This window comes from Archocentrus centrarchus, chromosome 21 (genome assembly GCF_007364275.1).
Source record: "Archocentrus centrarchus isolate MPI-CPG fArcCen1 chromosome 21, fArcCen1, whole genome shotgun sequence".
Taxonomy (NCBI): domain Eukaryota; kingdom Metazoa; phylum Chordata; class Actinopteri; order Cichliformes; family Cichlidae; genus Archocentrus; species Archocentrus centrarchus.
In genome coordinates, this window is record NC_044366.1 from 8465001 (window position 1) to 8537089 (window position 72089).

A 72089-nucleotide genomic window follows, 5' to 3' on the forward strand; every position below is an offset into this window, starting at 1 on the left:
TTTCATCTCCCAGCATCTAATTTATCTTTGTCATCTTCTACTGTCTACCTATTCTTTCTGATATCATCTGTTCCTTCTGTAAAGCCATTTTCCATAAACATGACATGATCCTTCTCAGTGTCACATTCATGCTTTCAGTCTTTTCTTACCCAGAAATTCTAATCACCATCTCTGACACCAGCTTTTATCTCTGGAACTATCCCAGGCCAAGTCTGCCTTTCATGGTCTCAGACACTGGCTTATTGTTATTCCACTCTCCGAGCTGACATTCCACATGGTTATCTAACTGCAGACACTTTCTGAGAAACCTCTCTTTACCCTTCAGCTTTGACCTCAGATCAATCAAATCATCACTTTACAAGAAAATCTCACCCTAATTGCTACATTTTCTGTAGACCTGACTTTTCTGCTGGCCCTTTTTTTTGAGTTCCTTACCATTGAATCATTTTAACTTTAGATTTTGTCCCATGACCTCATATGCTGATGGCAGTGCAGCGTTTTCAAAAACTCACAAAGGGGCCTGTTGCCTGGTTTTTTTGGGGGGGGGTTGGCCAAACATCATATTTTCATATACACTAGAACTGAATTTAATCAGAATTTGGGAAAATGGCATATTTCTTGAGCCTTTCAGACTGATAATAAATAACCAAATAAAGGCACCAAGACTATGCAAATCACTGATCTATTATGGACAACACAGGATTTCTGAATTACTAACTTAATTTGCTTAAGACCAGCATTGATCAGGCTCGCTTCCACTTCTGAATGATGAGGTGGCCGGCTACCTGCCCTAACTACTAAAACACTAAGAGAGCAAGAGGCACACAAGAATGGATACGAAAAAGACCAAATTTAAAAAAAAAAAAAATTGGTACTAGCAGAATTGAACAGTAAGCACTTGTGCAGTACTAATATGAATCTATGAAAAGACCCTGGTTTGCAGTGTACAGTGGTATGGAAAAGTTTGGGCACCCCTGATAATTTTCATGATTTTCCTTTATAAATCATTGGTTATTTGGATCAGCAATTTCAGTTAAATATATCATATAGCAGACAAACAGTGATATTTGAGAAGTGAACTGAAGTTTATAGGGTTTACAGAAAGTGCGCAATAATTATTTTAAACAAAATGTCTAAACTTTAGGGTGTTAATTTGTTACATTATTCCTTTGTCTCTGAGATATCAAGAGGCTTCCATTTGAAAAGACATGTTTTCCACTTCCTCTTTCTCACTGTGAGATGATGGACTTCAGATTGTTTGACAATGACCTTATGACCCTTCCCAGGTTGATGAGTAACAACAATTGCTTCTCTAAGATCATTGCTGATGTCTTTCCTACTTGCCATTGTGTTAACACACACTCAACTGCTCCAGAGCTGCAAGCTGCAATAATCTGCTATTGCAAAGGTGGTAACACTTGCTGATGATCAGTTCACCAATTGTACTTGATTCACAGCACCTGGCTGCTACTTACCCACTTTATTCCTATGGAAGCAGTAAAGATGCACTTAGTTTTTTACACACTGCTTCTACATTTGGGCTTACTTTTTTGTTTAATAAATAATAGCACTGTAATGATTCATGTTGTTCATCTGAGGTCGTATTTAAATTATTTAGAGGAGAAATATGTGAAAAAAGACATTACAAGAGGGACTGGGTTTGTTGGAACAGTTTGAAATACTGTCTTAAAAAGGATGCAACATATTGTCCTGACATGAAAAGAACTGAAAAAAGATTTTTGTTTTCTTTTTTAGAAAAAAGCGGCGTGGTGTTACCGCCACCTCAGACAAGTTCACTGGATTTTAACCACAATTATGTAAATCTCACTCTTCATTTTATACTATGCCCTGTTGCTTCTTAAGAATAGCTCCCTTTTGAATGGCTACCACACCTACTACTTTCATTAAGGACATCTACTGAGATGAACCTAATGCCACCTGTTTCCCTGCACAATAAGCACAGAAAAAGCTTAATCATCCTCTCTTGAAACAAGCTCCACAGGTGCCAACTTAACATAAAACTACTACAACTAACAAGACTCAAGAGTGGGAAACACACCAGCCCCACTATGTACCAGCTTTGATAAAATAAATATTCAATCCATCTATCCATCTGAGCAGGAAGAAGACAGAGGGAGATTCTCATTATCTCTGTGCTCTTTTCTCACCTTCAGACCTGCTTGTTTCAGCCCACACCTTGCCAAACTCTCTACATCTGTTTTCCAGGCCACCTTCGAGGTCAACTCTTATTTAAGAAAACTATTCCGATATTTTACTTAAGTAAACAAGAAAATACCACAATATGTTGAAGTAATACTCCAAGACTACATTTAAACACTTTCTCACTTAATAAGTAATGAAATTTTCCATCCATCCATCCATCCATCCATCCAACCATCCATCTTCTTCTGCTTATCCAAGGCTGGTTCACGGGGGCAGCAGCCCAAGCAGAGAAGCCCAGACTTCCCTCTCCCCAGCCACCTCCACCAGCTTATCCAGTGGGACCTCAAGGCATTCCCTGGCCAGCCGAGAGATATAATCTCTCCAGCGTGTCCTGGGTCTGCCCCAAAGCCTCCTCCCAGTAGGACATGCCCGGAACACCTCACCCAAGAGGTGCCCAGGAGGCATCCTAGTCTCGATGTGCTCCCCAACATTGAGAGGAGCAGCAGCTCATCTCTGAGAATGGCCTCACTCCTCAACTTATCTCTAAGGGAGAGGCGAGCCACCCTTCGGAGGAAGCTCATTTCTGCCACTTGTACTCGCGATCTCATTCTTTTGGTCACTACCCAAAGCTCATGACCACAGGTGAGGTTAGGGACATAGCTTGACAGGTAAATCAACAGTTTCACTTTCATGCTCAGCTCCTTCTTCACCACAACAGACTGGAGCAGCATCTGCATCACTGCAGACACGGCCCCGATCCGTCTGTTGGTCTCCTGTTCACTTCTTCCGTCACTTGTGAACAAGACCCTGAGACACCTGAACTCCTCCACCTGGGACAGGAACCCGTCCCTGAGCTGGAGAGGGCACTCCACCCTTTTCCAGCTGAGGACCATGGCCTCAGAGTTAGCTGATTCTCATACCAGCCACTTCACACTTGGGTGCGAACTGCTCTACTGCGAGCTGGAGGCCACGACCTGATGAAGTCACCAGGACCACATCATCTGCAAAGAGCAGAGACGAGATTCTGAGGCCACCAAGGAAGACGCCTTCTGACACATGGCTATGGCTATAAATTCCACACCATGAAATTTACCTTAAAAAAGTTGAATCACAACTTAAGCAAAATAATCACAGCAACAATATGTTCATGTGATATTTTAGTCTTCAAAGGAATGTTAAATAAAAAAAAGTAGAGCCTAACATTGTCCTTTGAACTGCAGTGAACTAAAAAATTTACAAATGATGCAAAAATAAGTGAAGTATAAAGTACCTCAAAATGGAAACACTGCCATTTAGCTGGATGATGAGTTGCATGGAGGATTTGAATCAAAAAAATGAAATGCAATAATTGCCCATCACATACAATGTGACATTCAACTGTGACACATAAAGAAAGTAATGTGTCATAGAGTACTGTGCAAGTCTTGAGCCAGCCCTAATTTCATTATGTTTTGCTGGAAAAATGGGAAATTGTAGGTGCAGTGACTAACTGAAATATGTACAGACATAGGTGATAATACACTATATTAGGCATAGTCATGGTTTTCACAGTCTCTATTCGGTATGACCACCTTTATTCTTCAACACAGCCTGAACTCTCTCAGGCAGCTTTCTTGTCATTTCTTTAAGTAGTCTTCAGGAATAGCTCTCCATACTTCTTCAAGGACATTCCAAAGCTCTTCCTTGGATGTTGGCTGCCTTTTATTCCATTCTCTGTTTAGATGATCCCACCCTGCTTCAATTATGTTGAGGTTTGAGTTCAGTGGAGGCCAGACGGTGACTGATACAGTTCCACTGCGTGTTTTTCTATCCAGGTATATTTTTACTGCATTGGTAGTGTGTTTGTGATCATTGTCATACTAAAACAAATAGAGCCATTGACACTCCAAAACCTGGAGAACTATTTTGGATGACCACTTTAAAAAAAATGACAAGAAAGTCTGGCTCCTTGGGAGCAAAATATAAAGAAATTGGAGTGACCCAAAACTTTTGCACATCACTGTATACGTAGGACACAAGGGCACATTAAGCGCACACAGAGACCTCCAGTAATAAATTTACTCAAACTTAGCATCTCAGGTGCAGAGAAAGTGCACACAGGATAACTACGTGGTGTATATGTTATCATGCTTTAAGGTCCCGATACAGAGAGTTTAGCAAGCTGTTTGACTGCTCTCTTGTGATAATAGACATGTTGTTCAAAAGAAAGAAAGTCCTGTCTTGTTTTGCATTATCTCATGTACACACAAAACAGCTCATTAGAGTCACAACTGCATAACTGTGACTGAAGATATATCCAGGGTTTGTCTTTTTGTAAACTACTTGACAACTGGAAATCAGTTTAAAGGGAATTAATATAAATGTTATAACATAGAAAGACAAATATAATAAAATTCCATAACAATTAAAATGTAAAACTTTGGAAATTTCCAGTGTTGGGTCAGTTACTGACACCACAGTAGACACAAAGCTGGCAGTAAAATGAGTAACCTAAAATAAAATGTGGTACACAAAAGTCCAAACAGGGAAAATAAATATGGGAAGTCAGCAGATATTAAGAGAAAGTATTTGGGTGCAGATGGCAGACACATATATCAGCAGTAATAAGGATAATAGGAACCAGGCGATCCACCCTTGTTAAGATAATAATGAGGGTGGGAAAAGACAGGAGGGAAGTAAAAACACAGAAAGCCACATGAAAAAAATGTAAAAAATAAATTAGTAAGTAACCCCTATGGAAACATTAACAATGGAACTGTGACACGCGGGTGAAGAGAGGAGCTGATCACCACCTGGTGGTGAGTTGGATCAGGTGGCGGGGTAGGATGCTGGACAGACCCAGCGCACCTAAATGTATCATGAGGGTGCGCTGGGAACACCTGGCAGAGGCCCCAGCCCACGAGATCTTCATCTCTCACCTCTGGCAGAACTTCGATAGCATTCCGAGGGAGGCTGAGGACGTTGAGTCTGAATGGACCATGTTCTGACTGACTTCTGCACCTCCATTGTTGAGGCTGCTGCTCAGAGCTGTGGCTGCAAGGTGGTTGGTGCCTGTCATGGTGGTAATTCTCTAAACAGATGTTGGTCACCGGAGGTGAAGGGAACTGAGGTGGTTAAACAACTCCTTGGTGGCAGGGCCCCTGGAGTGGACGAGAGTCGGACGAGTTCCCAAAGGCTCTGGATGTTGTAGCGCTGTCTTGGTTGACATGCCTCTGCAACATCAATATTATGCGGTTTACCTCTCATTGGTTTGAGTGTGTGTCTTTTAATAGAAAGACCAACATTTATTCTGCAATTCAATAACACATTTCCTTAAAAAAAAAAACTATGTATTCCCCAACAACAAATGCTAATGTTATATTGGTCTAATTGAGCACATGGGACTGTTTTTTTTTGTTTTTTTTTTCTTTCTTTCTTTCTTTTTGCATTGGACTAAAAGTTTTAACATTTGCAGTTGTCATATACAAAATACTTTCAGTTTAATTAAATAAAATTAAATCTGGGATTTTTGTGATGTTGACTTCCTCAAAAATTTCTACTGATTTTAACACTAACTTGTCTTTTGCTATTTTTGTTGTTGTTGTTGTTGTTGTTGTTGTTAAGGCTGAACTGAAGATATGAAATGCGAAGGGCATGATGTGACATTTCAGCTCATGGAATATACCTGCTTTCTTCTACCCTGCAGACAGTAGAGTTATATCATCTGCTGTTGGGTGAAATGGCTTTGTTCCTGGCAGAGTTGGAAAAATCTTTATTATTGGATTTTGTGCCCATTTTTACTGAAGTGTTTCATTTCCATTGCTTACTATAGAGGTCCAACAGTATCCACAATCTCTTATTGAACACATTTCTCAGTCTGCATTCTTAATGGCCAGGCCGTATTGAGCATTGACAATTGAGCTACAAAAAGAGCAGCAATGGGGGGGACAGAAGTTTTGACACTTGAAAAAGGTAAGAAGTATTTTAACATCCTGAGACCTAAGCTGTTTTTTTTATGATGCATTTATTAATTTTTCCTAGTTATGTGGGATTAATTGGACCATTAAGTCTAATAACTAGGCATTATCTTGTATTCATGTATCTTTGTATCATGGGGGGTGGGGGTTGTTTTTTGTTTTTTATGTCCTCATATGGTGACAGTGGGTTTCTGTAAATTTACCAATGTTTAATTAAGCATGAAACACAACAGGGGGCACAGAGTCTCAGGAGGTTGAAAATTCATACTGTGACTGCAGCACACAACTCTTCATTCCAGCTACCCATTCCCATACTGTATGTGCCCCAGAAAACAAGCAGTTTGTCTCTATGTTTAAATTTTCAGTTTTAGACCGTGACCACTGTTTGCATTTGATTACTTTGGTATGTTTGAGCTAAACACGTTCAAAAGAAATAAACGTAAGAACCGGGTTTACTGAGTGTATCTGCATTCATTTATTAGGAAAACGTGTGAGAGGCCTGTGTGTTCTGTGGAGTGGGACTCATGATCTGTAACACATGGTTTATTATGTGAGATTCACTTCAACCCAAATCATGATATAACCGAATATGTTTGGTGAAGACAAACTAAACAGTGAATGAAAATCAAATGAAGTCTAAAAGAATATAAAAAAGTCTGAAAAGCCTATGAAAGATATAATAATAGTTGTGTATGTGACTCATAACACAAGTTTCACATTCAAAGGTCAACATCAAATCAAATGTAAAGAAGCCAAAGACATGTCACTTTTTTTTAAGCTTTTTTAATCAAACTAAAAGCTTTTACCTTTAAATAAATGTAGCGAATATACATTTCGACGTGAGACTGAGTTGAATTTGTTTACAAATTCCGGGAGCTCCTCATGTTCTACAAATGTAAAAGGACCTTTTTTGTTTGTGTTCTTAAAAGATGATTGCAATGAATCATAGAATAATAAAGCAATAAAACAATATACACAGAAGACAGAATGTTCAGGTATCTTTGACTCATGTTAGGACCTTTCCCGACTGATCAAATCACTGGCACAGAGCAGCAGCAGGTTTTCATTCATGCTGAAAACAAAGCCACTCTTTTGTTGTTCTAAGTGGGTAAAAGCCTTTTACAAAGCACAGTGGCTGCAGGTGCCCATGACTACTGCTCACACATGAGGAGGATGTAAACACAGTATTTTAGCTCACAGCACATGGTATGGTTCAGTCACGCATTTGTAATGAAAAGCCATTAAGGATTAAATGGAGCATATTAGAAGTACACATGCACATTTGCTAGGGCAGTAACACACATTCGCAATGGGAGATGAACAGAAATGAGGAAAAAGGAAGAGCGTGAGGGGCGAAAGGAAGATTCACCATAGGTGAATCTGTGGAGAGATAAATTAAGTGTGAAGAAAGATGTTTGTGCAGCATGCCAAGTAATATATTCCTGCAGACATGAGGGATATTTATAAGAAAGCAAAAAAAAAAAAGTCAGATGCAACAGTTTAAATAAAAAGGTGATATTTATTGTATCCAACCTTCTTTATAAATTGCAGTCTTACTCTCTAGAAACCAGCTTTCTAAATAAGAAATTTTCCAATATAAAGGGTGCAGTAAGTAAGAAGAGTGTCTCCTCAAGCAAAAGAAGATTTAACATTACTGTGCAGTTTAGTTGAGCATATCGCATTCAGAGAAGCAGTAGCATCCTTGGGAAATATTCTAAAGTGAGGGTCAGTTTAATATAAAATATTAGTGCATCTTGAGAGAAACGTCTCTAGCTTTATTGCAGATGAAGGTCTTTATAACAGTTTAAAAGGTAACATCGATCAGCCCCAACACTCAAACCAATGAGAGGTAAACTGCATAATATTGATCATTTTGTTAGAGCAGTGTTCTGCTGGAAAGCCTTGGGTCCTGGCATTCATGTAGAATGTCAAAGCACACACAGATCTGCATGGCCACAGTGAAAAAACTGCTCAGGAACAGCTCTAAAGATGGACCAAGCCCCACCCAGCAACCCACCGAACCCAAAGGATCTGAGCTATTTTGGTCACATGATAATAAAAGGCAACTTGTTTTAATATGGATGAGAGTTTAACACTCAACTCGCACCATTCCTGTTATAGATGGATGGATGGATGGATGGATGGATGAATGGATGGATGGATGGATGGATGGATGGATAGATACTCTCCTGTTTTGCTCTTCTTGTCATTACTGTAACTTTTGGTTCTACAAGTGACAAAAGGATTGTGAGTGTAGGCATTATGTTCATATTTCATTGGTTGAATTCAGACCTGCTGTGAGCTCAATGGCACAATCAAAGTGTATCAGTGCTGTGCTGCTTTTAGCCCACCCAATTGATCCAAGCTACTTTTACACAGGAAAAAAACAATAAACAAAAAAAAAAAAAAAGGAAAGAAAAAAGGTATATTCGCCTTTGTTAATGAACTTATGGATGGACAGACAAATGCTATTAAAATAAAAATATTTAGTCTTTAACTGCTAAATGCTCCAGAATGTGAGGAGCTGTTTTTAAAACTGTTTCCTGAAAAAAACATGAACATGATGAACAAAGAGTGAACAAATAATATAAAGTGGATGGAGAACAATGAACTGAAAGATCTGAGACATCTGCAGACTTCATAATTATCTGTGGATTCATCACAGTGAGAAACATATTTCATATACTAGTTGTGATTGCTGTAGAAATAAAGATACATCAGTACTGTCATTTTGTGTACATCTTTTTGTTTAGAATAGAATGCCTTTATTGTCATTATACAGGATGTACAATGAGATTGGACTTGGAATTGTACTTGGAAAAACAACTTTTTGTCATCAATGGATAAACGATAATTTGAAAATAAATAAAAACATTTTTAAATGTTAAATATAATGTTCTTTTTTTTTTAAAAATACTACTTTTTTCTTTAAGGTTTTGGAATTTAATTCATTTATTTTGATCATTGGGAATTGAGGAAATGCAGCTAAGACTCAGTGCACAAACCCTAAGACTTACTAGGCATTTATGTTCCGTGTAATCTGGTTCAAATTACTCTCAGATATTCCCTTTTGTTTCTGTTTACGTAACAAATGCAAATGCATTCATTGGTTTTTGAAGCTACTCTGGATACTGTGTAAACAATTTTCTACAGTAACCACAAAAGGGTGCATGAGCAATGCTTCTGTCAGACACATTCAGCTGCAGGATGTCATCAGGTTGTGTATAAAAACATTAGTTCAGGTCTGAAACCTCCAAGAACAGAGAAAAGAGAACCACTGAAACTAATGTTTGATTTCTGAGGTGAGAAGAAAGGATGTGCCAGGCAATTTTGCACCTGCTGATCTTGATGACACTCAGCTGTCATGCTCTAGCTGAGAATGAGACAAATGTCACCTGTCCAGACCACCAAAGAGCTTTTGGAAGCTCTTGCTTTAAATTTGCGGGTATCCAGCGCTCTTTTTTTAGTGCTGAAGCTTGGTGTGAGGAGAATGGAGGACACCTTGCATTTATCTCTGATGAGGACACGCAGTACTTTCTTCAGAGACACATGGACACGAAGGAAGACATGTGGTTTGGTGTGGCAGCATCTGCAGAAGGTAAGAAGTCAGATTTGTTTTTGTCGTCAGCAGATGTTTCTCAGCACATCTGACAGATGGTTTCAAATAAAATTGGCAATAAAATGTTTGAATGTGTGAGCTGTATATCAGTTGCAAAGGTAAATGACTAAGGACACATTTTTCTTACTGCACTGATAACGCTCCCTTCTCCTGTGGTTTAGAAAATCAATCAGAAAATCAATTCTATATCTCAAATGGATGAAAAAGCTCAGATTAAACACAGCGCGATAAAAAGAGCTAGGAAAATCGTCAGTCTGACAAATTATGGTAAATTTGTTCCCACTGAGATGTTCACAGCATAGATGACATAAATGACTTCATATACCAGACTGATTGATAATTCTGCACAAAGTGAAAACACAAAGTACAAGCTGTTTATACCCACCAGGTTTTCTATCAGCTGTGGTCCAAGTGGACTCCAGGCTAAACTTTTTTTAGCCTTAAAATGGTAATAACTGAATGAGCACTGTTGAGAAGAACTGCATAATAATATAAATGCATTGTTGCTGCATGTATGTTCATAAGTGGTTTTCTCCATCATCAGGTCATCTCTCTTGGCTGGATGGTTCACCTATCACCTATTCAAAGTGGGTGAGCAGCCCAGAGCCTGGTGCAACTTGTGGGCACATACGGAGAGACTCCGGCTTCCACTGGGAGGCCACGGACAACTGCAGCAAAAAAATGAATTTTATCTGCCAGTTTGGTAAAAGTTCTGAGAAAAGTTGCACACTGAATCACTCTATACAAAGTATTACTTCTTACACCGCCTTGTAATCTTTTCAGAGTCTGGGAGAACCATTGTGTGTGAGGGTCATAACACCACTCTGCAGTGCAGATCCGGTCAGGTGTTAATGATAGACGGTGCCTTCTATGGTCGTAAGAGCATTCATTACTGTCGATCCAAGTTCTCTCCACCAACATCCCCACAACATCAGTGCGGCTGGGTGGATGCTGTAGAATCAATTGCAGGTAAAACATGGTCAGATGGTGTCTGAGTGGAGTAACAACTGAGATAACGTCACCATTATTTCGTTGTTGATCTTGTAAATCTAATTTAGTGGTCTAATCTGCACAGTAATCATAGCATCATAATAGTTCCTCTCATTAAGCCTGCTGAACTCAGTTAGAAAAACAAACACTCATGCCTTATAAAAGGTTTTGCATGAATGAAAACTGTGGTGAAATTCAGTCCACAAAGTATTATTTCCTAAATCACAAAAAACACATTGTCTCTCTGGAGCCCTTTATTTGCAAAGATAATTGCCCTTCGGAACATTTACGTAAGAACGCAAACAATGATGGCTTAAAAGCTTAATTGCCATTAAAGATACATACATGATATCCATTTAATCAGAGTAAATATTGACTTTTGAATTTAGCTGATGACTGGAGCAGACAGTCATTTATCATCATTTAACATTTATTCAATTTCCCAACATGCTTATCCTGTTAAAGTGCTCAGAGAACTGCAGCCTTTTCAGCATGCATTGTGGTGTCAAATATACAGAACATTCACATTTTTTTTTACATCGCATGTCAACTCTATAACTTCTCTAGTGAAGTACAAATGCATTAAGTATGAGTACCAGGCACTGCTCCAGCTTTTATCTACTATACTGGACATATGGTAATGCCTCAGCTAACCTGACTGATCCACAGCAGGCGAACAGGTTTAACTGTCCAAAGTATCAGTTTGGAATATTCATGGATTTTCACTCAAATAATCCAGACAAAACACTGCATTTTCTCAGGATTTATTAACTATGCTTGAGCACAATTTCTACTTCCATAAGCTAGGAAACTGCTTGTGATCGCAAGCAATAATTGCTTATTTTACAGCACGTATCCAAGCCTTGTCCAATTTAGAGCAACCAAAAACATGTGTATGGTGTATCTTGCAACTAAAATCCTCATTTTAAAACACCTTATCTGCGTAAAGCCAAAAATTAGTTGTTTACACAGTGAAACAAAAACGGGCTATATTCTTGTTATTTTTTTGTTATATTGATGTAACTAATGTCTGTGGTAAATTTGCACACATTTTGCAATTTACTAGTTGCTGATTTTAAACTGGCCCCAGGTGTGAATGTGAGCATAAATGACTGCCTGTCTCTCTGTGTTAGTCCTAAGATAGACTGTCAGGGTACCCCGGCCAGGGGGGACCCTGCCTTTTGCCCTATGACAGTCCCTCTGTGACCCTGAAGCAGACGATGGATGGAAGGCTGGGTTATAGTTAAAAAAATTATGGTTCAAAAAATGTGACATGAACACAGCATATCAGCATACATCAGTGCTGCTGTTGCTCTCCTGGAATAAAATGTTGGCATTGTGCAGTCTTATGAATCATAATTATAATCTCAACATTTCTGAACCTACTTTATGTTTCATATCAACATTGCATCTGGGTGGCACTCTGGACTATAACCTGGGATGTAATAACAGAGAAATTTCTAATCAAGCCTTCACACTATACAGTTATGTTCATCACAACTGCCCTTTTGAAGTGCTTTTCAATATTTTTAAGGCCCTCCCTTAATTGACTTTGAACTCAAAGTGAGTTATTATCTTTGACTTTGGTAGCTGAGAAGCATGCTGTTGTGAGAGCATAAACTAACAACAAGCAAGATGGAAAACTTTCCATCCTGGTAAGATCATTGCAGTGTGTTTGTGTGTGTGTACGCGTTAGCAGAAGTTAATTATATTCTTCCTGTGATTTCCAGCTCACTGCCACGGCCGACAGGTCTGCCAGGTTGCTGAAGTTGTGAACTCCTTTGCTGATCCCTGTCCTCAGCGGAAGAGCTACCTGTCTGTGGACTACCATTGCAAGGATGGTAGGTCACGGTTCTGTGCTCAGGTCAAGTTAATTTTTTTTCTCCAAAGAGGAATCATTGTTTCCAAATCCATTAAAGGCATGGATCTGTTTGTTTGATTTTCTGTCTCATCTGTTTAGTTTTTTATTCTCCTCATTAGATAACATAGCATAGCTAAAAGGCAAAGCATATATATATATATATATATATATATATATATATTAGTATAGCTCTCAAAACATTGCCATTTAATTTATGTCAACAGACTCTATAATTTATTTTAATTTCTGGTGAGTGTGAAGATCAAATATATAGCTGCTGTTTAACCATAAAGACACAACTAAATGACATCATTAAAACTCTACAGTCAAACCTCAAACAATATATATATAAAAAAACTCACTGTACTTTGAGACATTTTATTATTTTTTATTTTATTATATATTACCATATTTCCAAATCAGCAGAACATAGAAACTTTTTGGACCACTTTAAATTCTCTATGTGTTTCCAAATTTTTGATGAGCAATTTAAAGTTTCACTCTGAAACAGGGGCACTAAAATCCCCTTCTCATCACTCTCACACTTTACTGGAGTTCTTGGATAGAACAGATCCAGAATCTACTGTTTGGTTGATTATACCAAACAGTAGATTATACTTTTGGCAGCAGAAACTTTCAGGTTAATTTCAAGCAGTTGCTTCAAGCTTCAAACTGAAACTCATTTTGTAAGTTTTACTAACAAGTCATATTATAGGTCAAACTGTTAGACATTCTCTGCTTCTACAGTGGTCTAATCTTTTATTGTATCAGCACAGGATAAAATCATTTTTTATATAAAGAAAAGTTGGAGAACTGATTTGAAAATGCTTCAAGTGTTTGTCAAGTCCTCATCCTGTTACTCTTTAGCATGCTTATTTTATGTCCTAATGATTTACTATATTGCACACTTGCTTTATTTGGAGTACCTGGGCCCAAACTGGTACTACCAGGTTGGGCCCTTTTCTGATTCAATCATCAGAATCTCGCAGCAGGAATCAAGACCCATCAGACCAAACAATGTTTTTCCAATCTTCTGTTTGGTGTGCCTGTCCGAATCGTAGTCACAGTCTCCTGTTCTTAGCTGACAGGAATGACACACACTGTAGCCAAGGTTTGATGTGGGTTCAGATTTGCTCTTCTGCAAATCATACTTGTAACAAATGGTTATTTCACATTAAAAACAGATGATGCTGCTGCATGAAATAATCTCTGTGATATTTTTGCTTCTATCTATTGAGATCATGTGCTTGTCTATTTTTTTTGCTTAGTGGGCTACAAGCACTTTGTAACATTTCTGGTCATCCTCCTACACCACCAGGGCTCCTACTGTCAATGAATACTACTGCTGCAGTTTTTGATGACATCAGAATCCAAGTGAAATTGCTTGTACATTCCCCCCTGGAAAATCTTAGCTGCAGAGTGAACACTGGAGATGGCCATGTAATTTATTTGAACAATCCAAAGGGGTGAGTACCACCGTTTACAATCTAGCTTTATTTTTTCTTTCTTTTTCTTTTTTTTTTTTTTTTTGTCCATGGAAAAAAAAAAAAATTCTGTGTGAGTCTACAAATACAAATACCTTTATTAGTCCCACAATGGGGAAATTACAGTTAACAGAACACCCATCCAAGAAATACAAACACAGAGACAAACACAAACAGGGGACACCGGTGTCTGAGGTCATGCAGCCGTTTAGTTATTTTTGCATTTGCAGGTGTCAAAGTTTTGCTTTCAGTTATGTTTTTGTCTTCCATTCCACTTTCTCATTTCTTAGTTTTGCACTACCTTGATTTTTTTCCTGGCATCCTCTCCTTGCATCTTAGTCCGTTCTGCCCGAAACACGAGCAGAGGAAGTGAGGAAGAAAAAGGAGGAGCAAGGTGTCAATGCAACAGGCGTTTTAATAAGACATCCTTGCCATGGCTCTGGGCTGCCATTTTAAATTGATAATAATTAAATGTGTGTGGCACAGCTGCATCGTCTGTCCACTTCTTTGACAGCCAAATACCTTATGATCTCAGAAGTAATGTGAGCATAACGGTGTTTGGACAGGTGTTAACTGAATGCACAACACACCACAGTGTGTGGAGTCCTAGTTGATCATAATGTGTTTATTTCAGAGGCGTAGCACTCCTCATTCATGTATCATGGGAAAAATAAAAGCAGTTTTGCAAAGAACACACCTCTCCATCTGCAACTGCAGCTCCTTTGACAAATCCCTCTCTGCTCCACAATACTGAGAGATTCTTCAATAAACTGTAATGAGACTGATTTCCAGGTCACAGGCAGGAGGACACGCCTGGATAGCCTCCAGCTCCTCTGTGACCCTGAATTGAATAAAAGGAAGAAAATGGGTGGATAGATAGATGAGAGATGAGACAAGGAGGCACAAAGTAGAGAAATGAAACCAGCCTCTTCACTCCTATCTCCAGTGTCAAAAATCACCCACCAAACTGATCAATCCAACCAATCCACTCAGTTTCCAATCACCTGCTAGCCCACACCCATCTCACCTGCTGCTTATTCCCAGGGGTGAAAGTAAGCCGGTGCAGTTCTGGTACTGCGTACCACTAAAAGATTCTGCACAGGTACGCAGTACCTGGAAGAGGGGGAGCTGTCTGCCTGCTGAATTTAAAACTACTTTCACCCCTGCTTCTTCCCGATCAGCTCAGATGCATCAGGTTCTCTATTTACCAACTTACCATTTTCTTTGACAGTAAACTAGTAATACTAGTAAAGTTCTTTGCATGTTACACAAATAAGTTTGTAGGGGGTTGTGTGTTATTCAGGTGTATGGGACTTTTACGTAACAATAAACATCTGTTACATTCAAGCTCTTTGTTAATGCATTATTCAGTGGTGATTAAATCCCTGTATTTTGCAATACACTGTTTCAGTTTTAAATCCTGGTGTCTGTGGTGCCAATCACAGCTGTACTGGTAGTAATGGAATTCATGCCATCCAGCAATAATTTGTTTACCAGCACTTAGGAGGAGCACAGAAATGGAAACAATACAGCAACTAGAAGCAGACTAGGAACCATACCAAAAAAGCTTTCCTAGGCTCCAGATATAAGAGACTCAGCATTTAGAGGAAGCAATGCAGGCTATAAGAAAGAAAGAAAGAAAGAAAGAAAAGACAGTCAAGAGTTAGGCATATGTCATGGGCATGTGTCAGCACTGTTTATGTAACTGGTCTCACTGCAAGTTTAATCTGAGATGTGACAACAAGAGCTCGATGAATTGAAGAAACTTTAACAAGCGAAGTTCACCGTGGAAGTGTAAACCACAACACTGAATACCTCTATTATACCCTTAGTTGAATCTGTTGCTTCTGTTCACCACACAGACTTCACCTGTATCATAAATGCAACCTTACTTCATCCTTTCACTAAATTTAAGCTTAAAATGTAAAGAAATACCTAAAGTAGGCATACTGCATTGTAGAGTGCATCCCCAGATAGGCCATGCTGCTATAAAGGAGCTACCTGTATAGATAACATGGAAAACACTGGAGAAGTCGTCTGCACAGGAAAAGCCAAAAAGAAATTTCTATATTTCTAAAATTTAAGCCCAGCCCAAATATTGGATGTTTTGTGATAGCAAAGCAGCAATAACATCATCTGCAATACTTCCTTACTTTGCAAGGAAAGTGATTTCCAAAAAAAAAAAAGATTCTTATGTTTTTTGTATGTGTGTGTGTGCCAAATGCATAAAAAAAAAAAGAAAAAGAGAAAAGAGGTAGACAGATAAGTGGGCTACAAAATTGCATATTGCTTTTTAGCTGTAGCCCCTTTCAATAAAGTTAATGGAACTAAATGCAGGCATGATCAGCAAATATCCAAAGAATCATTATAATATACTTACGGGCATTAGATGAACTGCAGTCAGCATCCTGATACAAGTGTGGGATATGCTTGCACGTCTATGCAAGCTAACATTGGTAAAAACATAAATATCAGTTACAAGACTCTCCTCTACTATGTGTGGCACAATTGTATTTACTTTCCTGTATGTGTTGTACCGCAACTGAAAGATCAGTGTCACTGTATGTACTGTATGAATCCTTTTGGCATGATATAGTCTATCATGATGTTCGTTGGTAAGGTAATTTGGCACATTAGATCAAAATTATCACCTTGGAAAATTGGCACAGAAATCTGATTGCGATGAGGCAGAAATGGGATGTCACATTAATCGGTATATCAAATGTAAGGGCCTGGACGTGATAGAAAAGAAAAACAGGAACAAAAAGGTAATAACAAACAGCAATGATGAGTTTTTTTTTTTCCTGAAAAGACCTTGTTAAACAATACACACATACAGTCGTGTGAAAAACAAAGTACATCCTAACTGATTGCATAGCAATTAAAAGGGTATCTAGCAGGTAGGTGCTGCTGATTAGATGCACTTGATTTGTGTCGTAATGACCCAGTCAAAGTCCGATCACCAATCTCAATGAAATGGAGCCACATGGTAAAGACTGGGCACAAATTCCTGCACAATGATGTGAGAAATTGATAAAGTCATACAGAATTTGATCACTTTGATTACTTCACATTATTGCTGCTGAAGCTGGTTGTATAAGACACTGAATAATGGAGTGTTTGCTTTTCACAGGACTGCATTGAGTCTTGTGAAAATTCTCTTTTATACATGACTGTAGAAAAACAGCTAAAATCATCATCTATAATACAAACGTTAGTATGGGTCCACTTTGAGGCAATTGTAAAAATGGGCGTAAATATGGCATTCCAAAACTATCTCATTAGTAGTCTAGTAGTTATACTCTGAATGACTGATTTATACATATTAGATTTTTTTTCTACTGCCTACATACCTGATGGAAAAAAAATAGTCACAACCAAAGTGAATGAAGGAAGGATGATAAATTGACAATGAGGCTACAAATGTTAATTTTAACAATCTCCGGTTAAAGAGATACTTGAGTCTGAGCTAAGGTTAGCTCACTAGCATTACTCAGTGAAAAGTATTCACCTACACTAGGGGAGCTTTTCCCAGCAACAAGTTAAGGCTAGCTGTCTAGCAGTAAACTACCTGTGCCGTAGGAACATGGCAAAGGCTTGTTTACAATATTAGCTGATAAAGAACTTTGAAATGTTACTAGCCAGGTGTCAAAAATACAGGCAACATCAGTGATCTGGTGGCAATCCAAGGTAACCACGAAGAGTTTTTTGGTGAAATAAGTTTCACCTCCATCAACCACTCACCAACCAGCCAGGGAATACATAATTTTTCCTTAACAACCAGACATCAGCCAGATGTTGGACACCAGCTGAAGAGAAACACTGGTCATAGTGCATTTGGGAGCATGCACTGTAAGACAACCAAAGTCTTACAAAGAAATTAGGCAACAGGTTATTAAAGGCAAAGGGAAGGTTTCATTTTTATGTTCCATTACCTACCATTAAACTGGCATTTAAAAAACAGCTGATGTCAGTGAATGTTTTTTGCTTTGTTAATTTGATTTTGATGCACTAAACATTTGTTTGGCATATCTGAAATAGTAGCTTTAACTACAGGAACATGCTGATTCCAGTTTTTGAATTTTCTCAGGTTGGAGAGCAGTGTGGTGCACAATTATACTCATCCTAGTACCTTTATTGTGGCAGCTGAATGCACTAGCAGTGAAATGAACATTACAGCTCAGAAAATAATTACCATTCAAGAGCCTGTTGCGGAGATCGGTGTTATGACGTGCTATGCTGGAAACCTGTCTTTTTCTGAAACCAACTGCAAAGCCCTGTATGGAGACACACTTCAAATTCAAATGGAAGTAAAAGCAGGTGGGTGACAAAGTAAACATAACGTAAAATAATTCACCTTGCAATTTCTTGTTTGTTTTATTCTTTGTTGTTCTACCCCGTAGGTACGAATGTGGTCTACACAATCAAAAGTGATGAGAAGTTGTTGTCTGGTTTATCTGTAGTCAGAGGAACTGAACCCCATAACATCACAATGACTTCAGAAATGGTGAAGCAGCTCGGGTCTGGCTGCCACCACTTAACGCTTCATGCATCAAACATGGTCACGTTCCTTGAAGTGTCCAAAGACCTGCAGGTAAATCCAAATCAAACAAATCACCTGCAGGTATACAGTAATCTTCTTTTAGTAAAGCAGTAACAAAAAATATGATGCTTCATCCCTGATTTTATTAAAAGATAAAGCTCACAGTGAATATTTTGACCAGCTGATTAAAGAGTTTGAGGATTGATTGAGATGTTAGCTTGTTTTTAAATTAGTAATTAAATTTAACCTTTATTAAATAACTCATTTAAGCCAATTAGGGAAATATCTGCAAACATGAGAGCAGCTCCCCAAATTTCATTCACATTCGTGTTTTTTTTTAAAGATCACCTTTGAATTAAAAAAAAAAATCTGAGCTCCTGCTGTCCCCATTAGGGTAATGAGTAATTTTAAACACAGGAACATAGTGTGAAAATGAGTCTTTGATCTACGTTTAATCGTAATGAAACCACAAGCACTGCCAGAATGTTAAAAAGATTGCTTATTGGTCAGATAATATAAATGCCATTGTCAGTCAACTACCAGCTAACGTCTGTGAACTGGAAGCTTATCTGCTCTTCTGTGCATGGCTTGTAACTGTGATCCAAAAAAAGTTTGGAAATATAGTAGAAATCGTGCTTTTCACATATACAAGTGACAATTTTAGTGTGTCAAAACATTTCTTCACCAAACCTGACAGAATGAAACTGCCTTGTAGAGTAATCTGTATTCTGTATATCCTACAGGTGTGCATTTTGGAGAAAATAGCTGGACTTCAGGTCTCTGTGTTGACAGCGAGCAATGAATGTTTAGACTTCCCATTTATTACTGTTGGTGTTTCCCTTGAACGGGGAGAGCCTGTGCTACTCTTGTTTTCTCTGAGTGGAGACAATAGCTCGTTCACTGAGACCAGACAAATGAATACAAGGAAGGAAAATTTTCGGATTCAGCACCCAGTTCAAGGTATGCATAAAAATGTGACAGATATTAGTCAAAACATCTGGAAGATAATGAATATTTACACATTTTACTGCCGCTTCATTAATTTTTCTGTGTTTTGTTACAGGGTCTACAGCAGTAAAACTCAGAGCATCCAATGTCTTCTCCTCTCTCGAAGTGGTTCTGGATATCTCTGCTTCCTGTGGCAGAGATTTAAACTTTCAACAAAGTGGCCATAATGACATTTTGTTTGGATTTAACAAAAGAGAAGTAATTCATTTTACAGCTATGTTGCAGAAGTACACAGGATTCAAAGTAATGTTTTAAGGAAGCATTATTCCCTCAGCTTCTCCTAATGTTTGCCTTATCTTGCATGATAGTTAGAAATGCTGTGTTCATTTTCAGAGGAGGAACCATGTCAGAGTTGGCAGATCGTCACTGCAAATCACCGCAAGTCCTTCAGCTTCAATAACTAAAAAAGAACCTATCACACTTTCAGTAACTGGGTTACCTACTAGCTCTAGCAGTGGACTTCAATACCAGTGGCAATGCAGTAAGAATCATATTTATGTCTCTAAAGAAATTATAAATATTAACGTCTGTTATACATTATGATGTGTTGTTGATGTTGTAATTTTTTGAAGCTCAGATTAGGACTTCAAATTGCAAAAGTACCTATTGATGTACTGTGCTACCCCCTGCTGTGTGTTACTTTATGGTGACAAATTGATATTGATTGCACAGAGACTAAAACTATGTGACTTATTTTAGGCACAGGTAGATATATTTTACTGGTGGTAAATGGTTTGTTGAATTTACATATTTTTCAGAGTGTTTTTTTATTTGAATGTGCCAGGAGGATCAGCCCGGGATTTTGCAAACAATCTTGTCTAATATTGCTTTTTGAAGACCTTTCCAGTTTGCCAAACATTTTAATATACTATCTAAATCTGATACAGGAATTACACCTGACCTCAGTCATATATTATTTCATATCTGTAAATATATTATTTACTTTAGTTTAATGATTTTTTTTTATTGATTGACAGGAAGTTCCTGTAAGTGCAGAGAAGTCTTTAACACAGTGACTTACACTATTCAAGAAAACTGCCTGCCAGATCCATTTGAGTTCAGCGAGTATCAATTTAATGTGAAAAAAAATAACAAGGATGACGTGGAAGACAGTGACTCTATACATGTATGCATCACCCTTACTCCATCAGAGTCAAAAACAATAAGGTACTCAATCTTTTTTGACATTGAGATTTTTTTTTTTTTTTGAATTTCTTATGAATTCTGTATTCTGGGCACATGATCTCACTGTTTCATGAGTACCCCTAATTTTGTTACAGTGGTAATATGTCAAATTGTTTCAGTTAACATTTCTAGCATTTGCAACTTTGATCTTTTTTTTTTTTATATAACATGGTAAAGTCAAATTCTGTTTTACCCATATATAATATTTGTTTTCTAGTCTTACTTGTACTGAAGGTTGTGACTCAGTGCAGACTAGGACAGATACAAAAGTTACAATACAGTGCACTGAACCATGTCCACAAGTGGTATGGAGCATTGAAGATTCAAGTGACAAAATGAACTGGCCAGTAAGTGTGAATTCTGAATTGTGTGGTGCTGAAACATCAGATTCTGTTACATTTTGTTACATTGTATTACATATATTTTAAAAGCTATTTGGCATTGGCCTAATAGCTTTGCTTGTTTTTGTTTTCTCTTTTTTTCAGTCATGCTACGATAAGGCAAACACAAGGCCGCTTGAGAACAAAAAGACTGGTAGAAGTGAATATGTTATAGATTATAAGCTGTTTAACGAACAATCAAATTATCAAGTCACTGTGGTAGTAACTACAAGTGCGTACATGCTGGTTAATAAAACAATGTTAAAACTGTTTATTCAGTTTATATTTGAAATAATTACAATTATATGCTTTCCTTTTATTATTTTTTTCCTCAAAGTGGATGAACAACCACTTTACAAGAAACACACCATACAGAGATCATCATCATCATCATCATCATCACAGAAGCCAACCACCCAAAACCCAGGTGCCTCTACAAATGGTGCCAATACAGCAGCCCCCAGCGGCTTGTCATGTATCATATTGCCACAGAGTGGGACACTCCTTGATACTTTTGAAATAACTTGCAATACTGAAAGCCCCTGCCCTAACTGTCAGTATTGTTTTAAGACTCAGAGTAAGTACTTCTTTCAAGACACTGCTGTACCTAACTTTAACAGTACCGGTTGAGTTCCGCATTTCTCCACATTGTTATAACACAATATGTTGTATGTTTGTATATTTTAATAGAAATCAAATGATCATATAAACTTACTTGTTTGAACTCTGTCAGGGAAGCTCCTCCAATGCAGACAGAACGGTAAAGTAAAATCCATCTTCCTTCCCCTTGGAGACAGAAATTCTAACTACAATCTGAATATAATTGCAACTGCAAAACATAAGCAGGAAGTATTCACCACCACTATAACTGTACAGGTATGTAACAAAAACATGTGTGTACTAATAAGAAAAGATCTATGGAAATTCTCTGATTTTCCTTTCTAGTACAGAAAGAAAAGGCTTTCTTTTCCCCAGGTTCGGGATTCTACTGTGAATTCAAACTCAGTAGAGAATGCAATTAATCTACTAAAGGCACAAGGACAGCTTTCAGTAGAAACCACTGGGCAACTCTTCAGTTCTGTGGCCAGTAACCTTAACAGCCAATCTGATCCTTCAGGAACAGCAGATAGGCAAAAGGTAACATTGTTCACTCTTTCACTCTGTTTAAAGATGGGACCAGTGAAGAGCCTTGTGCTGCCTGCAGGGCTAAGCAAGCTTTTGGCTGTTAGTAGGCCGTGTTTTAGGAGCTGTTAAAGTGCATTTGGTTGAAGGGCATTTCTGTGAGTAATTGAATACATACTGCACATTATACTATAGGAAATAATGATTGATAGTACAACGCTGTAGGCAGTGGTGCAAAAACTGGGTATGCACTATATGCAATGCATAGGGGCACCACACGGGGGGGGGGGGGGGGGGGGGGGGGCAAAGCGATGCGGGAAAATTATTTCTCTAGTCGGAATTTCCTGTATTTAACAGCTGTGCATATGATATGATCGATAACAGAAGCACAGCGCTGATTAGGTGCCCCCGTGCTCCTTCACCTCCCTTCCTGTGGCCCCCCCCCACACACACGTGCACACACACACAAAGCGCTCCAGCGTGTGCTTTCGAGAACGCGTTCGATTGCGACTTTTTATTTGATATACAAATGATATTATACTTTTTTTTGTTTGTGATTGAGCTGATCATCTGCTGTAATAGGTGATATAAAATAAAAGCCTAAGTACGGTCTCCGTACTTATCGCCGACACCAGATAAGCAAAAGAAAATGGGTCAATGGAAAATAAAAGCCAGTAATTTAAGTCTAGTATTTTAAAAGTCCATGAATAAGGGAGATCTGCACACATGAACACAGTAAACCTTAAGTGCATTTTGTGTGTGTGTGTGTGTGTGTGTGTGTGTGTGTGTGTGTGGGGGGGGGGGGGGGGGGGGGTTGCTAAAAATGTGTCTGCATACACCTCAGAAGGTATATAGCTGCGCCACTGACTGTAGGGTAGCAAGGGTGATAAGCTATATTAGCACATATGGTCTGGAATAGCATCCCAAGTCAATTTTACAGATCTCATTCATAAAGTACACCCTAATGAGATGATATTGGTGTTGATGTTGAAAATGATCTATGTGAACCTAGAATTTTTGTGAATGAACAACATTACTACTACTTTTTTTGTTTTGTTTTGAAGCTCAGAGAAAAGATGCTGGACACAATGACTGATGTAGTAAAAACAGATGGCACCAAAAGTCCACAAGAAGTTCAGGTGTTAGCAGGAGCACTTGTTCCTCTCATCAAGACAGGCGCTGAACTCAGTACATCAGCACAGGTACAGTACTATTACTACTTCTACTACTAATCTTATTTGCACATGGATGCATATAAGGCCGTCGCCAGAGCTCGCCACCGTGGTCTGTCTGAAGCACACTTCTCCAGGTAGTCCGAGGTCTACCCATGCTCCCTCCCTCCTTCTCCATTGTCCTCCTCCAATAGTGTGGCCTGACTGAAGTTTCTTCTTTCCTGTCCTTGTTCATCCTTGTTCATCAGACTTCATACACTTCTAGAATGTCTAGCTTAACTGTCTATGTCCTGTAAAGTACAGATACTGTACAGGAGTTAGAAAAATGAGGAATACATCAGCACTGTAGACAGTTGTTTCTTACAATGCTTACTCATACATGTTGTTTTCACTGCTTTATGTAAATGAATAAATGATTGGTGGACAAGGCTTTCTAAGTTCTGTCCTGTAATCTTAAAGGTCAGAAGATATTATCAGGACCATGATCGAAACATTTAATAGTTTTATAATGTCTCCTAAAATCATTTCTATGACTGTGAGAGTTGATTTTCACCTTCAGGAAGGGGCTGCTTTATTATTTGCAAACCTGAGTTCATCTCTCCTCCACATGGATGTAAATGCAAGTGAAGAAAACCAGGAAGCAATGCTCACCACAGCCAACGTTATTGTGGAGGGTTTGGACAACATCCTCAACTATTCATCCAACGTGAGTCTTTTAAGGTTGATACTGATTGTATTTATTTCTCTGAGGATGATGGCTGATTTTAATATTACATGTGCAAATAAATCTCTCTATGAGCAGTTTTGTCTTTCCCAGTAATATCTGCAGTCCCCCAGAATACCCTTTTTGTAACTAGACTCTGTGATGATACTGTGTTTAAGTACATTCTATGAAAAATCTTTATCTCTCACCACACATTTGAGTTGAAATATTGCCTGGAATAATGACTGAAGCGATTCTCCAAAGCCTTCCTTAAACTATTCATCTTATCCAGCTTGACTTTTGAATTTGTTAATGATAATCTAACGTAAACCTTAAAAAAATCTCCAATATCATACATGTTTTGTGTTGCAGAAGAAAATCTCAGATGCCATTCTTGATGCTCTGAACAATATACAGAGTGCACTGTTGTTTTTCAAGGAGCCAGATGAGGACCCAACCATAATTCAGCAAACGCACATCAATGTGCTTGTCAGAAGGTAAAGATCCCATTCCTACGAGGCTGCTCAAAGAAGTCTTTCCATTTATTGATGCTTCAATCTTAAAAATTATCAATCTTTCTTTATTAGTTGACTACGTGCCACAGGCCTAAAAGATGGCTGTAATTAAACCGCTACTTAAAAAGCCATCACTCGACCCAGTTGTCTTAGCTAATTATAGGCCAATCTCCAACCTTCATTTTCTCTCAAAAGTTCTTGAAAGAGTAGTTGTAAAACAGCTAACTGATCATCTGCAGAGGAACGGTTTGTTTGAAGAGTTTCAGTCAGGTCTCAGAATTCATCACAGTACAGAAACAGCATTAGTGAAGGTTACAAATGATCTTCTCACAGCCTCTGACAGTAGACTCATCTCTGTGTTTGTTTTGTTGGACCTCAGTGCAGCTTTTGATACTCTTGACCATAACATTTTATTACAGAGATTAGAGCATGTAATAGGTATTCAAGATACTGCAGTGCAGTGGTTTGAGTCATATTTATCTAATATATTCCAATTTTGTTCATGTAAATGGGTAGTCTTCTTCACACACAAAGGTTAATTATGGAGTTCCACAGGGTTCTGTGCTAGGACCAATTTTATTTACATGATACAAGCTATTTTTAGAAAGAATTGCATAAAGTTTCATCGTTATGCAGATGATACTCAGCTTTATCTATCTAAGTTCTTGTGCTCGGACCCACAAATCTTAGAAACATGGTGTTGAACCAGATGCCATTACTTTGGCCTCCAGTAACACTGAGAAATCTTGGAGTAATTTTTGACCAGGATATGTCCATCAATGCACATATTAAACAAATGTGTAGGACCACTTTTTTGCATTTGCGCAATATTTCTAATATTAGAAACATCCTTTTTCAGAGTTACGCAGAAAAGCTATTTCATGCATTTGTCTTCTAGGCTGGACTATTGTAATTCATTATTATCAGGCTGTCCTAAAAGTTCTCTGAAAAGCCTTCAGCTGATCCAAAATGCTGCAGCTAGAGTACTGACAGGGACTAGAAAGAGATTTCTCCCATATTGGCTTCTCTTCATCGAATTCCTGTTAAATCTAGAATAGAATTTAAAATCCTTCTCCTCACATACAAGGTCTTGAATAATCAGGCCCCATCTTATCTCAAAGACCTTACAGTACCATATCACCCCAATAGAGCACTTCGCTCTCAGACTGCTGGCTTACTTGTGGTTCCTAGGATACTTAAGAGTAGAATGGGAGATTTCAGCTTTCGTTCTGTGGAACCAGCTCCTAGCTTGGATTCGGGAGACAAACACCCTCTCTATTTTTCCTTTTTGATGAAGCTTATAACTATAAGCTTTGATAAAGCTTATAGTTATGGCTGGATCAGTGACCCTGAACCACCCATTAATTATGCTGCTATAGGCCTAGGCTGCTGGGGGGTTCCCATACTGCAGTTTTTTTTATTCACCTCTTTTTATTCTGTTCATACTTCACTCTTCATTTAATCGTTAGTTATCATAATCTCTGACTGTCCTCCACAGCATGTCTTTTGTACTGTCTCTCTCCCCTCAGCCCCAACCGGTCGCGGCAGATGACTGCCCCTCTCTGAGCCTGGTTCTGCCGGAGGTTTCTTTCTGTTAAAAGGGAGTTTTTCTTTCCCACTGTCGCCAAATGCTTGCTCATACGGGGTTGTTTTGACTGTTGGGTTTTCTCTGTATTATTGTAGGGTCTTTACCTTACAATACAAATGGCCTTGAGGCAACTGTTTGTTGTGATTTGGAGCTATATAAATAAAATTGAACTGAATTGAAAAATGGCAAGAGGAAAAGACCTGACTTCAAAAGATAGTTTATTGTTGGTGTGTAAATAGCATGAACCTTAGTCTGCACAACTGCCTAGAGTTTCATTAGGAAAGCCATCAGTGAATAGTTTCAGAAATTGTACATTTGAGGTCAGGTACTTGAAGGATCAGGACCAAGAGAAGAAGAAGTTGGACCAACACAATAACAGCCCCATGAGTAATTCAATAAAAATTAAAACAAAGTAAAATATTCATCAGTACTTTGTGCAGGTTTGCTGACTCAAACTTTTTGCTTGTAATATTTTCCTACAATTTACCCCAAACTAATCTCTTAACCAACAAGAAAATTCCCCAGAAATACTCTCTTCTGAAAAAAAAAAACAAAATAATTTCTAAATTATATTTTTCAGAACACAGGTTAAAAAAGGTTAAGAGCTGATTGCACTAACTATCCAAAATTCACAAAGCATCTAATAGATGTGACCCTGTAGCGCAAACTGATTTGTATTTATAAAAACATCACTTTGCTGCAACAAAGACAGAGTCTGTAACAATTCAGACTTACTGTATAAGACTCTCCAGCAGGCTTAAAGGATTTAGGTTTTGACAAAATCTAACAGGAGCAAAAGTTTAATTTGCTACTTTTAATGGTTTTTGGCATGTCTGTTTTGAGTTTATTATATTGATGCCATTGGATAGTAACAGGATCTTTTAATTAACCTTTTTAAAGTGACAGTGTTGCACATTTATGAATGTGGCAATCCTTCACACCTAGTGACCTCTCTATTCATGAACATAACTTGTTTACAAGTAGCCAAGTAACAATTACAGTAAAACAAATATCCTTTTATAAATTGGTGTAGTCAAATAATTCATCAATTTCAGAGCTAAACAAAATTAAAGAGAAGCATATGTTTAATATGGATCTGTTTATCTTTTCTCACAGAGTGTCACCAACAAGCTTGCACACAAACTCAATAAATATTCCCAACTGTTCCTGCCCTGCATTTTCTCTCCCCAAACTACCGTCTGCCATACTTCCTTCAGAAGAACCAGTGGATGTACGAGTGAGTCAACAAAAGTTTTAATCTCTGTCTATGAGTGTGCACTGTGGATATGTACATGCGATTTTTAGTAAGTTTTCCTAGCATGTTTGACTTGCGGTGAGGTTCAAACATGTGCTCTTTGAATTACACTTACAGATGCTGAGCTTTGATAAAAACCCATTTTCTTGGAAGGAGGGGGGTAACATCAGTGGATTCATAGGTTCTCTGTCCCTCACAACAACAGATGGATCTGGTATCCCTGTGGAGAACATAAGGGAGGATATAGAGGTCAGTGTAGCCACAGTGCACCAGCCACACTTCATTGTAATCTCCTGTTGCAAAAATTTGATTCTGGGGACTTTGAAGAAATATAGACTTAGCTTTCAGCAGGGTGGATCTTTTAGACTTTTATCTTCAATTAATGTAATTCTCTGTGCTAAAGGTGATAACAAGACAGTGATGCATAACATGCTTTTATGAATAACTTGGTAATAGAAGTGCCACAGAACTTAAAAAGGTGGCTCTCACTCTACCTCTTCAGGGTAAACATGATAAAACATGGTGTGAGTGGCGTCTACCTTTAAACAGTTTCTGTGAATGTACTGTCTTTTGCACATTCCCGACACTCCAGTCATCAGTTTCCAGGATGGGCTCCCTACAGTAACAGCGTCTGCCATCAGGTTTATTTGACATCTCATGTGAGCCTAACCATGGCTATTGAGAGTTGATGATGAGGCCTCCACACCTGACAGATTGATGTGGTGGCACTCCATCATCTTGGTATACTCAGTTGCTTTTTCCTCAGGTTTCAGTCCCCATCAAGAAGCAGAGACAATAGCTGTGTTTATATTATGAACACATACAAATCTTTCTGTTAACTCTTCAGAACTCTTTTTAGAGAAAGTAATTGAATAATCGATTCAAATGCCAAATTTGCATGATGTAGTTTGTTTAAGCTAGCTATGTAGCACTTACCTTTGCTTTAACAATGAACAATTTCTTGTTCTTCACCTCTCACACAGGGGCATCATTGGCCAATCTAGATAGAAAATACATGTAACTTCATAATTTTTCTTTGTATCTTAGTTTTTCTTCCATGGATAGATAATTGATGATTTTTCACGTTTTCCCAGGTCTATCATTTTTATTGTAAGTACACTTCAACTGTGAGAAACAGAATCTAAAAAAAAATCCCAAAAAAATCACATTGTATGATTTTTAAATAATTAATTTGCATTGTATCACATGAAATAAATATTTGATCACCTACCAACCAACCAGCAAGAATTCTGGCTCTCACAGACCTGTTCATTTGTCTTTAAGAAGCCCTCCTCTTCTGCACTAATTACCTGTATTATTGCACCTGCTTGAACCTGTTACCTGTATAAATGACACCTGTTCACACACTCAGTCAATCACACTCCAACTTCTCCACCATGCCCAAAACCAAAAAGTTGTCTAAGGACACCAGAGACAAAATTTTAGACCTGCACAAGGCTGGGATGAGCTGCCTGACAATAGCCAAGCAGCTTGGTGAGAAGTCAACAACTGTTGGTGCAGTTATTAGAAAATGAATATCTTCCGTGGTCTGAGGTTTCATGGAAGATCTCACCTCTGGGGGTGAGGATGATTCTGAGAAAGGCCAGGAATCAGCCCAGAACTACACGGGGGGACCTGGTCAATGACCTGAAGAGAGCTGGGACTACAGTCTCAAAGATGACTGTTTAATGCTCCTTCCCTCACTAAGAGCATTGAAGATGTGTCGTGGCTGGGTCTTCCAGCATGACAATGACCTGAAACATACAGCCAGAGCAACTTAGGAGTGGCTCCATAAGAAGCATTTCAAGGCCCTGGAGTGGCCTAGCCAGTCTCTAGACCTGAACCCAACAGAAAATCTTTGGAGGGAGCTGAAACTCAATATTGCCCAGCGACAGTCCTGAAACCTGAAAGATCTGAAAAAGGTCTGTATGGAGGAGTGAGCCAAAATCCCTGCTGCAGTGAGTGCAAACTTGGTCAAGAACTACAGGAAACGTCTGACTTCTGTAATTGCAAACAAAGGTTTCTGTACCAAATATTAAGTTCTGTTTTTCTATTCTATCAAATACTTAGTTCATGCAATAAAATGCAAATTAAGTATTTAAAAATCATACAATGTGATTTTCTGGATTTTCTTTTTAGATTTTGTCTCTCACAGTTGAACTGTGAGAGACAAATAATTACAGACCTCTCCATTCTTTGTAGGAGGGGAAAACATACACAATCGGCAGTGTATCAAATACTTATTTTCCCAATTGTAAATGGAAAAAAAAGAAAAGCACTATTTCAGAAGATTCTAAAATAAAAAAGAACTAGATATTTTTAAACAGTGGGTCAGTTGATAATAGTTTTCTAACATTTGGCTTCAGATTCTGCTGCCAAGGCCTGCCGGAGAGCAAGTGAACACCTCTATTCTGTACCTGGGGAACTTCAGCACAACAGTTATTGATATTCCTTCAGCCGAAGCTACCCTGGTGTTAAAGGTTCAGTGACATGTTTTGTTTTGGGTTTTTTGCCTTTTTTATGCCCACTACTGAAATGAATGCATTTGCAAAATGTCATGGTAATTGACCTCTGACAAATTAGAGCCATGCTGTTATCCTTGCTAAAAACTTGATATCTTTGGCTTTATTAATTATGTTATTTCTTTAGTCTTTCATGAAGGTAAATCTGAAAAAAAACAAACACTTTTTTGAAATAAAAGTGGAACATAATCATTATTTTTGACTGTGCACTGATAAGATTTTTGCTTCAACTATGCTGACCCTTTTAAAGATGATGCCTTCAAAAGATCCTTTACCCTTCAAAGTCCTCCTTGGTTATAATCACTACCCTACTGAGACAAATTATGTAGCGGCAACAGAGATGCCTCAGCAGGGAGCCACACAAGGTAAAACATGTCTTTGCTTAATTGTGGTGACCAGATTTTTTTACCTCTAATCTGACTGAAGTTGATTGAAGATGTCTCTGTGTGGGTCTGCACAGAGGAGAAATACACATGGATGATACAACCTGAGGATTTAAAGGGAAACACTGGAGTGTATTATCTTGTTGTGAGACCCATAGTGGGCCCAGGTATAAAATCTGTCAATGCCAGTTTATCAATTACACCCATCACAGCCTCATGTAAATTTTGGAATGAATCACAACTGGACTGGAGCAATTATGGATGCAGAGTAAGTACAGCATTTCAATCTGCCCATTATACATAATAGATTGCTTAAACATTAAGGGGAAAATGAGCCTCTCTCTTTCAAGGTTGGTGTCAACACTACACATTTAGAAACCCAGTGCCTCTGCAACCACCTCACTTTCTTTGGGAGCTCATTCTTTGTCACTCCCAACCTCGTTGACCCATCACGCACTGCTGAGCTATTTGCAACCTTTGCCAACAATCCTGTGGTTGTGTGCTTCGTGGGGGCACTCTTTGTGGCTTATCTGTTGGTAGTTGTGTGGGCAAGACGAAAAGATATTCAAGACACAGCCAAGGTACAGTGTTTCTCCTGGACTGAAGTACAGATTACAAATAACATAGGCTAGTCTGTTTCCTAGTCATATTAAGCATCTTAAAAAAAAGATATGTTTTGTAATACTCACACATTAAAGTATGTTAACTGATCTGATGTGTACTGCTGCCTATGTGGAAACAGTTATGTTTGAGGCCCCAGGGGAAGTTTGCTGATGAAAAAAAAAAACATGGAGGAGTGTGAGTTACAGAATAAAGAAAAGAGCTAGAAAGGCCTTTATAACCCACTTCTCATTGCTTTGACCTTTACAGGTTAAGGTCATAACAGCCACTGCTAAAATACACACTCATATTTCTCTGCATCTTCTGGATTTTTTAGCTATCTCTCTAGATAGATAGATAGATAGATAGATACTCTACTGTTTTGCTATTCTTGTAATTATTGTAACTTATATGTACGTATACGCATAAAATAAATCTAAGATTTTCCTAAATGCTAATGAGTAAATTCTAATAAATTAGTACAACTGCCTGTGTTGCATGTTCATATAATATTTTTGTTTGAATAATAGGTAAAGGTGACAGTGCTGGAGGACAATGACCCAATGGACGAATATCGCTACCTGTTGAGTATCTGTACTGGCCATCGTATAGGAGCCTCCACATCTTCTCAGGTACATGTGTTGACTGAGGCGACTGTTTGTTGTGATTTAGCACTATATAAATAAAACTGAATTGAATTGAATTGAAAAGAATGTGTTCAGTCAAAGTTGAATCGTGATTCAATTTAAACGATTGAACTGAATCGTTTAAATTGAACAATAAGATGCAGTTACAGAATTTTTAAGTGAAAAACAGATGGCTAATTATCAGCAGCTCATTTTTTGCTGCCAAATTCCTTACAATTTCACCATAAATAAGACCTTTTTTTAATCTCTGTTACACAAATACTATACAACACATTATGCTATTCAGCAGCCCTTTATGTGTCACTGGCTATTACACATCATGAAACATTTAGCCAGAGAGCTGGGGTTGGTGGAGTTCTAAAATAGAATTGTGAATACTCAGCTTTTGTGTGAGTGTGAAAAGAGGGCTTCAAATATCTGTTCTTTCTGCTGACACATTAGCACCCAAAAAAGTTCATAACACAGTACACATGAAGTGTTTTTTCAATATCTTCCACCAATACTACATGTAACCAACATATCTACAGGTTTATTAAAAAACAGGTACATTTACATTTTGGATTGAGACCGTGCCCTTTACTGGTGGTGAGTGCTGCTTATTTGAGAGCATCAAATGTGTCTTCTGTCTTTATTAATTTTGCAGTTCATTTTGCTTGAGCACCGTTATCAAGGTGCATTATGCTGTAAAATAAAATCATTGTTCCCAACTGAGGACATTTTTTTAAAATCCTTTGTGAGGCTTTTGATGTGAAATAAGTGCATTATTTATGGCTTCTTTTTTAATACTCCCAGACTGTATGTATGTGATTACATGGTAAAGAAAAGGTGTGTGTTGTTGCATCAGGAACTAGAAAAACCCCCACACTATGTGTGGGAGACAAGCAACATACCAACATACATACATGCTTGTGCTACAGTCATTACAGTATGAAGCTATGATACATTATATTGTGATGTACCATTCTAATTTGACATTCCATTCTATACTATGCCATTCCCTTTGGTGCTCAACTGAGCTGTCAAATGCACAAATATATACGATTGTGGGATTTGTGTAAAATATTTGTGTAAAATATTTGTGTATGCCATGTTTCATGCAAACTCCAGGATTTTTCAAAGTCTTTCAAAGTTTTTCTCTGGACATTGCCTGCTTTTTCACTCTTTTTCACACTTTTTCTATCCAGTCCATGTAACTGACCATTTTCAGAGGAAGGTTTTGTTTTCTTTGGGGTTTTTGTGTTTGTTTTTTGTTTGTTTGTTTTTTTGGTTAAGCCACTTAACACAAACCTGTAAACAATCAATCGGGTATTTGCACATTTGTCAATAAATTGCTTCCAGTTTTCTTAGCCAAACGTAAATAAATGAGAGGTAGCTGAAGACTTTTGCACAGTGAAGTATATGTCATATGCACTGCACACAGACTCTTGAACACTGCTCATTAATTCAGTTCTGATGGGGATTCTTAATTGCTGTTCTCAGTGTTTTTAATCTAACTACTAAATGTGCAAAAGTCTGTCAAACTATTTGAATATTTTGATATACTTTTTTCAATTATTCAAAGTGTTTTGAATCAACACTGCTTCATCCTACCATTATTCTGATAGGTGGAATAAGAATGGCACTGCTTTCAGTTTAATTTTATACCTTTTGGTTACAACATGTACAAAATTGTCTGTTTTAGGTAACAGTTACTCTGCTGGGAACAGAAGGAAACAGCGAGCCACATCACTTGACAGATGCAAAGAAACGTGTGTTTGAAAGGGGAGCGGTGGATATGTTCCTGCTAACTACACCCTTCTCCCTGGGAGACCTGCAGGGAATCAGACTGTGGCACAATAACTCGGGAAGCCATCCAGCCTGGTAGGACCCCCCCCCCCCTTCAAAAAAACAAAAAAACAAACAAAAAAAAAACAAAACAGAATTGTCAGAGACACACAAAAGAGAGGCATCTTGAAATGATTGTATATTCAAAATCATTGAAAACAGTGTTCAACCTAGAACACCATGATGAATTAGGTCCCAATTACACTGGCCTTAAAGATTATTATTGTTATCTTTTTATGAAAATATGGTCTTTAAAGGTACAGTAGAATCTTCCAATAATTGAAGCATTCTCATAAACTTATTGTAGCGCTCCCCGTAAATAGAAATATTAATAGGGGTAGGGCTTTTGGGTTCTTATGCTATATTCACTATGTTTTAACCCTGATTAAGTCAGTGTCAATTTAAGCCTTGGATTTAGGTTACACAGTACCAATAAAACCTTTCGAAACACACTTTTTAAAACTCACCTTTAAGGGTTTCTGTCTCTTCAAGAGTTTTAATCAAAAAACCTGTAAACACACTTTTCAGATGAAATGGTTTCTATTTATCTATAAGCTATAAACAAACTCACGGCATTCAAGTTTTAAGAAACAATATGAACAGATTTACTTAAAACTATTAGTTTTGATCAAAAGATAGAAAAAACAAATACAATTACATTAAACGGTCTTCAACATTTAACTGACTCGAACCCCTTTGTATAAAGTCACAACCAATATCATATGTGGGCCCACATACACACACACACACACCTAAAGCCGGCAAACTCAAAATTACTTAAAACCAAATAAAACGTTGCAGGCCTGGTTCGTGGCTAGTGTACGTGGAGGCCCAAAACACAATGGCCGTTTCACTCGTTAATGAGCCAAAATAAATGGGTGGTACCTTAGTATTTTGGTTGCTGGTCTGTAATCCAACAGTCAGGTAATTGCTCTGAAGCAGATCCTTCTCACCTCACCGGCACAGCAGAGTCCACCGTCTCCTCGCTCACCTCGCTTCCAGAACAGGTACAGATGAGGCTCTGTCAATCCTCGAGCAGGGTATTTACTCCGTTCCCGGGCTGAAAACAGTCTTTCCCCTCTCGCACAGTTCAACTGGGTTAGTCCAACTATATGCAAACAGTCTGTACACTTGTAGTGTGCTGACTCAATGCTATCAAGCTCGTTAGCTTAGCCGTAGCACACGCGCTAACGCTCGGGCTAACATTAGCATACGGGCCACAGTCATACACAGTCTTTGACAGAAGAATTGGCCATCCCTCTCGTCCTCGCAACAGGAAGAACTTATGCTCTAACGACAGATTGTCGAGCAGACAGTCCCACAAGAAACACAAGAATCCCCGCTTCTGTGTACTTAGCCTTAAAACTCGCTTCTGTCCTGTTTCGACACACTCGTTCTTCGCTCCTCTCCTTCTCTCTCCCTCTCTTACTCTTGACACTCCCTCTGCCCTCTCTTACTCACGCATTAACCCCATAAATGCTGGTTCAAACAGTTCTTTGTCACACTTCACATTTTTAAAAGATAACCAAACAAACAAATTACAGTATTAAATGTATTTAAACCTTTCAGTACATAAATAACAGTTTTTAACTGAAACATTTAATATTAACTGGATTTGAACAATCGCTTTTAAACCAAACCAAACACATTTTCTAACCGGGTTACACCCTCCCCCATCTAAATGGTTTTGATGTCCTCATCAAACAAAATGTACTCAACTTTTAAAATAAGCTCGAGGTAAAGGGTGCATTAGCTACATTCAATTAGCTCTGGCCAATCTTAATGATAACACCTCTATGCACTATGGTGATCGGCTTGTCTTTTGACATACCAGGCTCATCATAAGTTAATCTGATGACTGGTTTCACTGTTCTTTTTGGACGAGCTACAGGTTTGCTAACCATTTCTGGGCTAGAAATTTGAGCTTCACTGTGGCAAGGGTTATCAGACTCTGGGTCTCTTTCTTCCTCAGGAACTGAATCTTGATCGCCATCTTCATCCATGCTGTGGGTTTCCTCCTCCCAGCTGTCATCCTGGATGGGGTCAGATGGTCTCGCAGTTTCTCTTTCCTTTTGCAGGATTTCTCTCAGGAGAGTACTGTAATGTTTCTCAGGACCATAATACTCCACATCTGAAGAGGAATCTTCACTCTCCTGCAACTTTTGAAGAATTTCCTGAGCTTCAGGCGAGGCTTTCTTTGATCTCCTGTGTGTCTTAGGTCTTGTCGTTGTTTGGACATGGGAAACGTCCTCAGTCTCTCCCATCGGCATTCTCACCCGTTGTCCAATCGGCAAGAGATGATCACGATGTAGGGTCTTGACTGGTCCTCCTCCATCTTCAGGTTTCACTTTATACACTGGTAGGTTGGGCATCTTCCCCATCACTACATATGGTATAGGACTCCATCGACTCTCCAGCTTATGTTTCCCCTTCAATCCTAAATTTCTCAGCAACACACGGTCACCGATATCCAGTGTCTGGAATCCCACTCTTTTATCACACAGCCTTTTGTTCCTTTCATGTGTCTTATAGGCAGCTTCAGAGGCAAGCTTGTAAGCACTCTGCAAGTCATCTTTCAACTTAGCCACGTAGCGTGAATGGCCACCCTCGGCTTTGCCATCGGGAGAGGTTCCAAAGCACAAGTCTACAGGAAGTCTTGCTTCTCTGCCGAACATTAAAAAATAGGGCGAGTAGCCTGTGGCATCACACTTGGTACTATTGTAAGCGTGAACCAAGTACCCAATGTGTTTGCTCCACTGCCGTTTCTTCTCAGAGCCCAGGGTTCCCAGCATGGATAGAAGAGTTCTGTTGAATCTCTCGGGCTGCGGGTCTCCCTGAGGGTGATACGGTGTGGTCCGTGATTTCCGAATTCCCATCATGTTCAAGAGCTCTTTGATTAACTGACTCTCAAAATCTCTTCCCTGATCGGAATGTATTCTTGCTGGTAGGCCATAATGTATGAAGTATTTGTCCACTAGGATCTTCGCCACTGTCTGTGCTTTTTGATTCCTGCTTGGGAAAGCTTGAGCATAGCGTGTAAAGTGGTCAGTCACTACTAATACATTGCTTATGCCTGCGGAATCTGGTTCCAAGGACAGGAAGTCAATGCATACCAGGTCCATTGGTCCACTGCTCGTGATATGATGTAATGGTGCTGCTCGATGACTTGGGGTCTTTCGAGTGATGCACTCTCCGCAGTTCTTTATGTACTGTTCAACATCATGTGCTAGTTTAGGCCAGAAAAACCTGGTCCTCAGCAGGTCTGTAGTTCTGTCTATACCAAGGTGTCCAAGATCATCATGAGTGGCCTTCAGCACAACCCCTCTGAACTCCCTTGGTAAAGCGAGTTGAGTGAGTTCTTCTCCAGAAGATCGTTTACTTAATCGGTGGAGTAACCCATCTTTCATCATCAGTTTCCCCATCTCTTTTTTGAAAAAAGACCGTTCTGGACTGGAGTCATTCTCCTTAGACCATTTGCCACCTTTTACTGCTTGGATGACAGATCGCATGACTTCATCCTCTTCCTGAGCTTTTATCAGCTCCTGCTTTGACATTTGTCCTAGTGATTGCAACTCCAGGTGCATTGGGAAAGCGTATATGTCTGGAACACAATCAGGAGAGGCTCCCAACTGGTCCACATATCTTGTCGGATTGCTGGTAGTCCCATGGATGCAGATTCGTTTGCAGATGGACTTCACACCAGTCTGAGGTATGGTCTCCCAATCCTCAGGACTCTCATCAGGCATGTTCCTTGAGAGCAGATCGGCATCTATGTTGTGTCTGCCTGGTCGGTACTGTACCTCAAAGTCATAGGTGGATAAGGCAGAAAGCCATCTGTGCCCTGCCGCACTGAGCTTTGCTGTTGAGAGTATGTACGTGAGGGGGTTGTTGTCTGTACGTACCGTGAACTTGGCCCCATACAAATAATCATGGAATTTATCCACGACAGCCCACTTAAGGGACAGAAACTCCAACTGGTGAATGGGGTAGTTCTTCTCTGATGACGTAAGCTTCCTACTGGCGAAAGCCACAGGCCTCAGACCCTCTCTGTGCTCCTGATAGAGCACTGCTTCAAGCCCTTTTAAGCTGGCATCTACATGCAAGATGTACGGCTTGTTGGGATCTGCAAAAGCCAAGACCGGTGCATGAGTGAGGCAGAAAATAATCTTGTGGAATGCCTCTGTGCAAGACTGATCCCACCTGTCGCCAAATGGCTCAGACGTCTTAAGGTAAGTCTTGGTATGAGCTTTGTCTTGCTTCTTGCCCATCTGGGTTGGGGCATAGCCTTTGGTTAGGTCTGACAACGGCCTGACGATGGCTGCGTAGTTGGCGATGAATCGTCGGTAATAGCCACAGAACCCTAAGAAAGATTGGAGAGCTTTCAGGTGAGTAGGCTGTGGCCAGTTTGTAACTGCTTCTATTTTGGCTGGGTCAGGCGATACACCATCAGCCGATACAATGTGTCCAAGGTATTTTACCTTTGGCTGGCAGAACTGGCATTTGTCGACTGAGATCTTCAGTCCAACTTCTGCCAGACGATCCAGAACTTTCAGGAGTCTCTCCTCATGCTCTTCCAACGTTCTGCCAAATACAATCAGGTCATCAAGGTAGACGAGGACCTCAAGCAGATTCATGTCACCCACCGCCTTTTCCATCAAACGTTGGAAGGTGGCTGGGGCTCCGGTTATCCCTTGTGTCATCCGCTCAAACTGGAAGAACCCCAGTGGGCAGATGAATGCCGTCTTTTCCTTGTCTTCCTCAGCCATTGCTATTTGGTAATAGCCACTCCTTAGATCAAGTACAGAGAACCATTTGCTCCCGTTCATTGAGTCCAGCACATCATCTATGCAAGGTGTTGTGTACTGATCGGGGATGGTTCGGCTGTTCAACAACCGGTAGTCGATACACATCCGTATGGCTCCATTCTTTTTGCGAACAATCACGATCGGAGATGCATAAGGGCTACGGGACTCTTTTATGATGCCAGCACGCAGCAGTTCTCGGAGGTGCTTTCTCACATCTTCTATGTCAGCTAGAGCTAGGCGACGTGAGCGCTCCCTGAACGGCCGTGGATCTGACATCCGGATCGTGTGCTCTACTCCCTTTGCTAGTCCAACATCAAGCTCATTTAGAGAGAACACCTGGCACCTTGTCGATAACTTTTGCCGGAGTCTCTCCTTCCACTCCTCCGACACAGGTGAGTCTCCGAAGTTGATCAGATCAGCGTCAAACTCTGTGGCAGCTGACTTGGAAGGAGTGAGAGAAGTGACTTCATCTGTCAGATACATATGTCCAATGACGGTTCCCACGGGTAGGACTGTCTCAGTCAAGGACTCATTCCGAACCCAGATCCTAAAATGGTTAATGTTCACTTCCTCGCTAGGCACTACCATAGGCTGAAGTAGTACACCACCTAGGAGTGGCGCTTCAGGAGAGGCGTCAACCATCAGGATTTCATGGTCGATGTGGTGCTTGTACTCGACTTTGCAGACTGCTCTGCAGTCTCCACCAGGGGGCAGAGTCAGTGGGCCAGGGCCTTGCCATGTCACACAGCCAACATCATCCTCCACTTCAAAGGCTGTCGCCATACCAGGAAGTATTAGCTCTGTGTCTTTACAAGATACTTGTATGCCCAATGTCTGGGTGATGTCAATGCCATTGTCCCTGCATTGCTGCACAAGACGTCTGATGTGACTGGCATTGGTCCCCACAATAACAGGAGTCTGATCTGCAGTTCGAGGCTGGGGGCAAATAAGAGCAAGAACTGTAACAGTCTGGTCGGCTCCAGAAATTTTTGCTGGATATTCGAAATCAACCACCACATACCCACGGTAAGGATAGCTGAGTGTTGATTCACTTAGTCCCCACAGGGCTAGACCAGATACTGGGTGAATTGGGACATCAGACAGGTGAGTTTGATACCAAGACTCAAAGATGATGGTGACTTGAGAGCCACTATCTAGCAAGGCATCACAGGAATTTCCATTTACTTTTACAGGCACTATACTGGGTGGGCCAATCAGACCTTCAGGAATGTCCACCTGCTGTAGTGTGGTAACAGCACTTTTCTTTGCCCCACAGTTAACTTCACTAATGGGGATGTCGCCTTTCCCTTTTGTCACCTTTAAAGCGTGGATTAGCTTTTTGATGACCTTGGCCTGATTTTCAGGGTTTCGACACTTTGTAGCAAAATGTCCATTTTCTCCACAGCGATAGCAGAAATTATCCTCTGACCTTTTCGACTGTGTTTTCTGAGCATGTGTAGCAGGTCCAGAAATCTCCATGGCTGAAACTAAAGCAGGATGTTCTGACTTCTTGTTGTTAGCTTTCTGTTTCAATCGTCTCACTTGTTTTTTTAAGGCATTCAGCTCCGCATTGGGCCTGTTCTCTGGACCAAAAGATGTACTTACAGGTGTAGCCTCTGTGTACTCATCTCTGACATGAACTGGTTTGGTTGCTACTGATGCAAACATTGACTTAAGTTCTTTGATTTCAGCCTTTAATTTCTGAATCTCAGTTTGCTTTGTGTCCACTTCAAGATTAGCCTGTACTTGGTGTACTGAGGTGCTGAGCTTCTTTCTGGATGCTTCGTACTCCTCTTCAGTGCGAATCTCAGTCAGAAGCTGCAGAAAGTTTGGTGGTGCTTTTTTCCTTTCTCTCAATCGCAGCTGGATCAGCATTAAGTCTGAGGCAATAGCACCCCTTAGCAGTTGCTCAAGTCGTGCTTTATCCATGTCGCTAGCAGGGAGGCCTCCTTTTTGAATCACCTTAGCTAGTAGCCGCTCTAAACGTTTGAGGAAATCTGATAATTTCTCTCCTTGTTGCTGTTGCATCAATCGGAAGGCAAAATAGAGATCATCCCCAGACTCCGCACTTCCAAACGCACTTTCAAGGGCATCCAAACACTCTTTTGGGGTGGCATCGGGGTTGGCATGCCGCACTGCTTTTATGATTTCTAGCGCGGGCCCTTTTAGGCTTCCCATCAGCCTGCGTCTTTTCTCCCTGTCAGAGCACTCGGACTCCTCCACCATAATCCATGCTTGCTCTAGCCAATGGTCAAACGGTTCCTCACCTGGCGGGGTTGGCAGAGCTCCTGAGAACATGCGTAGTCGGCAATAGCTCCCACCATCAGCTGGTTTTGTGGTCTTCTCCAACAAATCACCAACAACACGAAGGATAGATTCAGTGGAGCTTGTGGGCGGGGATGCACTAGGGCATAAGGATTTTAGGTCCTCCATTGTTTTTCCTTCAGCCTGCAGCAAGCCCTTTAGTTTACTATTAAACGTATCAGCAGCTGCCTCCACTTCTCTTATGATGATAATAGGCCATGCCTCTCCACCATCACTAGGGACCACTTCAGGAGGAACACTCCCTTCCTTAATAGTCTCTCTACTCTCGCACAAGACCATCCGACAATTTAGTCTAGCACAAAAGTTCCTCCCACGGACACGCACCCGTCCAAGTGACTTGATAGTTTGAAGGGTTTCTTCAATGACACTGATCTCCACTTCTTCTGGGACGAAGGTCATCAGCGCATGAGTCTCATCGACACCCTCACCACGGCACCAGCTCTTTAGCTCTGACACTAATTCAGTTTTATCCATTTTATAAATATCTGTAAGTGAGCTTTGCAATTTAGCTTAGACTTAGTTTAGCTGAGAAATCCAAGACTTATCCCAGCGGTGCCTCCATTTTATGTAGCGCTCCCCGTAAATAGAAATATTAATAGGGGTAGGGCTTTTGGGTTCTTATGCTATATTCACTATGTTTTAACCCTGATTAAGTCAGTGTCAATTTAAGCCTTGGATTTAGGTTACACAGTACCAATAAAACCTTTCGAAACACACTTTTTAAAACTCACCTTTAAGGGTTTCTGTCTCTTCAAGAGTTTTAATCAAAAAACCTGTAAACACACTTTTCAGATGAAATGGTTTCTATTTATCTATAAGCTATAAACAAACTCACGGCATTCAAGTTTTAAGAAACAATATGAACAGATTTACTTAAAACTATTAGTTTTGATCAAAAGATAGAAAAAACAAATACAATTACATTAAACGGTCTTCAACATTTAACTGACTCGAACCCCTTTGTATAAAGTCACAACCAATATCATATGTGGGCCCACATACACACACACACACACCTAAAGCCGGCAAACTCAAAATTACTTAAAACCAAATAAAACGTTGCAGGCCTGGTTCGTGGCTAGTGTACGTGGAGGCCCAAAACACAATGGCCGTTTCACTCGTTAATGAGCCAAAATAAATGAGTGGTACCTTAGTATTTTGGTTGCTGGTCTGTAATCCAACAGTCAGGTAATTGCTCTGAAGCAGATCCTTCTCACCTCACCGGCACAGCAGAGTCCACCGTCTCCTCGCTCACCTCGCTTCCAGAACAGGTACAGATGAGGCTCTGTCAATCCTCGAGCAGGGTATTTACTCCGTTCACGGGCTGAAAACAGTCTTTCCCCTCTCGCACAGTTCAACTGGGTTAGTCCAACTATATGCAAACAGTCTGTACACTTGTAGTGTGCTGACTCAATGCTATCAAGCTCGTTAGCTTAGCCGTAGCACACGCGCTAACGCTCGGGCTAACATTAGCATACGGGCCACAGTCATACACAGTCTTTGACAGAAGAATTGGCCATCCCTCTCGTCCTCGCAACAGGAAGAACTTATGCTCTAACGACAGATTGTCGAGCAGACAGTCCCATAAGAAACACAAGAATCCCCGCTTCTGTGTACTTAGCCTTAAAACTCGCTTCTGTCCTGTTTCGACACACTCGTTCTTCGCTCCTCTCCTTCTCTCTCCCTCTCTTACTCTTGACACTCCCTCTGCCCTCTCTTACTCACGCATTAACCCCATAAATGCTGGTTCAAACAGTTCTTTGTCACACTTCACATTTTTAAAAGATAACCAAACAAACAAATCACAGTATTAAATGTATTTAAACCTTTCAATACATAAATAACAGTTTTTAACTGAAACATTTAATATTAACTGGATTTGAACAATCGCTTTTAAACCAAACCAAACACATTTTCTAACCGGGTTACACTTATAATTATTAAGTAATCATTAAAAAGTAATCATCGAAATACGTAGGATCACACACCAGTTTGTGGAAGTTGCCATGTTTCCCCACCATATCTGAATATGGAGGCCAGGAAGCACATCTCCCTTCCAACTAGCCACGTTTTATGTATGTGGCCTCATACGCAGTACGCCAAAAGTGGAGGCGAAGAGAAGTGTAGGTGTTTCTGTGTTGTGGAGGGATAATTAAATTCATGCCTGTCTTCAGACTCAAGATATGAAGGCTCATACCTATGTTTTACAATCAGAGAAGGGGTCCCCTTCACCAAAGAAGAAAAACTGCAAAGGAAAGAGGCAGCTTAATAAAATGTCATCCTCTTCCTCTTCACTTCAAGCCTAATCTCCTGACCACAAGTCAGGGTTCTAACACATAAAAATGTGCATAAACATGCGTATTTATTCTCGATACTGTCACAATTACTTATCGTCAGCAGATTAGTCATGCCACCCTCCCATCTCCTGACAGCTGACAAGCTAACAGCAACAACAATGGCTGGTTATAAGCTAAGATTATGCCTATTATTAGCATTAACAGCTGAGTTAAACAGTGGACTGAGAGCCTACACACTATATGAGTACACTCACTACAGATGAAAAGTGGCCAGAATTTTTGAGGTGACTTGGAGCTGAAAACTTAAAATAGCAAAACATATTTAATTGACTGTTACTTGACTGTATCCGTATTATACAGTACCAGTCAAAAGTTTGGACACAATCACCTGTTCATATGACTAAGTATATAGTGTGTACCAAAATGCCGCCCGTGGCTGTTGTGCAGTATAGTCTAAATTTAAAGTTCTTGATCTCTCTTGGCTGACATGTAAAACATGTTTGTTCTCCAGCAGCCACCACAGCTAGGATTATGCCTTTGAATTGGAAGGGATAAAAAAACAAAACTCAGTTGACTGCGGTGTGCAATCTACTGACATCTCACAGTAAACTTTTTTGGGATGTCATCTGGACCAAAGTAGAAGTCAGCTTAGTTAAAAGTAATTTAAGGATGTTTGCATCTTGGATTCACATTATCGGCTTTTTCTCAGGTATGTAAGCAATGTCATGGTGCAGGACTTGGAGACGAAACAGAAATGGCATTTTCTGTGCAATTCCTGGCTATCCATAGACATTGAGGATTGTTCCCTCGATAAAGTATTTCCTGTTTCAACAGAGATGGATCTAAAGGGGTTCAGGTAAGGTCAAAGGCTGGTGCTACTTTCAGTACAAACACACCGTCTAGAGGCTGAATATGAAACCCAGATTGCTAGTTTTAATTTGAATTTGAATGGCAAGAGTAGGGATTGAATGCAAATAAAATGAAACCTCTGGTTTCGAGTTTAATTTGGATAATGTCAAGTTTACTTTAAGCAAGGTCAACATAGATTTTTATTTATTAATTTATTTTTAATGACAGTCACTTTTGAAAACCAGCAGACAGGATTTACTTGGTTGTACATTCTGTTTCATAAGTGTGGCAGAAATGAAGATTTAATGACAATAAGAAAATTATAATGACCCGATATAATAAAATAACAAACCATGACTGATGTTGCACTAAAATTTAAATCATCCATTTATAGTATTTTAAGGAGAAATATAGTAAATGTCAGAAGGAGTTGCACTGTGGATCTAGAGAAAGAATATGATAGGGTGCCAAGAGAGGAACTGTGGTACTGCATGAGGAAGTCAGGAGTAGCCGAGAAGTATGTGTCCCATCAAGGACATGTATGCACTGAAGAGAAATGAAAGTCAGTAGAAGCAAGACAGAATGCATGTTTGTGAGTGAGAGGCAGGGAAGGAGACAAATATAACAGTAAAGTGACAAGGAATGGAGGTAGTGAGGGAAGTTTAAATACCTGGGGTCAATCATCCAAAGCAACAGGCAGTGCACAAGAGAGGAGAAGAAGAGAGAGCAGACTGTGTGGAATGGATGAAGACGAGTGTTGGGGGTGATTTGTGACTGAAGGATAGCAGCAAGAATTAAAGGGGAGGTGTCAAGATGGTAGCGAGACCTGCTATAATTTTTGGTTTCAAGATGGTAACACTGACAAAAAGACAGGAGGCAGAACTGGAGGTGGCAAAGTTGAAGATGCCAAGATTTTCATTGAGAGTGACCTGGGTAGACAGGATTAGAAATGAGTATATCAGAGGGACAGCTCGGGTTGAGCAGTTTTGAGACAAAGTCAGAGAAGCAAGGATAAAATAGTTTGCATATGTGCAGAGGAGGGATAGTGGACATATTGCATAAAGGATGTTGAATATGGAGCTGCCAGGCAGGGGGAAAAGATGAAGACTGCAGAGAGGATTCATGGATGTACTGAATGAGGACATGCAGAGGGCCGGTGTGACAGAGGAGGATGCTAGAGATATGGTGAGACACAGGCAGACCAGCCAGAAGAAGAAGCTCTGGCTACAGACAAATTTAGTATCTGTTTGAATTCAGCTGAAATCAGAGACAAAAAGAACTGCAATAACAGCAGCCATTTTCTTCTCATCCCAGTTGAGTCTCTAAATATTCGGCTTAAACACTGATCCAGTGATTTAGTGAGGATTTGTGGCTTCTTCTTTAGGCACTAAAACCTTAAATAACTACAGATCTACAACAGTGTTTTACAGCAATTAAAAGAGATTAAAATATATGCTAATCCATCACTAATTGGCAGTTTATGAAGGTTTAAAATTCTTATTATACAGTGTTGCTTTTATCTTGCAGTAATTTGTTCTTCATGAAGACAACAAAGGATTTCAGTGATGGACACCTCTGGTATTCTGTGATCAGTCGACCACCGAGCAGCAATTTCACCTGTGTGCAAAGAGTGTCCTGCTGTTTTTCTCTGCTGCTCTGCACTATGCTGACCAATATCATGTTTTATGGGATCCCAACGGATCCTTCTGAGCAGACAATGGACCTAGGTACACCAAATATTCATTGCAGTTAAATTTACTGTAAGAAAAAAAAGGTTAAGATCTAATTAATCTAATCACATTTTTCTTTTCAGGGGCTTTTCAGTTTACTTGGCAGCAGTTCATGATTGGAGTTGAGAGTTCCCTTATTATGTTTCCAGTCAATATCCTCATAGTTAGTGTTTTCAGATTCACTCGTCCTCGGAAGACTTCTTGTTGCCTGCGCAAAAACAAAAAAATAAACACACAAGGGCAGGCGAGTACTTTGCAGACTGTTTCCTCACAGACTGCCACAATGAACACGAGTCCCAGTGCCTCTTTAGATGTTATCATTAAGGTAGGTGTTTTGTGCTTTTGTATGTTAGCTATATATTTTATATTTCTGCATTTAATACCGAGGTGCTGCTAGACTGGCGCGCAAGTCCCATAACAATGTCATGACAATGAAACTCCTGTACATGTTACAAATGTTGATGGTTTTGTGGACTCAGAAGAATTTATCTAAAAATGTATATACTACATTTTGTATCAAAATAACACTAAAACACACTTTTGTTTTGAATATATTCTCTCTTAGGACATCACAAAAATTGCCCACTCACTCTCTAAGACTGCAAAAAGCAACGTCCCATGCAAGCAGTCTGAGTTTGGGCCTGGACAAGAGAATGATATCAATGCTATTCTTTCTGTGGTGAAAGACTTCATCAAGCAGAATAAAGCTACTGACAACACTGAGCCAAAAACACAGCCTCGGGTAGCAGGTGAGTTTTCTTGTTAATGTTGGATAACATTCTGTGCATTTAAAAGTTCTGTAACACTACACCCCACCACCACCAGCCCCTGACACACACACACACACACACACACACACACACACACACACACACACACACACACACACACACACACACACAAAAGGACATATCCTTTCAACATTGGGGCTGTTTTTAGACAGCTCTGCAGAACTCTCATTTAGAGCACTTGCACTTCAGTGGCCATTTGATCACTCTTTAACTATAATTTCATTCATTTCATTTCATGGTGAAAAGAACAACGTTGCAACAAGACAAATGGGAAGTGCTGCTGGTGAATGATGATTGTCCTTTTGTGGCCAAAATCTCCTTCCTCTTCAGTGTGGGGTGTGCTGATACACAATGACGCACAGCACAGTTGAAGTGGTTTATAGCAAATGTTCTCTCTCAAGGCTCTTTAAGATGCTGCATTAGAGTGCGCTGACTGAGCCTTGAAGATTAATTTATTGTGCATAACCCAGTAAATGTTGCTGGGTTATGCTGCAACATTGCATTCCTGGCCTGATGAACTGCCTTTAGGTTTGGACCCTGCCACTGAAAACTACTGATTGGTCTTTGGTTTAGAAAAAAAAAGATTGAGAAAAGGATTTGTCTTTGTGTTCCTCTGGAAGCGAACCAGAGGGGAGATCACTACGGGAGGTGGTGGGTTGCAAGAATGAGTCTAAAAGGGAGAATGGCAGATGAGCAGTGATATTTAAATTATGGTGGCTCGAGTAGGGCATGCAGAAAAATGATTGGACTAGAAGTGATGAAGTCACATTGAGTTTGAAAGCATGTGAAAGTGGAAATGTTTTAAAATAGAGAAGCAGCCAAACACCTGGCAAAGGCAGATAAGTAAATTCAGATCTTCCTTACTGAACTTATGCCTAAGCTTCGTGATCACAGGTCTCACCGTATGGGTCAAAATGAAGTATGGGAACACTTTTTCTGCTTCACTCAACTGAGTACTTGACTCAGAGGGCCTCAATCAAAAACAGTTTGGTGTAATTCATGTTGTGTTTATATAAATATAAGCTAATTTTAGTGGAGGGTTTCTGAAAGAAAGAGTTGATTAAAGTTTTTTTTTTTTATTATCAGCATTCAAATTCAAAGATTATTCAAAGAGGAATACAAAATGAAATTCTGTTTGCTTAAAAGGACAGACACTGCAAACATTTTTTTTTTTTTTTCCTGAGTTTTGAAATTACTCCATGTAACTATGTAACAACACATGTACATTTTCAGATAGCGGAGCTCATGCAGCACCAACAGAGGGGGCGATTCAAAAGAAGAGCAATAAAACCCATTATCTGTACCGACAACTGTGTCACATCGACAGTGAGTTGAGTCAGCTGGGTCCCTCCAGCTTCCCAGATCCACACAGCTATAACCAGGCACTGCAGCAAGTCCAGAGCATGAAGAGCTTGCTTGAAGATCAGCTGTTCACTTCCAACAGTGTCAGTCCGAATGAGCTCACCAGCAAAACGTATGAAAATCTCCCATTAAAAGGACCCCATTGGTGGGGTTAGATGTGTTATCTAGAATATTTAATTTGTCTTGGTGGGGGATTGGACCTTGTGATTGAAGTAAGAGAAGAATGAATTTTCTCTTTCACTGGGGTTCTAGCTGCTGAATATTGTCATTGTTTTAGTTATTATGGTCCCTGCCACAAATCCTAATTTATCTCATTATAACTTTGACAGAGGTTTTCTAATTGTCACTTTTATGTCAGATATGTTTCACAGTAAGTTGTTCTGTGTGTCAATTGTTGATCTGTCAGTAAACTCAAGAAATGTCTAACTGTAATTAAAAATGTCTGTAACTTAAAAATGGTTTTAACATTTTGACAAACATGCTTATTGAGAAGAATCCATGGGAAGTAGGCACAAGGTGTTCTTTGGCTTTGTCACCTTAATTCACTGGATTTTTCGGTATTAGATGATACTTTTCTTAGCATCTATTAATTTCTGTCTTGGCCAAGCCACACTTGAAAAATAATTTTTATTCTTTGGAATCATATTGTCCTGTTTAATTAAAGTTTAAATGCTTAGGGTTAGTTAGCCTTTAGGTTATCCTGGATATTGAAAAAAAACGCTGGTTTCACCATTGCCTGAAAGTGGTAAGTAACTGCATCTGGCAGCTGTTTACCAATTATTACAGCCAGTAAGATGGTAATATTTCATTGTCCAGTAAATTTCTGTAAAAACATAACTTGTCAAAAAAAAATGCAGACTTCCTGAAGGTTAGCTGTAATATTGGACTGGTCCAGGCTAGCTATTTTTAGTTCTAATGCTGATGGATTTAACGAAGGAAACTAAAAGTACACAATATTAAGATCATAGGGTATTACTTTCAAAAATGTTTTATTACACCGTAATGTATGCTTCTCTTTAAAATCACATTTTAATGCAATTTAAATTCATAATGATCAAAGGAAATGTAATTTTTCTGAAAAAAAAAGAGTTACTTTGGTAAAAGCTGTTCTGTGACCTCTCATTCACAGGGTCAGTCCATCAGGCAGTACTGATGTTGATGGCAGTCAGAAAAAAAGGACGTGTTGTCACAGAGGTCTACCCTGGTGGTTTGTTTTTGTCGGCTGGCTGCTGGTGATTGCAACCAGTGTTATAGCTGGATATTTCACAATGCTTTATGGGTTGAAATTTGGGAAAGAGCGCTCCATAAGTTGGCTGGTATCCATGATTATTTCCTTCTTTCAGAGTCTCCTCCTTATTCAGCCACTAAAGGTGAGAAGAAGACATGCCTTTTATATGCATACTATAACAGCAGGTTAGGATTTCCTGCATGATCATATTACATGTTCTGAAAAGTTTGATTACATAGTTTTCATATCATTTAAAGTTTCTTAGCGAGGCAGTTCTGTGATGTAAATTTGTAAATAGATACTTGGAATAAACAGCTCTATGTTCACGTCTCTCAATGCAGGTCTTATGTTTGGCAATCTTCTTTGCTCTTGTAATAAAAAAGGTTGATGAGGAAGATTTTCAAAATGTCCCATTCGAAAGAAACGACAGAAATATCGGTAAAGAATAAATTCTCTGAAATTACACTTTTTTTTTTCTGTTGCTGAAAACAAGGTTTAAACAAATACCTTCACCCACAGGTGACTGTAACGGCCAACACATAATTCGACAGCATGGTGGTTTGTATGAGCCGCCTCCTCCTGCAGACATAGAAAAGATGAGAAGGAACATGATAATGGAACGGAAAGCCTTTGCTCTACTCAGGGAGATACTGAGTGAGTATTCTCACTCTTTTAATATCACTAGGTTGGCTCACAAGGGACTGCAAATTAACCTGGTTAATAACAATTGAAGGAAATCCTCAAGGATTTACAGAAAAACAATATTGATGTTGTTGTTGGTAGTACACATTTTATTCCAGGGGATGTCTAAAGCCTGAAATTAATACCATTTATGGCTCTTTATATTTTTTAACCGAATTAATTCTACTGTTTGTGTTGCTGATGTATGTATCAGTCTACATGGGGTTCCTGTGGATGCTGCTGCTGGTGGCACACGGCCAGAGAGATCCTAATGCTTTTTACCTAAACACACACATTACACAAAGCTTCTGTGGAGACATCCAGGACAGCGTGAGTGCTACGGATATATTCAACTGGGCCAACACAACTCTGCTCACAAACCTCTTTGGAGTTTATCCAGGTAAATTTTACTCAGTACAAAAAATACTGTGTGCAACAAGACAGGGCTTCTTGCAGTTATCGATTATTATATCTATCTACACATACACACACCCATATTAAAACAAGAAAAGGGTTGAACCCACAACTTCATACTGCAATAAGGGCTCCACCTGAGGCTCTAAGGCTCCTCATATGGGGTGAACCTTTCAGTCATTTAGCTTGGTGCCCGACGCAGAAATGTATTTACAAGTGATCACTTCACATTACTTAGGTGTTTCAGCCTTGAGTTTTTGCTTCTCTTTGTTTTCTGATTTACATCAGGTAGGTTTAACACAAAAGAACCAATTACCAGTTGCCAGGTAAGCTGAGGTATGCCACCTTCTCAGAAGATAACTCAATGTATTTAAATGACAAGACAAAATGTAAAATACTGTGTTCCAGGATTTATCACTGATGGAAACTCCAAGCTCATCGGTAATGCACGTCTTCGTCAGTTGAGAGTGCAGAAGAAGTCCTGTCAGACCGCAGGTGTCATGCTTAAGGTTATGGCAGACTGTAATGCTCCATATTCATGGGAAGCAGAGGACACGGGCTCCTATGAACCTGGCTGGAACAAGCAGGCTGGGGATAACATCTCTACAAGCACTTCCAGTCCGTGGAAGTACCAGACACAAGCTCAACTCAGGGCTTACCCCATCTGGGGCAAAATGGTGCTCTACAGAGGGGGAGGCTTTGCAGTGGAGCTTGGCCCAGATTTGCAAAATGCAAGCAGGTCTGTACCTTAGTAGACTGGAAAGAATGCATAAATATGTAACCAAGATATTCTGTTATCTGAGACTTTTTCTTTTTATCACACTCAGAAGGTTTATTATCTGTATTGAATCAATAATAAATAATAAATAGATAATTTTTATGTAAGTCTAAATATAACATTTTTTTTTTCTTTACTTACAGCACCCTCGAGGATCTGTTCAATAATAAGTGGTTAGATATGTACACGCGGGCCATCTTTGTTGAGTTCACTGTTTATAATGCAAATGTGAACCTCTTCTGCGTTGTCACGCTTTTGCTAGAAACCGCAGCTGTAGGTAAGGAGTTCTTTCACTGCAGAGTTCAATGCAGCCTGTGTCTGAGTTTATTCCCTATTTATACCTTTATACTGAATAATAATTGAGCCTGTGAATGAGATCATGTTAGCCTGTATGCATGTAAATTAAATCTTCTCACTGACTTAACAGGAACATTTCAAATACAAAGTGACGTTCAGAGTATTCGTCTCTACCCATCAGCTGGCAGCCTTCGCATCTTCGTTATGACTGCCGAGATTATTTATTTGATTTTCATCCTCTATTACATGTTCATCCAGGTAAACAAAAACATTATTAATACATAATGTAACCCTATTCATAAATTTTTATATATGTATCCAATTAAATTACTTTATTTACTGAGGGGTTCACAAACAGGTTCAAGAACAATAATAGTCATAATTTTTTGTTTTCTGACCATTTTTTTTTTTTCAAGAGCATGTTTTTGCTGTTTGCTACTTTGACTGTCAGAAATCCGTCTGACACAAGGATTAATTAATGTGAAGAGAGCAGCGTGAAGTTGAATAGTTAATGAGGCTACTCCGCATGTTGGCATTAATCATTTTTTTTAGAAAGTAGTTACTGCCTGTTAATCCAAAAGCAAATGGCAGCTAAATCAGAGCGTGGCAAATGCTGTGCATCTCTACTGTACTGTAATTATAAGGAAATGTGTACATTACAATGTTGACGCTGATGTAATAGCATGTATTAATCTCCCTTGTCATTTGTAATAATTTTCTTTTCTAGTGCAGTACTGACTGATGTTAATTATGTTTTTTTTCACTCAGGGTCATTTTGTTTTGTGATGGTGGGTGTCAACCATTAACTGTAATTTCTGGGCCAGTACAGTCCTATTGTGTGTTCTTTGTTGCAGTCCGTTAGGATTATTATGGTTATGTGATAAGTACACATGAATCAGTGTCTTATATTACTGTATTTAACAAAATGTAATGTAGCTACACCCCTTTGAAGTTCACCTGGAAGTCCTAATGAGCACACACACGTAAAATGCATTTTAAATTAACTCCATTACTATGAGCGCTTTAGACAAGATGTAATCTGGCTTATCAAGAAGTCTAAAATGTCCTTAAATTTGCAGTGTTATTCTCATCTATTTATTTTTATCTGTAGCCTTTTCAGCTACTACACATGACATAAAATTTCAAAGGTCACAAAAACTGTATCAAAAACCTCTTATGTAAGCACTGACGCTTTTCATTTAATATGATCACATACTTATTTTCAAATAAGTTGGGCATCAGGGGACAAATTAATACTTTTATTTGTGTAAATTGTCAACATATGTTTTCTGCTGTTCCTGCTAAACAAATGCATGAGCATGCACACAACCATGTGAGCTGCTGCTCTCACTTCTTTTCCTGGAAAGGGCAAATTAATGAAGCAGCAGCGCTGGCTTTACTTCAAGAACAAATGGAACCTTCTGGAGCTCACGATCATCCTACTGAGCTGGAGTGCTGTGGCTGTTTTTACCAAGAGGACTCTGCTCGGGAACCGTGATGTAACATACTACCAAAACCACAAAGACAAGTGAGACAAACTTCATACTGTTTAGCATACAAGCATGCTTTCCCATGCTTGCCCGCTTCTTCAGTCATATTGAAACTGTGTGCCATTATTTGGTGGGATTTTTTTTTTTTTTTTAACTGTTGATAAGTCCCATCTTTACTGTTTATGTAGATTTGCCAGTTTTTACGAGACAGCCACAGCTGACTCGTTGCTTCAGTATCTGATCGCCTTCCTGGTCCTGCTTGCCACTATCAAGCTGTGGCACCTGCTTAGACTTAATCCAAAGATGAACATGATGACAGCGGCACTGCACCGAGCCTGGACTGACATAGCTGGTTTACTTATGATCCTTGTGATCATGTTGGTGGCTTATTCCATTGCAGTAAGTATCTTGACCCTTTACCAAAATCTTTGCTTTTAGTAGATGTCACTGATAAATGATTTCATATCTACATGAGCAAGAATAGTTGTTACAGTTGTTACATCTTGAATATTATGCTTTAGAAAGATTTCCCCTTGAAAATAGGATTTTTACTTTTTATTTATACCTTATAAGATTTCATAACAGCACTGAAGAATGACTGCATGTTTAAATATATTCTAAAGCAGAAATACAATAATAAAAAAAAAAATCACTATTCTTGAAAAGTAATATATTATCATTTGAGTAAAAACATTCATTTACAGGTAAATTTGCAACACAGTGTTTCAGAAGTCAAGAACTGAATACCTTCTGGGGGCACTGAACACTGAGACACTTTTTGTTATCAATATATTTCTAATTAAAAACATCCAATATTTTTTATATATTAAATAAAAGTACAAAAGAACAACGCAACTGATCCTAATCTTTTCTGCTGTGTGTATTTGAGTAATTGCACAGTGATGACTGGGGGGTTGTAGCAGGTGGTCTTCATTACATTCATAAATTTAAACTGTCTAATTCATTCTGTTACAGTACAGTTTCATTATGCTTTAAATGGTGCATGAAATACCAATCAACTGTCTCCAAAATTAATCAAAACTGAAAGCTGTGATGGACAGGAATGATCTCAGTGGCCCTTCTGCTAATTTATATGCTCTCCTATAGTGCAACCTGATTTATGGCTGGAAACTTTCATCTTATAAAACTTTCGTGGATGCTCTCATGACTGTCATCAGTTTGCAGATTGGGATCTTTAATTATGATGAGGTGAGACAAGTTCAAGGACTGAATATGTTATATAATAGTTTCAAGATTTGATATTTTAACAAGGGGAGCACCTCTGACATTATACATGCAATTAACTCAGCATTTTCTTCTCCTGTGTGATCAGTTAATACCAAAATCATATTGTCTCACTGATGCACTATTTTCTAGGTCCTGGACAACAATCCTCTTCTTGGTGGGTTACTCGTTGGTTCCTGCATAATCTTTATGACATTTGTGGTGCTCACTCTCCTCCTTTCAGTGATCATTGGAGCTTTCAATCAGGAACAAAGAAACCACAAGGTAATAACTAATGAAATTAAAATGAATTTAAATAATTGTTTTTCTCTTTGTATTTAAATTATTCAGTAAAATTTACTGATTTTAATTCACTTGATTAATTCAATTGATATGGTCACCCTTGACTGTGCAGACAAAGTTCTCAAGAAATAAAGCTAAGGACATTTTTCCTTCCCACTATTGCCAACTGCTTGCTCCAGGGGTCTGATTGTTGTTTTCCCTGTTTTACTGTGGGGTCTTTACATTAATAAAGCACCTTGAGGCAATTGTTGTTGTGATTTGGTGCCAATATAAATAAAAGTGAAGATGTTAGTGATGAAGTATGGCTTGGAGAAGGTGGCACTAACAAAGTTAGAGAGGATAGGCTTGTTTTGGCATGTGCAAAGGAAGAAGAGTGGATGTGTTGGGCAAAGGGTATTGAATCTGCAGCTTCCAGGGAAGAGGAAAAGAGGAAGACCACATAGAATATTCATGGATTAATGAAGGAGAATGTGCAGAAGGTCAGTGTGTCAGAAGTGGATACAAGGGATAGGGTTAAGTGCCAAAAGAAGAAGAAAAAGGAGTAACATTTCTTCATTTTCTATAAGCTTTGGTTGCAAGTTCAAATATTGGAGGCCTTGACCTGAAGGTAAAAGTCAGAGGTCATTTTCTGAAAATCTTATAAACATGATAACTCGAGAACGATGTGACCTAGGATGTTCAAATTCACTCCACAGATGCATACTGTTCACGCTAGACCCATCAAACTTCACACTAGTCATTTTATGACAGTAAATCAAATACATTTGGTGCCGTAACAGACACGGAAACATTGAGAAATTAAATGTCAAAATCAAAAGATAAAACACAAATCATAAAGCCAAATGGTAACTGCCATAAATTGCAACTTAGTCACAAAACACTCAAGCGAGTTTCTAATGCTTGGCTGTGATGCTTCCATTTTTGTGGGTGTCAGTTATGTAACAGCAGAAAAGGTAAACTGTTTGTCAAGTCAGTAAAGTACAACCTGATCTTGCAAAAGTAAAAGCAGGAGAATTTATTTCTGTGACAGAAAATTTCATAATTAGTAGAGAACAGAAAGCTAAAACAGACAAAAAGTTATGTTATATTCAAAGTAAGACTGCGGATATCTGGGGTTTTTTATGGTGCTACTTAGCAAAACTTGCTGTTTCTCAGCTCTCTAGTTTGAGCTACAATTTGCTGTCCCGTCCTGTGTGTTAATATTAATTGGAGAGTAGCAGCCTGCTATCTGCATGCTGGTGGGATCCGCGGCAATGGTGATGTTGTCAGGCAGCAGCTGTCTTGATTATTATCTGAAAGCACCGAGTTTATATTCCTAAAGTTTTCACTTTGTAAACAGTTTGCGAGATGGCCCATATGCTCCCTGAAAACACAGCATATTCTTGAAGCAGAAGTCAGGAGTCAATAAACAGTGAAGCAGCAGCCAGTAATATTAGGTCATGACCTTCAAATATCCCATAATCTGTAAGTGTAAATGTGATTTTTTTTTTTTTTTTTTATTGCCACCATTATTCATTTGGTGTATTCTCTGTTCATTTTTAATACAAATGTGTAATTATTTTGGGAGGAGTACTGACCTCTTACTCAGGAAATGTGTGTATAAGCAGATAATACAAATTAATATTAGCCTGCAAGCTTCTGCTTAACTTTAGATTGACTGTGTGCCCCCGTTAGCTCTGCATGCAAGTCAGGCAATTTTACATAACTGTAATTATTTATATTAACTCGAGATCTTTTTGAGGATTTGCAAAGTTTTTAATGATCTGTTACATTTGTGGCAATTAAGAGATATTCTATAATCCATTGGTCACTGATAATTGCTTGCATAATTTAACTTGCATAACAAAAGAAAAAGGAAAAAGAAAGGAAGACATAGCTGTCACTAAGGATGCCATTTTTTGCAAATATTGATGCCTCTGCAGAATAAAACACAGTAGACTCTCTCGCTCCAGTTGATCTTTCGGAGTTAACTTCAGCAGTTACTTCTTCCAAACCATCAATATGTTTATTAGATCCCATTCCTACTAGACTGCTCAAAGAAGTCTTTCCATTTATTGATGCTTCAGTCTTAAAAATGATCAATCTGTCTCACAGGCCTTCAAGGTGGCTGTAATTAAACTGCTACTTAAAGCCATCACTTGACCCAGCTGTCTTAGCTAATTATAGGCCAATGTCCAACCTTCATTTTCTCTCAAAAATTCTTGAAAGAGTAGTTGTAAAACAGCTAACTGATCATCTGCAGAGGAACAGTTTAGTTAAAGAGTTTCAGTTATGCTTCAGAATTCATCACAGTACAGAAACAGAATTTATGAAGGCTACAAATGATCTTCTTAGAGCCTCTGACAGTGGACTCATCTCTGTGCTTGTCTTGTTGGACCTCAGTGCAACGTTTGATAATGTTGACCATAACATTTTATGACAGAGATTAGAGCATGTTGTAGGTATTAAGGGTACTGCACTGCAGTGATTTGAGTCATATTTATCTAATAGACTCCAATTTGTTCATGTAAATGGGGAGTCTTCTTCACACACAAAGGTTAATTATGGAGTTCCACAGGGTTCTGTGCTAGGACCAATTTTATCTTTATGATACATGCTTCCGTTAGGCAGTATTTTTAGAAAGAATTGTATAAATTTTCATCGTTATGCAGATGATACTCAGCTTTATCTAAGTTCTTGTGCTCGGACCCACAAATCTTAGAAACGTGGTGTTGAACCAGATACTTACTCGGGATGGCATTACTTTGGCCTCCAGTAACACTGAGAAATCTTGGAGTCATTTTTGACCAGGATATGTCCTTCAATGCACATATTAAACAATGTGTAGGACCACTTTTTTGCATTTGCACAATATTTCTAATATTAGAAACATCCTTTCTCAGAGTTATGCTGAAAAGCTCATTCATGCATTTATTACTTCTAGGCTGGACTATTGTAATTCATTATTATCAGGCTGTCCTATAAGCTCCCTGAAAAGCCTTCCAAAATGCTGCAGCTAGAGTACTGACAGGGACTAGAAAGAGAGAGCAGATTTCTCCCATATTGGCTTCTCTTCATTGGCTCCCTGTTAAATCTAGAATAGAATTTAAAATCCTTCTCCTCACATACAAGGTCTTGAATAATCAGGCCCCATCTTATCTCAAAGACCTTACAGTACCATATCACCCCAATAGAGCACTTCACTCTCAGACTGCTGGCTTACTTGTGGTTCCTAGGATACTTAAGAGTAGAATGGGAGCTTTCAGTTTTCAGGCCCCTCTTCTGTGGAACCAGATCCCAATTTGGATTCGGAAGACAGACACCCTCTCTATTTTTAAGATTAGGCTTAAAACTTTCCTTTTTGATGAAGCTTATAACTATAAGCTTTGGTAAAGCTTATAGTTAGGGCTGGATCAGTGGACCCTGAACCATCCCTTAATTATGCTGCTACAGGCCTAGGCTGCTGGGGGGTTACCATGATGCACTGTTTCTTTTTATTCACCTCTTTTTACTCTTTTTACAATTCATTTAGCCAGTGTTGCTTTTGTTAAATTTGTTTTACTGGTTTTCTAAATCGCAGAGTGTGAGCCTTAAACAGGTCTCACGCACACTTCAGTTCCAGCATAATTGACTTTTTTTGTAGAAATCACATTATAAAGGGAACTTATGTATGTAAGAGAGGAAGCACAGTTGTTTTATTGTTATTCTTTGATGGAAAGTTTGTGGAACAAAGAAACTTGTAAAGTAACTGAACTGTACTCCCACAGTTTAGTATTTCAAACTTGCACAAATATGTACAAATATGCAGTGGTCAAAAGACCTCTAGTCATTTGAAGTTCTTTATTTTTGATTTTGAATCTTTGCTCTCTCACCCAGCCTTCTGAGGAAGATGAGATTGTTGACCTGCTGCTGAGGAAAATCTGCAGTCTTTTTGGCATCAAATATAAACACGTGAAAGACACTCAGAACCCTCCTGTGAATGGCAGCAGTGACTACAGCAGAAACATCCTCAACACTTCCACCCCTGATGTCAAAATTTTTTAGATGTCTGACAAATTCGTGAACCCCTAAGGACATACTGTATTTGTATTTTTTGGTGTTTTCTCATTTGCTTTTTTCCTTTTGGGAGGTCAGAGCATGCTGTACTGTTTTGTGAATGTGTGTGATAGATTATCATCACACACAGAACTACATTATTTGTTAAAATAAGATATTTTATTTATTTAGAGAATGATAGATGCAATGTTTTTTTCCTCACAATGATGATACTCAGGTTGCCCAAAACAAAAGCTACAATACTTGAATATATATATATATATATATATATATATATATATATATATATATATATATATATATATATATATATATATATATATATATAGATCACAAGCTTTGCTTCCTAATTATTATATGGCTATTTCATGCTTATATTGTAAGTTTACAGTGCATATATACTGATTAAATGGGGCTTCATGGACACAAGATTTTGAATCATTTTTAAAACATTTACATACACATACAGCACCTATGAAGAGTTTGAAATAGGTTCAAGTTATTGCAAAGCTTTGCATCTTAACTATGATTACTACTGGCTTGTACTGTATGCATATAAAGAATGTTTCAACTTGTAAAATAAATACATGATATATTAAAAATAAAGAAAAATTGCATATCTGTGTGTGATTTCATCTTGTATTTCTAATTACCACTGTTATTCATGTAATATCCTCAAAACAGCTTTGATTAGTATAAAATATATAGTGTCCATGCTTGCTAAAATTGGTTCGTTCATGCAGTATTGGTCACACAGTACATAATGTATAATTTCACTTTTTAGTGACCATCTCCAAGCAGATCACAGCTAAAGACATTCAGGCATCATTGGACAGTCTTTGTCTTTCCTAGGATGTCAGATACTGACATTGTGTCAAAAGTTGGTCATGTCAGGGATAAGACCGAGATCTCATTCCTCACTTGTCATGTGTGGATGGACAGACCCCTTACCATAACATTTTCATGCACTTTTGTGAAAGGGTACATTTTAACTTAAACCACAATCTTTTCAGAAACCCAGCCAAGTACTTTTGGGTGCATAGCTAGTAAATGAAAACTAACTTAAAAGCTAAATAAAAGTCTCAAATTTGATATGAACCCCTGTGTTCTGTATGGCAAATTTGAAACTTTCCAGTAAGACTGAACTTCCGCTTACCCACAAGAGCACTGACTAGCTGAGCTCAGGCACAGATAGTTTTCAGATTCAATTCTGAGCTGCTAAACATGGTGGGGTCAGGCTTGTCTATTTTTTTTTATGGATCTCTTCTAAAATCAGAGGACAAATTTAAAATTTTCTGCATGTAATCCACTTTTGAGATCACAGTTTTCACTGAATCGTAATGGTAAAACAATGCATGCTAAAGGAGTCGTTAATCAGCTTTAATTTTATTATTGCTTGTGCTGTTGGTGTGGTTTTGGTGTCAAAATGTAATTTTTTCCACGCTCTTTCTATCTGCACAGGTTTCAGATATAACTGGAAAGAATGAAAATTTTTGTAACATACCTAACATATGTGTACCATTTTGTAATTTATTTTTCTTCTTTCTGTATTTTAGTTATAAATAATGAAAGGGAAACCTTATTAAATGAGAACCTCCAGCAGAGACAAGAAGAGCAAACCTTGTTGTGTGGAGCTCTCTTTATTTTATTTGCTGGCTGTCTAGCAGCATACAGGCTCACGTGTTGTGAGGTCAGCACAGTCAACACTAGACCTCTTGTTCCTGTGATGACTGACCCTGACAATTCATTCATCCTGACGCCTGCTGCTTTACTCACTCAGAAAGTAAACATTGTTCCAGCACCTGCAGGAGAGTTTAGAACTTCAGACCTTTACAAGCATTGGTGGCGCCACGTCCAGCATTTGTCTAACACCTTCTGGAACCAATGGCGGAAACATTTTCTTCCAACACTGCAGCCACACAGAAAGGGGCTGGTAATTCATCCAAACATCAAACCAGTAAGTGTCGTACTCCTCAAGAACATTCAGTTGCCAAGAAACGAATGGCCTCTTGGACTTGTGACCCAGACTCTCTCGAGCAAAGACGACAAAGTTCAAAATGTTGAGGTTAAGGTCTGCCAAGCAGGAGATTCTTCAGTCTTCCTCAGGCCTGTCACAGAGATAGTGCTTCTCTTCTCTCGAAATGACTAAGGACTGTTGTAATCTAGCAGTGGCAAGAGATCACGCCAGGTGGGGAGTGTGTTGTTGAGTGTTTTAGAGGGTGTAAATGTATATGGTGACTGTCCCTTTAAGAGATACAGCCCAACTACGTGTCATATGACCTCAACCAGGAGGTTGAGAGTGAGATGTCAAGTATTGTCCTTAGCTGTGTCCAAATTCAGGGGCCGCATCCTTCGAAGGCCACATTTGTAGGCCGATTACATCACAGCAAGGCACCGAAGGCTGTCCAAATTCGAAGACTCCTCCAAATGTGGTCGACAAATGCGTCCTCCTTTCTAGAATTTGAAGGATGGGTCTGGTGTATCCATCGTGGCCTACCAGATCCCATGATTCACTGCGATCTGAAGCGGCTTGATCAAATGGAAGTAGCAATGGTGGAGGAAAGCAGCAAAAACTGTGAATAAAGTTTGATATATTACACTTTGGGTGACACAAAATTAACTTTTAAGATGTTTTCAGGTGAGAATGTGGATTCGTAAACCTCAAATATCTGCTCGATTTATCAAGATATCGCTTAATTGCAAAAAGTGCTCCAATGTTTTAGAGATGTCCATTCCTGCCGTGCTAACAGCTAGCTCCCCTCTCATTAGCTGTTAGGTGACTGGGCGATCAAGTCTCGATATACCTGGAGAGACTGCCTGACTCCCGGCACATCATTTTCAAAACCCTGCTGGCTTTCGCTGCTGAGTGGAAGTTAAACACAGATATAATTCACTCAGATGATTTCTAACAGCTGATGTTGGGTCTATTTCTGCATTTAATTAATTTCTGAGCAAATCGATTTGGCTGATATTAAAGTTAAGCTTCATAACCGAATAGTTTTTATTTTGTTAGGCATTTGCATAGAAATATTTAAATACTTTCTCAAGAAACTCACTTATATTGCCCCATGTAAATGAACCCGAACATCAGGAAGAATACATGGCTATTCTCAGTTTAAATTTTTGCTAATCAAACTATTTTTTGGTGGTATTAAGCAAGACGTCTGTGTAGATTCTCAGTCATCCAGGTCATAGTAGTCTCTGGAGCTTGAAAAAGGCGACTGGACTTCTTTTTGTTTCTTGAAGACGTTTCACCTCTCATCCGAAAGGCTTCTTCAGTTCTCAACCAAATGGTGGAGAGACCCAGGTATTTAAACCCCTGTGGGCGTAGTCCCCTGGAGGTGGTTATGACCCTCTATTGATCATGTGCGTGAACACATGTGTCCAGGTGTGAAGGGGGCGTGGGTCACATTTAACCACCTCCAGGGGACTACGCCCACAGGGGTTTAAATACCTGGGTCTCTCCACCATTTGGTTGAGAACTGAAGAAGCCTTTCGGATGAGAGGTGAAACGTCTTCAAGAAACAAAAAGAAGTCCAGTCGCCTTTTTCAAGCTCCAGAGACTATTAAGCAAGACATGTTACTCTGATGTGCCTTTTTGTTTTAGGGACCAAGGAACAGATGGCCCAAGTCATTCAAATGAGAGGTGACTATTATTACCTATGAACCAGAACCTAAATCAAGATAGCAGTATTGTTCCTCTTTAGTAGTCCTGTCAACAAATTATCTTAAAAGAACATATAGAGCACCCATGTTGTTTCTGCATCCTGCTGTGAAACCTTTGAAGTTTTCCTGAGTTTGCATCCAGGGATTAACATATTTGCTGTGGTTTTCCCTCTTCTCTTATTTTCTATATGTCATTAGGACAGTTCTGGAGAAGATGGGCCTAGAGGGGAAGGTCACCCCCTTGCAGGCCAAAAAAGAGTGGGACAACTTAAAAAAAAAAAATTGTTTTTGTTGCTCTTTCTGTCAACTGCCATTTTTGATTTCCTCTGCCTTTAGGATTGCAAGTATCCAGGGTCAGGAGAGTGTAACGTCTGGGTTGTGTTCGGTGGTGAAGAGGAGGCGGCGGGCAGCCAAAAAAACGCACAAGCACACTGGCACTGAGAATTTCAGTATTGCCCTTGTAATAAATGTAATCTTCACAACCTTATGAAGCCCGGTTGAACGGCTGCTACATAAACACACATGAAAACGAGCAGTGTTCATACAACCTATGACGGTACAAAGAATAAGGAAAAGGAAAAGGTCCGCCTCAAGCCAAAAATGTCCGTCTGCAAAACACATCTCCCGCGCTCTCTACTGAGGAGCGGTGGGCGCACACTGGTGACATCATCTACACAAAAAGACCAGACTGTCGTAAAGAGACATCACAATTACGACTGTTACAAGAGGGAGGTAAAGGTTTAGCCCACAGTGTCATGGTCCTGGGCCGGTGGCACGGTATTTTGAGTTATTTTGTGAAGTTCTGTTTTGTTGTATTGTTTGGGTTGTGGTGGCTTGGCTTTTCTCACTGTTTAGGTTCTCAGTTTGATATTGTTTTATATTCAGTTCTTGGGTTTGGGTTATTGCTTTCATTCTGTTTTCCTGGGTCCTTGTCTTCCTGTGTCTGTGTTCTTGTCTTTCCTGTGTCTTGACCCCTTTTTGTGTTCAGTTCCCTTCCTGTTGTATTCATGTGTGTTTGGTATTTAGGTTCCCTCTGTGTATCCTAGTCCTCATATTCTGTTAAGTCTGCATGTGCATCGTGGTGAGTTACTTCCTGTTTTGTTTTGACAGTCTCGTGTTCCCTGTGCTTTGTGATTAGTTTTGCTTCCCGTGTTATTAGTTTCATTTGTTTCACATGTTGTTCCCTGTTGTTTCCACTCGCCCTGATTTCCTTGTGTGTATTTAAGCCCTCAGGTTTTCTCTGTTCTTTGTTGCGACGTCATTAGTGTTACCCTCTTTAGTTGTATGTTTCCCCAGTTTAATGGTTTGTTTTTTTCCCCGTTTCTCCCAGGCTTGGCATTCTGCCTTTTGTTTTAGCCTTGGTTGAGATTTTGAGTTTTTGTATTTTGTATCATTTCACCCTCCCTGCCACACAGCCACACATGACACACTGCTACTACTTGGCCCTGGTTTGTCCATATGGATAAGGTCTTAGGACAGAGGCCTTGCAGAAGGCCTACTGTCCTAATCGCCTCTATCCATGAAGACACTCCAGGGCCAAGTGCAACAGTGGGTGAACGAGAGAAGGAGAGAACTTTCCTGTTCCCCTAGCACTGACCATAAGGGCCACTCAGAGATTTCATGAGGATGTGGCAGCCATCGACTGCACCCACCACTTTCAGAAAGGCTCTGTGCTACGCCAGCCCTGCAAACTCATGGGACATTCCATCCAGGTCCTCAGGGGTATTTGGGAGGAAGATGACCTGGTGGCGAATGGCTACCACCTCCTCTCTGAGTCTATAAACAATGTAGTGGAAAGTTGAATGAGGCAGCCCAAACACTCTTGAGACCAATCTGTAAGACACACCACTTGCCAACCAGAAAAGAAAAACCAAGATCTAAGGCTATGTTCACACTGCAGCCTGAATTCCGATTTTTTGTGAAATCCAATTTTTTTTTGGCATGGTCGTTCACATTTCCAAATATATGCGACTTGGATGTGATCTGTGTGTGAAAAGCAGACGAACCTGAAAGTGTCCCGCATGCGTAGTAGAGGACGCGATAACGTCACATGTAGCGAGCGCGCTCAATGTTTGCGGAAGTCACATGTTTTCCTTCCCGCGTCCGCGTAACGGGACGGAGAATAGTGACGTTTGTATCAATGACGTGCCGGCCGTACACACTCAGGTCGCATTTGAAAAGATCAGATACGTATCGGATTTAGGACCACATATCCAAGTGGCCTGGGTCGCATTTGAAAAAATCCGATCAGTGTTGTTCAGACTGGCATGAAAAGATTGGATACAGGTCGCATGAGGGCGAAAAAATCGGATTTGGGTCACTTCAGGCTGCAGTGTGAACGTAGCCTTAATTGCAGCATCCCATTCATTTCCCCGATCTTGGTTCAATATATTGAGTAGCACTGCCAGAGACTTCCTACTCAGCTGAAAATCAGGTCTGGTGTCCTACTGGTTAAAGAAACGGTCTAGGACTAGGACACTCAGGTTAATCCTGTAGTACAAGGGTCTGGTCTAGTTAAGGAAAAGATGAAGAACAGAAACATGTTTAGTTTTAAGGTATGATTTTGGTTATTTTAAGTGATCAAAGCAAGTAAAACATATTAATGCACTGAAAACACTCCAGCGTGGTATACTTTTATCTTTTACACAGACCAGCTAGAAGATTAAATCATTATTAGGAAATGTTATACTTTATCTTAAATTCAAAAGTTGTTTATTTTATATAGCTATAATAAATGTGTACATTTAATTGCAGATCATTTAATAAGCCTTAAAACTAACTAGCTAATCATGTAATGGGTAAAAGCTTACAGATTAATCAAACATATTTTACCTGAACATGATTATCTCTCAGCCTGAGATATAACACATGCCTGTGACGATGGTACAATTGCTGGAGTTCCTCAAGGATTAAATAAACAGAAGCTAGACGTCCAATTTCACAGCCGCTCACTTCCGGCTTTTGCGGTCTTCGTGGGCTGTAAAGGATACTGTCTATGTAGGCCGGGTCCTTCAAAGGATGCGGCCCCTGAATTTGGACACAGCTCATGTGTTCAGTCAATTCAGTGACATCTGCATAGACTTTCTTTTAAAGCTTTAAAAAGTTATCCTTGATCTGTGGATCATCTTCTTTAACTTTGGCAATATCTTGTTTTCTGTTTTCAATTTATCAGTTAGAATAAAATGAAACAAAAAAAATTGTTGATAAGAAAAGTTGGAAAAACATGGATAACTATTTGGAAACAAAGGAGACTTGTGACTTTTTTTTCTTCGGTTTCCGTGTTACCTCCTTTCTTTTCTAGTGTTGATGTCCTGTAACTGAAACAAAGCAAGCCCTGCAGTTCTCGGCAAAGTTCGGAGGTGGGAGGGATCAGAGTCAGCGCTAACCAATAGGGACACGTGTTACATCGTTCATCTTTAGGCCCCGCCCCAGGATGTTCACGTTCCGAGAGTTAAAAAAACACTCACCTCAACCAAAAAAAGGGAGCGTCAAAAGCAAAAGTTAGAGAATCATAACCAAAGATTTCTGACATGCGCAAATAAAAGTTTAGGTTTTGCAAATAATTTTTTTTTTCATGAGGAAATGAGTCATTTGAATAAAAAAAATAGTTTTAAGACAAAACTTTTGTAATTTGAATTAAAAAAAATAGCTTTACAAAAAAATATTTCATTACAATTCTGAAAGTTTTGACCACAATTTTTTTTTTTTGATTGAGATTAGTTTTTTTTTTTTGTTTGAACAATATTGAGACAAATTTAATCCCATATACCTGCCTCCACTTAGTTAAAACTATCGTAAAAACATTGGCACATACATTATATGGACAAAAATACTCAATTACCCATCCAAATCAATGAATTCAGGTGGCAATCTGAGGCTGAGTCTGGGTTTGGTGGTTGCCAGGAAAATGTTACTTGTCAGTTTGGGGATGGCACTTTCCTGTTCCAGCATGACTGCGCACCAGTGCACAAAACAGGTCCATAAAGAATGAATAATCAAGTTTGGTGTGGAAGAATTTGATTAGCCTGCACAGAATCCTGACCTCAACCCAACAGAACACCATTGGAATGAATTACAGTGGAGGCTGCGAGCCAGGCTTTCTCATCCAACGTCAGTGTCTGACCTCACTTCTGGAAGAATTGTCAAAAATTTCCACAAACACTCCGAAACCTTATGGAAACCTTTGAAGAAGAATTTAAACTGTTACAGCTGCAAAGGGTGGGCTGTATTAAACATAAACTCTATGGATTAAGAATGTGATGTCACACAAACGTTTGAATGCATGTGAAGGTAAATACTTTCGGCAACATAGTATATGTTCAAGTTTGTCACATGCACAGTGCTTACGTACCAGAATGGCTGGAAGACATAAACAGAAAACAAGTCCAATGAACTAATATATCAAGCTTAAATATGTTTCATTGTCTGCTCCCACAGCCATCTCCATCCTTGTAGTTCTCATTTTTGTGTTGCAAGTGAAGAAACATCACATAGATCATGAGCATATGAATAGTGCATATTTTGGCTCTGTTTTGTAGTTGCTGCATAGCCATTTTCACAGATATCAGGGTGTGAACCAGCCTACATTTGAATCCAAGGGGAAATCGGCTTGTCTTAATAAGGCATGAACTCCCTTGGCCACATGATTTGTGAAAGTTTGGCGGAGGTGGGGTCTCGAAAGTATTGACAAATACTATTTTTGTAATGCATTTCTTTTTCTTTCTTTTTTTTGTATCTTCATTATCATGGATCATGTGTAAATTAAGCTGTTACTGTCCTTGCATGAGTGTGATTCATTGCAAATTCATTTAATAAGGATATCAACATGCATGCTATTTATTTCCAAGAGGATGAGTTTCCTTCTCGCCTTTGCAAAAAAGAAAAGAAAAATAGTGACGCATGAAATGAACCCCAACCTTAATATGATAAAAGGGATACGAGGGTGCAAGAGGATGTTTTAATCGTATGATTTATAATCTTATTAAAAATATATTTTTAAAAAAAAAGATTTTCAGAAAACAAGTTAAAGTAAAAATAGAGTAGTGACTCAATTTTCATTGCAGAACCCAAAAACAATAAGACCTTTCTTATCACAGTCAGTACTTCAATTTCCTTCTTCTTTTTGCAAAACAATTTTTTTCCTCTCTCAATTTTTCCCTTTTCACTGCTCTCCATGCCTCCATGATCCTAAAAGCAGCAGCATCTACTTTTTGTCTGTCTTCTAATTTTTGTATCTCTATTCATTTCAGATATGAGGCCATAAAGAAAAGGGTGTCATGTTAAAATCTGAGAATGGAAAAAAGATAGAATGGCAGGAAGACCCCAGGCAGAACTAGGCTCAGGGAGGGGCAGCCATGGGCTGCAACTGGTTGGGAGTGATGGATAAGAGAAAAGAAAAAGGAGAGCACAGAGACATGGATATAATGCAAACTGTGGGAAAGAGAAGACAAAAATTAATGATATGCATTGATGCCATATAAACACATGGGGAGTGAAAACAGGTGAGTGGAAAAGAACTCTGTACATCATGGGAGTCCCCCCTGAGCACACAGCAGAATAACTAAGGGACGGTTCAGGGTCAGAAAGGAAAGTGTGAAGTCTAATCTTAAAAGTAAAGAGCGTGTCTGTTTGTCTCCTGAGACTCCAGATTCGTATTACTATTTCTGAAGCCTGTGCAAATGGAATATTTACTGCATCATGCATATACCTCTTTGCATTTGTCACACACCACACACACAGTGCATTCCCTTTTCTTTCTCTCATTCTTTGTGTGTTTATGTACAATCTGGGAGTGAGGCTTCAGTACACACAGAGCACACAAAGGTTTGAAATGGCCATCTGAAAGAGAGACTTCTCAAATCTTCACTGTGCTTTGATAGTGAAGATTTGTATTCAGAACAATGCTGAAAGCTTGCAGCTATCACTGTTGTTCTGAAAATAGCCTTCTGTATTTTAAGGGCTCAGGCAATTGCTAAGTTGTTCAAATCACTGCTCAATTTGCAATATGAGAGTTTTAACCAAGGACTTTGGCCTTGTCTCTCCAGAAAAAGACTTCCTTTATCATAGCCTCTGTTCCCATTTGTCATATATTTGTGACTATGAATGTACATTGTATAATCCTTTTAGAAAAATCTTTTCAAAAGGCCTCCAGACACTTGAGTACATTAAAATCCATCATTTCGGTTGGATCAGTGCATTTCACAATGCCTTACAAACTGAAGATACTGTAGTATGCCTAATTAGAGGCTAAAAATCACAGGTTCTTGCTTTAAAGAAGAAGGTAAAGGTGCATTTTCCAGTGTTTGAAAGAGCAAACGTTCTGGTTATGCCTTCCTCCTGCTAAAATAGCTAAACACATACAGCTTATCACACAGACATCAGAATGAGCTTGATCTTTTCATCTAACTCTCAAAAAAAGTCTGAGCTCCTTCTATTGAGGCTGTTCTGACAGTTTTTTTTTTTTTTTGATTGCTGCACATGGTAACAAATTAATGGATTTGAAATTCAGTCTACCCGACTTGTGAGTGCATATCTTCAATCCCTGAAATGATTTTCAGGTAGTTTCATAAGTTCCTGTCTGCCCAATAGACATTTATACACCTCTTTTCCTGGCAATTCTCTCAAAATATCTTTTTTCACCTGTTAAAGGGTACTTTGACATATACAAGCAGTTCCTGACAAAAGGTTTGATTTGTTGTAAAGACGCAATCAGAAGCATTTTTTGTTCTCTTACACTGCAGAGAAAATGGCATCTTCGACAATTGCACAGCCATAAACGTTTTTAGTGTGTGGTGCATTATAGCTAGCTGTTAAATGTAGAATCTATTGTCGTTAAGTTTTACTTTGTTTCATCATAGAGGAAAAAAAGTTGGATGACATTTTCTTATTGCTTCTACTGACATGTTTTTCAGTGGATTTATCTACATTCATCATGCAAATCTGAAGGGGATGTTTTAAAATTCAATTTTGCAGACCAATTCAACTTCCCCAGAAAAAGCAGCGGTAAATGATTGGTCTTTTCTTTTTACCCAGTTCACTTCCTGAACCCCAGTATTTAGTTTGTAATTTCAAAAAGTTATTGAAGGGTTATGCTGATGGGCTAAAAGGTTGACTAATACAGTTGACTATGTCATGATCCTGCATTTTGACCTTGGCTGTGAATTTTGGACTTTCAATTTGTTATTTTTATGTTTTCTGTCTGACTTGTAGTTTTTTGTCTGTTTTTTTTTTTCTTTTACAGTTACTCCTGGTTGGTTTTGTTATATTTATATCCTCAGGCGTTTTAGTTATAATTTCTGGGCTTTACATCCCCCATGTCTTGTTAAGCCTCCGCTGCAGTGTTAGATGCCCCTTTGTTTAGTTACTTCCTTTTTTATTTTGCCTGTCTCTTGCCTTGTACACGTTTATTTTGTTTCCTCTTTCTTGTTATCTGATTGGTCTCACCTGTTTCTTATTCTTGCCCCAGCTGTGTTGTTTTCCCTGATTTGTCTGTCGTCTAAAGCCTTAGTTCATCATCATGGCATACTGTTGTTCCCTGTTTGTCTACTTGCTAGAATTTAAGGACTTTGTTTTCACCTGCCGCCTGGATTTTCTGTTTCTTCAAATAAAGGTCAGTTTTTCATTTCTTCAACACTGCCTTTGAGTCTGCATTTGGGTTCACAGTTCTACACTCCACAACACATCAGTCTACATATCATTTATTATTATTACAAAAAGTAAATCAAAGAGCGAACAAGGGAACAGTGAGATTTTTTTTTTTTTTTTCAGGCTGAATGGCTGCTTCCTTGGGCACTAATTACAGAAATGCAAATTTTCCAAGCTAATCAATACAGAAAACCAAGGAAGCACCAGTTGATTTGGACATTTACATATCTGTTTCAAGACTGGGATTATTAAAACCTTTTATTAAGACTGTGCTGTATTGGGCGCATCACCTTGAAGGTACAAGCAAACACTCACAATGACATTGTAAGCACACATGATGTTTCCTGAGGCCCCAGTAACTGCCATTAGTGTTTATTAACCTAAGTGGAGGAAAATTTTTTATTTCTGACCTAATGATGGCACAAGATTAGAAGTGATACAATGTTCCTGAGGGGAACATTGTGTCTTATCTCATGTCCCGCTAAGTAATAGCTCAGATGTTAGGATATCAGTACTAAAGCTGATGGCAATTTAAAATTATTTTTATTAATTTGAGGGATTTTTTTTGCAGTTATTGAATAGGTGCTATTGAAATAGGAGATGTACTGCAGGGAAAGTGAGCAGGATCTTTTTCCAAAAAACTGCACTGGGTTGCCACAGCTATCCATAAGTTAAAAGATTTATTTCCATCTGGATTGAAATGAAAACTCAAGGAATAGATTAGATGAGCTAAGCAACATATTTCTTGCAAGATACACAGTATAGATAAAGGGTCTGTGTATGATGCCTCATGCAGCTTATAAAACAACCTCATGCCTTCTGCATTTATTTGAATGCTGAAGTGACACCAACAAGAGCTAATTATTCAGAGAGCATATGAAGAAATACATGCTAGAAAGTTACTCCTCATGTAAATGTTATGTAGATTTTTCTGTGACTTGTGCTATTTTTCTTGCAGCTGTGAGTGGCATAATCAGCATACTCAATAAATGGGATCTACTCTTCACTTATATTGTAGGTAATTGTTATTTATATTGTTGGGGCGTAGGTAGACAAAGTGCCTGTCACAGGTTTCCTCTGTTGCTACGAATCTATGAATAGTTCAATTTAATCATGCTGTGGTAGAAAAGCAGAGCATATTTTATTGGGAATACCTCCTACTTGTCTTGATCAAGATAGCAATTATTTATTCATTCAGAATCCTTGCAATAAGAGCAATGAAGCAAATAACAAAAGGTAATGATATTGAAAAGTAGAATCCAAAAACTAAACTCTGTGAGGAAAAAAAAATCATGACTGCAGAAGATGTATGTTGAAAGTTTTTCTTTCAACATGCACCCAACATATAGTTTTTCCCAAGTCCTTAGTTCCTAGTTATAGTTTTAGCTCTATTATTGTTTCAGTTTATCCTCCCCAGTGTATCCCATATCTTGTTTTGTCTCAGTTTCTGTGTTTGTGGTCTTTGTTGATTTGATGGGGTACATTTGCCTGTTTGGTTAACAATATTACAGCAAAACTACCCGTCTGATTCATACCAAATTTACATGAAAGATGGCCAGTGACCACTAGATCATGACATAGATAGTGGTAACATTACTGTCTTTGGAACAAGAGGTCGGGATTTGAATCCCAGCCAGGGTGTGCATCCAGTAAGGGTCACCGGGCTAGACTCTCCATGCTACGCAAGCCTACCTCAGACTATGAGCGAGAGATACATGATTGAAGCGTACCAACTCGGATGTCAGGGCTTTCAAATTATGCAAGTAGCAGGCACATTTTCCACCTACTCCACCAGTCTGCGCCATCTACTTTTTAATTTTCCTAAAAAAATGTTTTTTGCACCGTCCGCCATCTCCATTTCCACCGCAATGTGGACACACGTGACAATATTTACGTTCTTTCAATCTGAGCCATTTGATTGGTTCAAGACTGCCATGTGACTATTCATATTGTCGGCTGCTGTCATGGCTTCGGTCTCAATCATAAGGCGCCTGCTACTTTGGCATGCCCCCCTGCTACTCCAAAACAATTTGAAAGCCCTGGATGTCATCTGGATTAACAAGGTCAGCACCATGTGTTGAGGAACCAGGTCATACTGATGATAAGTGGGCAACTGGAACAAAGATACGGCACAAATGGACACGAGATGAGAATCGGGAATTGTTGAAATGCTACTACACATGTAATCCCAGTGAAAGGGATTACATGAAGAGTATGCGGGGCCTACAGACTTTTCAATACCCAACATTCAGACTGACATCAAAACAACTAGTAACTCAGCGTTCCAACATCCACGAGAAGCAATTGCCATCGCAACTAAAAATTGACGAGGTAGAGCACAAATGCTACGGCAAGGGGAGTCAGAACGACAGGTCAGGGGGAGATATCATCCTCACACTCCGAGATTAGGTACCAAGCCCCAATAGCAACTGGTACATTGAATGCCAGAGAAGCTAACCTGAAAGATAAGATCATGACTAAGTTGGAAACTTGGATGATTCACACCTACTGGCTAAAGAAGCAAACTGCACTCCATGAGCACCTAGAAGCACAAATGAGCCAGCTGCTAATGGATGAGATGCACCCTGAATGGTTAACCAAAGGCTGGACAGTTCTGATACCCAAGGATCCCCAGAAAGGACTAGTCCCA

The 72089-nt window shown here is 39.1% G+C and overlaps 1 protein-coding gene across 1 annotated transcript; it reads left to right on the top strand.

Annotated features, from left to right (window-relative positions):
• Nucleotides 1-18377: 18377 nt before the first annotated feature.
• On the top strand, nucleotides 18378-58329 carry LOC115801097 (polycystic kidney disease protein 1-like 2). The gene is made up of 30 exons (XM_030758808.1): nucleotides 18378-18393; nucleotides 18477-18667; nucleotides 23376-23513; nucleotides 24043-24189; nucleotides 24559-24683; nucleotides 27406-27526; nucleotides 27662-27793; nucleotides 29911-30024; nucleotides 30317-30431; nucleotides 30527-30717; nucleotides 30800-31030; nucleotides 31580-31681; nucleotides 33378-33556; nucleotides 43657-43803; nucleotides 45324-45523; nucleotides 45610-45851; nucleotides 46092-46275; nucleotides 47551-47791; nucleotides 48809-49049; nucleotides 49249-49345; nucleotides 49427-49561; nucleotides 49803-49988; nucleotides 50411-50741; nucleotides 50924-51057; nucleotides 51208-51335; nucleotides 52445-52605; nucleotides 52756-52966; nucleotides 53675-53776; nucleotides 53945-54076; nucleotides 57950-58329. Exons 1-30 carry the CDS (start codon nucleotides 18378-18380, stop codon nucleotides 58115-58117), a joined length of 4842 nt encoding a protein of 1613 aa, XP_030614668.1. The 3' UTR covers nucleotides 58118-58329.
• The last annotated feature ends 13760 nt before the right edge of the window (nucleotides 58330-72089 follow it).

Bases quoted from the DNA above. Each gene is read 5' to 3' on its own strand.
- LOC115801097 (XM_030758808.1), top strand. The intron at 31,031-31,579 runs GTACAGTGTTTC...TTTGAATAATAG, and splicing joins ATATTCAAGACACAGCCAAG to GTAAAGGTGACAGTGCTGGA. The intron at 49,050-49,248 runs GTGAGAAGAAGA...CTCTCAATGCAG, and splicing joins TCCTTATTCAGCCACTAAAG to GTCTTATGTTTGGCAATCTT.